This window comes from Schistocerca gregaria, chromosome 1, assembly GCF_023897955.1.
Source record: "Schistocerca gregaria isolate iqSchGreg1 chromosome 1, iqSchGreg1.2, whole genome shotgun sequence".
Taxonomy (NCBI): domain Eukaryota; kingdom Metazoa; phylum Arthropoda; class Insecta; order Orthoptera; family Acrididae; genus Schistocerca; species Schistocerca gregaria.
In genome coordinates, this window is record NC_064920.1 from 444,275,948 (window position 1) to 444,348,036 (window position 72,089).

Below are 72,089 nucleotides of genomic sequence, written 5' to 3' on the forward strand. Positions count from 1 at the left end.
GAACGGCTACCTCCTATTCTGCTCGAAGGTACTCCAATACCATATCAGAAAACAGTGAAGAACTTGGGTGTAACTCTGGACGAGCATCTCAACTGGGCGGAGAATACAGTCGCAGTGTGCCGAAAGACGTCTGCTTGTCTCTATGCTCTCAAAAAGTTTCGGAACATATTCCCACAGGACTTGAAACGCCAGCTCGTGCAAGCACTCGTTCTACCGAACCTCCACTATTGTGATGTCATTCAACAAGGCATGAGTAGTGAAAACAAAAGACGGCTACAGCTAACCATGAATGCCTGTGTGCGTTACACCTGCAACATTCGCCGATATGATCATGTTAGTGCTTCATACTCCGAGCTAGGGTGGCTGCGGCCGGACAAACTGCGTGACTACCACACTCTATGTCTACTTCACCGACTCCTCAGCGCGCAAGCACCCCAGTACCTAGCTTCAGAGATTAAAAACCTGTCATGCCATCATAATCGAAACACGAGGTCACTCTTATCTGGTATCCTAACTGTGCCCACTCACAAAACAAAAACTTTTGCAAACTCCTTCTCAGTTGCCGCTGTCCGCCTCTGGAACAAACTGCCCCTTACCTTGAGGAAAATTCAATCTCCTGTGGCTTTTAAGAAGAAGTTGAAGCATTTCCTACTATCATCCGCATAAAATTCTCCACAAAATTAATGTGCAAGGCCAATCCTCTCATCTGTCAAATAGCAAAGCTAGCGTCTCGTATCTTGCTGCTGAGATGCCTTCCTCTTCATCTATCTCTATTAGCCATGCAGTCTCCTTTTCCTTTATATTTTCCTTAATTATGTTTCATTATGTCTCTCTATTCTTCTCCTCCCTTCACCATGAGTCTCCCTCATACTCCCTGCTGCCAGCACTCCTATCTTATCTTAAATCTTTCTCTTCAATAATGTATTTTTCGAGGTGTACCTTTCTAATTGTTTATCTCACTTTTTGTATTAGATGTAGTTTAACATGCCTACTGAAACATATGACTGTAAAATAAGTAGAATGCCTGGTTAGATGTAAGAGAGGGCCTGATGGCCCTAATCTTGCCAGGTTAAATAAATAAATAAATAAAAATAAATAAATAAATAAGGCTTCCCGAACACAGACTAAAAAAAGAATACGTAGATTCCCTCGCTAATGGAGAAGAAAAGAATCCAAAATGTTTGAAAAGACTTGGAATTAGCCAAAGAAAAAAATTGATGTGAGGAACAATTTTAGAATAAAAGTAGAAAAATGGGAGGTTAAACCAGAGGCAAAAGCCCGAAGAATCGGAACAAAATGGAGCGAAGAAAGAGGAGCTAAATTCTCGCAAACAATGAAAAACTGGTGAACAAATAAAAAAAACAGACGAAAAAGAAGTACGGAAAATGAACCGTATTTACCTAGATTCTTCACTGTGGGAGCTTTGCAACTATAATAATAATAGTAATAATAATAATATGTTCATATCCGTGGTTGTATATTGTGTGCATTCACGTGTATTCACAGTTTTCATTTCAACTACTTTTCTTTACCTTCGTCTTTCTTCGATTTAGTATATCCATACTGTGTACCCATTAGACTGTTCATTGCGTTCAGCAGATCATGTAGTTCTTCTTCACTTTCGCTCAGCATGGCAATGTCATCAACCAATCGTATCATTGATATCCTTTCACCTTGAATTTTAATTCCACTCCTGAAACTTTCTTTTATTTCCATCATTGCTTCCTCGATGTAAAGACTGAACAGTAGGGGATAAGGGCTACATCCTTGTCTTACACCCTTTTTAATACGAGCACTTCGTTCTTGGTCGTCCACTCTTATTATTCCCTCTAGCCTGTTGTACATATTGTGTATGACCCGTTGCTCCCTATAGCTTACCGCTACTTTTCTCAGAATTTCGAATATCTTGCACCACTTTACATTGTCGACCTCTTTTTCCAGATCGACAAATCCTATGAACGTGTTTTGATTTTTCTTTAGTCTTGCTTCCATTACTAACCGCAATGTCAGAATTACCTCTCTCGTACCTTTACCTTTCGTAAAGCCAAACAGATTGTCACCTAGCGCACCCTCAATTTTCTTTTCCATTCTTCTGTGTATTAATCTTGTGAGCAGCTTGGATGCATGAGCTGTTTAGCAGATTGTGCGGTAATTCTCGCACTTGTCAGCTTCGGCCGTCTTTTCCGAAAGTCAGATGGTATGTCACCACAGTCATACATTCTACACACCAACGTTGACAGTCGTTTGTTACCACTTCCCTCAGTGATTTTAGAAATTCTGATGGAGTGTTATCTACCCCTATTGCTTTATTTGATCTTAAGTCCTCCACCAAAGCTTTGTTATATTCTGATTCTAGTACTAGATACCCTCTCTCTTTTAAATCGACTCCTGCTTCTCCATCTATCACATCAGACAAATCTTCCCCCTCACAGAGGCTGTCAATGTATTCTTTCCACCTATCCGCTCTCTCTCCTCTGCATTTAACATTGGGATTCCCTTTGCACTCTTAATGTTGTCACCATTGCCTTTAATGTCACCGAAGGTTATTTTGACTTTCCTGTGTGCTGAGTCTGTCCTTCCAACAATAATTTCTTTTTCGATGGCTTCACATTTTCCCTGCAGCCATTTCGTCTTAGCTTCCCTGCACTTCCTATTTATTTAATTCCTCAGCGACTTATATTTCTCCATTCCTGAGCTTCCCGGAACATTTTTGTACTTCCTCCTTTCATCGATCAATTGAAGTATTTCTTCTGTTTCCCACAGTTTTCCTTCTCAACTTCTGTGACGGCCCTTTTTAGAGATGTCCTTTCGTCTTCAACTGTACTGCCTGCTGAGCTATTCCTCATTGCTGTATCTATAGCCTTAGAGAACTTCAACCGTATCTTGTCATTCTTTAGTGCATCCGTTTCGCACTTCTTTGCGTATTGAATCTTCCTGACTAATTTTTTAAACTTCAGCCTACTCTTCATCACTACTATATTGTGAACTGAGTTTATGTCTGCTCCTGGGTACCCCTTAATCTCTGTCTGACCATGATGTAATCTAACTGAAATCTTCCCGTATCACTTGGCCTCTCCCAAGTATATCTTCTTTTGTGATTCTTGAACAGAGTATTCGCTATTACTACCTGAATCTTATTACAGAACTCAATTAGTCTTTTTCCTCTCTTATTCCTATTCCCAAGCCCTTAGTCTCCTGTAACCTTTTGGTCTACTCCTTTCCCTACAAGTACATTCCATTCCCCCATACGTATAAGATTTTATCCACCTTTTACATACTGTATTAGACTTTCAGTATCATCATACACTCTCTCTATCTCTTCACCTTCAGCCTGCGATGTCGGTATCTATACCTGAACTATCGTTGTCGGTGTTGGTTTGCTGTAGATTCTGATAAGAACAACACTATCGCTGAACTGTTCACAGTAACACACTTTGTGCCCTACCTTCATATTCACGAAGAATCCTACACCCGTCATACCGTTTTCTGCTGGTGTTCATCTGACCAGGAACCCTTGTCTTCTTTCCACTTCACTTCACTGACCACTACTACATTCCTGGTAATGGAAAAAAGAACACATTGACACCGGTGTGTCAGACCCACCATACTTGCTCCGGACACTGCGAGAGGGCTGTACAAACACACGCACGGCACAGCGGATACACCAGGAACCGCGGTGTTGGCCGTCGAATGGCGCTAGCTGCGCAGCATTTGTGCACTGCCGCCGTCAGTGTCAGCCAGTTTGCCGTGGCATACGGAGCTCCATCGAAGTCTTTAACACTGGTAGCATGCCGCGACAGCGTGGACGTGAACCGTATGTGCAGTTGACGGACTTTGAGCGAGGGCGTATAGTGGGCATGCGGGAGGCCGGGTGGACGTACCGCCGAATTGCTCAACACGTGGGGCGTGAGGTCTCCACAGTACATCGATGTTGTCGCCAGTGGTCGGCGGAAGGTGCACGTGCCCGTAGACCTGGGACCGGACCGCAGCGACGCACGGATGCACGCCAAGACCGTAGGATCCTACGGCCCCGCACACCGTTAGGCCGTCTTCCGCTCACGCCCCAACATCGTGCAGCCCGCCTCCAGTGGTGTCGCGACAGGCGTGAATGGAGGGACGAATGGAGACGTGTCGTCTTCAGCGATGAGAGTCGCTTCTGCCTTGGTGCCAATGATGGTCGTATGCGTGTTTGGCGCCGTGCAGGTGAGCGCCACAATCAGGACTGCATTCGACCGAGGCACACAGGGCCAACACCCGGCATCATGGTGTGGGGAGCGATCTCCTACACTGGCCGTACACCTCTGGTGATCGTCGAGGGGACACTGAATAGTGCACGGTACATCCAAACCGTCATCGAACCCATCGTTCTACCATTCCTAGACCGGCAAGGGAACTTGCTGTTCCAACAGGACAATGCACGTCCGCATGTATCCCGTGCCACCCAACGTGCTCTAGAAGGTGTAAGTCAACTACCCTGGCCAGCAAGATCTCCGGATCTGTCCCCCATTGAGCATGTTTGGGACTGGATGAAGCGTCGTCTCACGCGGTCAGCACGTCCAGCACGAACGCTGGTCCAGCTGAGGCGCCAGGTGGAAATGGCATGGCAAGCCGTTCCACAGGACTCCATCCAGCATCTCTACGATCGTCTCCATGGGAGAATAGCAGCCTGCATTCCTGCGAAAGGTGGATATACACTGTACTAGTGCCGACATTGTGCGTGCTTTGTTGCCTGTGTCTATGAGCCTGTGGTTCTATCAGTGTGATCATATGATGTATCTGACCCCAGGAATGTGTCAATAAAGTTTCCCCTTCCTGGGACAATGAATTCACGGTGTTGTTATTTCAATTTCCAGGAGTGTATATCTAGATTTAGCCTTTGCATTTCACTTTTCGAATTTTCTAGTATCCCTACCTCGTTCAAGCAATCCACGCCCTGACTAGTAGAACATTATCCTTCCGTTAATTATTCAATCTCTTTCTCATGGTAATCTCCCCATTGGCAGTCCCCTCCCGGCGATCCGAATGGGGGACTACTCCGCAATCGTCTGCCAATGGAGAGATCATCATGACACTTCTTCAACTACAGGCTACATGTCCTGTGGATACACGTTACGTGTCTTTAATGCAGTGGTTTCCATTGCCTTTTGCATCCTCATGCCGTTGATGTTTGCTGATTCTTTCGCCTTCAGGGGCAGTTTACCACCCAAGGACAAGAAAGTGCCCTGAACCTCCGCCGGCTCCTCCGTCCTCTTTGACAAGGCCGTTGGCAGAATAATGGGTGACTTCTTATGCCGGACGTCTTCGGCCGCCAGTGCTGATTATTAATCAAAATTCAAGCAGCGACGGGATTCGAATCCGGGACCGAAGTCGTTTTCATAATGAATCAAAGACGCTACCCCTAGACCACGGGTACCAACCCGAGGTATTAGAAAATGACAATAATAACAAAAATAATATAATAATGTCAATCTTGGAAAAATAAGAAAATACAAAAAGCCTGGCTAAGAGCCAAAGTAATATCTTTTAAAATGGCGATAAAAATTAATGTAATTACTGTCGAAATTTATAAATTACATGCCAAAACGTTGAACGCGATACTTAAAAATATTATGAAAAAGTTAATATCTGAAGAACAATCGGGTTTAGAAAGGACGATCAACTATTGACAAAGTTTTTTCGCTGCAAGAAGTTACAGAAAAGGGACGAGAGTTAAATAGGGAAACTCATCTCTTTTTTGTGGATTTTGATGAAGCATACGATAATGTGAATAGAAAAATGCTATGAAATATGTTGGCTGAATGAGGTTATCCTTCTCACCTTATAAATGCTATTAAGTGTCTTTATACACGCCACCGAAATTGTTATAAATATGGGAAGTATAACAACAAAGCCAACGAGCACAAACAAAGGAGTAAGACAAAGATTTTGCATTTATCCAACACTCTGTAATACATAAACAGATGGAGTTATCAGCAAATGGAAAATGTTGAAAGCAAATGAAGTTCCTTTAGGTCGTGACAGTAGACTGCAGTAATTTTATATGCAGATGGCCTCAGTTTGATCACAGAGAATGTGAAACGTCACCTTGGAAAAATTATAAATGACTGTGCTAGTAAACGTCTACGTTATCTGATACAAAGACAACTGAGTAAAACTGAACGTACTCAGACAGTTCTCTCTTTACTTATTCTGATCATCACTAAACTGACACACATTATTTTTTAGCGCAACGCACTCTGACTTTCAAAAATCCCTACAAAAGAATGGCCCTGACTAACAATAACCTATACCTTTCATGAATGACTTACCTCACAAAAATCTTCGTTACACGAACTACAGCAATACAGAGAGCGCCAATACTGCTAGCTAATTAAAACTAATAATACTGACTACTGGAGGCATTAACTACTGATAGGCATAGTCAGCAAATGAAAGATTTTGATAGAGAACAAATAATGTATTTACCCTAATAATGTTCAAAAGTCATCATATATATATCTATCAATTCATGAAATCATGGCAACAGTCTTATGAAATTTCCTTGTTCTGGCGGACACACGTTTAGATCGCCCGCTTAAAACTCTGGCATCTCTCTCCCCACTTCCACCACTGCTGGCGGCTCACCTCCAATTGCAGAACGCTACGCGCTGTTCACATCCAACTGCCCAACACTACACTAATGAATATTTCAACAATGAGTCCAACAGCCACAGACTGCACACGGCGCAGTCAGTGATTGTCATACAGAGCGCTACGTGGCGTTACCATCATAAGAACCTAAACAGCCTACTTACAAATGAAGATGACCTTCAGATGGGAGTCTATTTGCCTAATACATGAAGTGAAGAAAAACAATAAAAGAGTCATATGTTGTTGTCTAAGCAGGATGACTCCGAACTCCACAGACAAAATTTATGAGATTGTTCACGGATTTTTTCCTCTCTGGTATGGGGGATCCTTGGTCTCCCGTGGCTTGTTACAAAGTAATTACGTTAGTATTATTTATCAGATTTATTACCCCAATCACCTTTGTTTATGTGAAAACAGCCCAAAATAGTAATAAGCCTGTAAATACACGATAACCAAAAAGTACAGTTCAAAACACAAAATAGGCGCGTGTGCACAGAGACAAAGTAGAAAAGTAGTGAAAAAATGCCTGATGGCGAAGCTTCACCGTCACCGAATGAAACAAGTTAGACTGCAAACAAGACACACACAGCATGCCACCGACATTTGCACCACTGTGCAGATGGTTTCAGTGCGACAAAAATAAAAACATAAATGGTTTTAATGGGTCAAACGCAAATCAATAAACCAGTGACGACTCCACGGTCTTTTTCTCTTTGAGTCATACGTCTTCTGACTGGTCTGATGCTTCCCCAGACGAATTCCTCTCCTGTGCCAACTTCTCCATCTCAGGGCAGCACCTCCAACCTATGTTATTTGCTGGATGTATTTCAATCACTGTCTTCCTCTACAGTTATTACCCTCTATAGCCCCAACCACTGTCATGGAAGTTATTCCCTGATGTCTTGACGTATGTCCCATCATCCTGTCCCTTCTTCTTGTCAGTGTTCCCAATATAGTTCTTTCCCCTCCTATTCTGCGGAGAACCTCCTCATTCCTTACCTTTTCAGTCAACATTCGTCTGTAACACCTCATATCAAATGCTTCGATTCTCTTCTGTTCCAATTTTCCCTCAAGCCGTCTTTCACTACCATATAATTTTGTGCTCCAAACGTACATTATCAGAAATTTCTTCCTCAAATTAAGGTCTGTGTTTAATACTAGTAGATTTCTGACTGCCAGGAATTCCATTTTTGGCATTGATGCTCACATTGCTCTTTCCGTCATGGCTTGTTTTGCTGGGTAGGTAGAGGTATTCCTTAACTTCATCTACTTCGTGACTATCAATTCTAGATGCTAGGTTTCTTGCTGTTCTTATTTCTGCTACTTCTCATTACCTTCGTCGTTCTTCGATTTACTCTCAGTCCATATTCTGTTCTCAGAAGGCTGTTCATTCGATTTAGTAGATCTTGTAATTCATCTTTACTTTCACTGAGTATGGCAAAGTCAACGGAGAATCTTATCGTTGATGTCGTTTCAACTTGAATTTTGATTCCGTCTCATACCTAAGTACTCAGAAAACACCCCTGAACAACATGGCTTCGAGACCAGCATGGGCAGTTTTGCCAATTTCAAGTCATTGACTGATGATGTCTCTTTTGTGACGGTAGAATAGCAGTCATAAATTACGAATATGATAGATTTCATAAATCGAGTGCGACCGGAATAACTGCAGAAAAGGAAACTTTTTGGCACCACAGTTCTGAGAAGTAAATCAACAGATATTTCAGAATATAGCACAATTCCCTCCAAGTAATAATAGCTATGAGGAGAGGAAGAAGACCGCACTGGGCAACAGGGCAATGCATTTTAATGAAAGAAAAATTTTCAGTTTCGAATTGCGTACTGGCATTGCGTTAAATGCAGTGGCGACTTGTGAAAATCTGAGCCAGGACCGTACTCGAACTCAGATACATCGCTTCTCTACAATGTTTGCCTTGTCCGCCCCCTTTTTCATTTTTTGTATATTTTTAGTTTTTTTAATGTTGCGTTAAGGTAGTGGAGCGGTCAGCGTAAGGCTGGTAGAGACAGGGTGGGCAGGGATACATATGCTTACGTCGCCCATCCTCCGACAGAGGAGTAACTCATAACATCCAAGAATAAATAAAGAATGGAAACTGCTACGGTTATATTGCTTAGACAACGATCACACAGCTGAAGGTAATGAAAATCATGATTCGAACAAAATCCTGCACGCCATCTCACGTGGGCTTCCCATATGTGGACAGTGTTCATTTGTACCAAGTCGATAAACATTTTGCCTCGGGTTAAGGTCCTATGGAGGTCGTTCCCTGCCTGGCATTTCCCATCCGCGAGGCGGGGTTTGGAAAGGCACTGCGCAAATAATTTGCAAAAAATTGTTAATACAAGGAGCGTGCTTAGCTATGTTGTGGTTATCTTGGAGATATTGCCAATTGTCAAGAATCGTCTCTTCATCATCCCTCCAGAATAAATAGCGAATGAGCATAAGAGATCGTCAGTCTTCTTGGTTGGGAATTAAGCATCCCTCTGGTCATAGGAGGAAGTGGGGGGGGGGGGGGGGGGGGAGTGGTCACTCATGCTGCAAGGCAGGGGACGAAGGTAGCGGGCGAGGATCTTCTTCTCTACCAGAGTACAAACGTCAGATGCTCAACCTAATGTTTAACGGTGTTCATCAGTGTCCTGGAGTTAACAATATGGGCAAAGGAGAGAAAGAGGCAAACAGATAACGTTCAAATTGTTTTTGTCGCATATCTCTGGTTGACAACATAGCACCATGTCGATCGAACCCGTGTAGAGGGGAAGGTTTGTTGAATTGCTCTTCACACCGCAAGTCATAATGTGGCTAAGTTTTTACTCTCAGCCACGTTGCGAGAGCTGGATCTCCGTAGTGAACGAAAAATGTCTCTCGCTTTCGGAGCTCAAGCAATGCACATGACTGTGTTCGAGTATGAATGCCGGGACGTGGGGCAGAGAGGGAGCGATGTGCGCATTTGTAACAAGTGGCAGGATGGATGTTCCTCTGATACAAGGCATGTGAGTGAATTTTGTTGATTGGACCACAGTTTCGCCACTGTGCATTAAAATAAGGCTGTAGCCCTATCTCATACATTTATAAGTAGCACTCTGCCTTCACGCGGAGGGGTGGGGTGGGGGGGGGGGGTGCAGACTCTAAATAAGAAGTCAGCAGTGAGGTAATATCCGAACGGCGCCTGCAGTCTGTATCATCGTTGTCGGTGGGAGAACCTGAGCCGTATGTTTCAACTTAGTGGCCAAGTGAAGGTTAAAGTACCCGACACGTTGTAATACTTCTATGCGTCGAAGTAGATTCTAGCGAACTTCTATGTCTATTGTCTGCAGTAGTTGTGTAAAGTTTGTTTCGTGGTAGCAGTGTGATGCACGTCCTGCATAAATGCAATGCTCAAATATCTGATCGCATCTATCCGTGGGAGGGCCGCCGCCACGCAGCTCACTTGGAGGCTCCTTCTAATATGCACCATCGCCGACCTGGTTGTATTCAAGTAGCTTCTCGCGACCAGTCCACATCACATGACTGTTTCAAGTACAGATCGTATCTTATTACCTGATTGGCCCAGCACTAAGAGATCGTCAGCATGCACTCTGTAGTGAAAGGTGTGGCCGCACAACTTAATACCCAACAGCGTGCATTTCAGCCTTCCTATGAACAGTTCCAGTGTGGGAACGTAAAAGAAAATCATGGAGAGCGTGTCCTCAACATCGTCATGCATAATCGATATATATTATAAAAATCAGTGCACAATGTGTGTGCCGCTAAAACTCAGAACCGAGTCCCTTTACTACCAAGAGAGTTATATAGTGTGGTAGTCCTCTAGCCCCTCCAGGTTTTTACATGTCCGGCGTGCCGTTGAAGATATAAAGGTGGGGAGTTTCGGCCTCTAAAAATTTGCAGAATATTCCAGTAAATTCGAGAGTATTCGAAAAGTTTCCAGAAAGTCGAGAGTATTCCAGAGCATTCTGTAACATTACACAACGTTCTGGAATGTTCCATAATGATCCGGGATATTCTGGAATGTTCAGGAATAGTCTGAAACATTCTGCAAGATTCGAGAATATTCGAGAACATCTGAGAACGTCCCAGATCATTATGGAACATTCCAAACACTCTCGAACTTTGTGGAATGTTCTGGAACATGGTGGACCATTCGAAGCCTTTTTGGCATGTTCTGGAATTCGCCACTGGTGGCGCTACCCATTGGAAAGGGCATATAGAGCTGGACCCGTCGTATGTACGAACGTCAGTGTCTTCTAAGTGACGAAGTGAGGAACCGAAAAAGGGGGTTGGAACACTTGAATGGAGAAGAATTTGCACGGAGGGACAATTGGCGGCTAACTGGCTTTCCACAGGTACAGGCACAGTAAGAAATCTACCAGTTCAGAACAGCTGCTAGTGCCAGCTGGCTTGCGCTCACACCAGAGCAGTGAGCAACCACGTATCGCTTCAGAGTGTTTCGTGGGAAATTTTGTTTGTAAGACTGATGCGTTATTGAAGAATGAGAATGAAATACTCTATAATGAGAACTGACAATGAAATTCAACATCTCATTTAATATTTTCATGATGTAACGAACGGGGGTAGCTCCTGCTGGCTTATGATGATTCCATTTTATGACTAAATTTAAATTGAGAAACTTATATTTCATTGCCATTTTATGTAACCGTTAAACATAAAAACAAAGCATTTCAATGAATATTACTTCTCTAGCTTTTTACTAAAGGCCAATGTCTGTTACCAATTTCCGAGAATGCTAATTCGAAGACAAGCTCTTAAAGTGAAGTCTACCACTGAGCTTCTGTGGGAGGACTTCGTACTCTTCATTGCGTAAAAAAATAACATGTAAATATAAGTACAAACATCGACATAATCGTAGCTGCAGACTTGTAAAGTCGTAAAAATTTGACTTTGAGGGAACAGAAGTCTACTAGACTAATTTTGCTACGAAACTAAGTACGCAAACGTCACACTGTTGATACATAAGTTCTAGCTGTGGGCGACTTTCAACACTGTCAACATAACCAAAAAATCGGTGAAACTGTGCACCCTTTTGCAAAGTTGAAAAGCAGTATGGCAACTTTATCTAAGTGCAGACTCTTTCGTTGAGTATTCCTCCTGAAAATAAAAATGCATTTTCATAACGAAAACTTTGGGAAAATTACTAATGCGTTTCCTTCTCTGCTCCCATATGATGAATACACTATTCAGTCATATTGCTATTTCCTTAGATTGGTTACGCATAGATCCCAAAACGATTCTGCCGTATTCATATTTACTCCAAACTTGGTTTAAATTGGAAAAAAAAACTGAAAAAAAAACAGAAGTATTTCCAGGAAAAGTGTAGTGAAACAATTCATAGCCAGTCGTTAGAGATCAATTACTTTAAAAAAAATGGCTCTGAGCACTATGCGACTTAACATCTGTGGTCATCAGTCACCTAGAACTTAGAACTAATTAAACCTAACTAACCTAAGGACATCACACACATCAATGCCCGAGGCAGGATTCGAACTTGTTACCGTAGCGGTCGCGAGGTTCCAGACTGAAGCGCATAGAACCGCTCGGCCACTCCGACCGGCTACAAGAAAAAATCTCATAAAAGTAGAAAGGGAAAACGTCATTGTAGCAGTGATTTTTAATGGCTATGTGTCTTGTAGTAACATTCATTCTTTGATAAAACGTTAAAATTCATTTTATCATACATTTGGTTATCTAATCGCAGTGGCATCTTTTTTATCATAAATGTTACGCAATATGAATGAAATTGTTGCAGGATGTAGTCTTGATGTGTTGACATCCTTTTATGCATTACTATTATCGAAAATGTTATTTGTTTATTGTATCAACACATTTGTGTACCAGTAATTAAAATTGTAGCAAAACAGCTTAAGTCACTTAACAACGCCTCCGGTCCAGATTGTACACTAGTCAGGTTCTTTCAGAGTATGATGATACAATATCTCTATATCGAGCTATTATATACCACCGCACGCTCAAAGAAAATCCGTACCTAAAGAGTGGAAAATTGCTCAAGTCACACCAATACCCAAAAAGGGAAGTAGGAGTAATCCGCTGAAATTACGGGCCAATATCACTAACGTCGATTTGTAGTAGGGTTTTGGAACATATACTGTGCTAGAAAACTATTTATTGACACATAGTCAGCACGGATTCAGGAAATATCGTCCTTGTGAAATACAGCTAGCTCTTTATTCTCATGAAGTAATGCGTGATATCGACAGGGGATGTCAAATTGTTCCCATATGTTTAGATTTCCAGAAGCATTTCGATACCGTCCCTCACAAGAGTCTTCTAACCACGTCGTGAATCACAGTAGAGCAGCGATTAGCAGTCCAACAACACTTTATTACATGGTCACAGAACATACCATACAACAAGTCAAAGATACATTGTACTAAAAGTAAACAAACAGTCTCTCACTTGCCCAAAGTACATCACTCTGTGACATCCTCCCTACCCTGGTCGACCTCCAAAGGTACGGCCAGCTGCACAGGACGACTAATGATGTGACCTTATGGTGTCCGGAGTATTATCGTCCTTACCCTGCCGTCTCTTCCTGATAGTACCTTTTCTATCCTGGCCTTCTTCCACATATGTCGCGGACGAAGGTCCTCTTGGATCAGCACGATGTCGCCAGGGTGAAAGGGGATGACTCGTTCCGATGGGCGTTTAACTTCATGGTAGTTCCGGAGCTCCAATAGGTATTCTTTAACCCAACGGTTCCAAAAACTGTAACAGAGTTGCTGTCTCAGTCGGAAGTCCTTTGTTAAATTCGTGTTCGCTGAAGGCTCTGTTCCCGTCGGAATAGTCGTAAGTTTTTCTCCCGTCAGAAAATGGGAAGGTGTGAGCGCATCGCAATCATCTCCTGGTGTGATGGGCCTGGAGTTCACCGCGGCTTCAATACTGATCAAGGTGGTGTTCAGTTGTTTCTCAGTGAGCTTTGCGAGTCCCAATACCCTCCGTAGGCAACGCTTTATAGTGCCCACCATTCTTTCCCACCATCCTCCCCACCAAGCCGCCCAGGAGACAATAAATTTCCAAGTAATACCGTGGTGGGCGAGGAACTCATAAAATTTTGTGGTAGTTAATGCCTTCCAATGTTGGGCTAGTTCCATATTCGTGGCGTGGAATGTTTTCGCATTATCTGTATATATCGTGTGGGGTAGTCCGCGTCTTCCGGCGAGTCGCTGAAGTGCCATAAGAAACTTGTCCGTTGACAAGTTTGTACAGAGTTCGAGGTGTACAGTTCGTGTGGTAGCACATGTGAAAAGAGTGATATATGACTTGTGTGTTTCCTTCCCCACTTTGATGAATAGTGGGCGAGCAAAGTCTATTCCGGTTACAGCAAATGGTTTGGCAGGTGAAACTCGTTCAGGCGACAGCGGTGCTTCGATCTGTTGCCCTCGTGGATTCTTCAAGATCTTGCATGCGAGGCATGAGTGTAGGATTCTTTTGATGGCCTGACGAGCTTTAAGGATCCAAAATTCGGTTCGTAGTTCAGATAGTACAGAACGAACACCAAAGTGATGGAGGCGGATGTGTGTCTCTCGAATAACCAATTGTGTGAAGTGGTGGGAACCGTCAACGAGTACAGGATGTTTCAGGATGTTTTTGTCCCCTATTAGGTTAGTGCATTGCAGTCGACCTCCTAGACGTATCAGTCCATATTCTAGGAAAGGATTGTATCGTGCGATTTTTTACTCTCTTAGCAGTGGTAAGTTATTCTTAAGTGCATTTAATTCGCTGGGGAAGGAATCTCTCTGGCCCACTCGAACCCAATACATTTTGGTAGCTGATAATTCGGTGGCTGTAAGTTCTCCTGAAGATTTATTCTTCTGACGACTGTTGTGTAGGAAGCGGAGAGTCCATGCTGTGATAAGAATGAGCTTCCAGTATGAGTTCAAAAGGCTGGTTGGCGTAGATATCGACAAAACTTGGCTCTGGGTTTTCTTCCTCTTTTCTTCGGGAGGAAGTCGTACCATCGTTGGAGTATCGTTTGGCCAGCATTCAGGAGGGCGTGTATGCCAAGGCGGCCCATGCCACCAAATATCCAGAGAATTCATTTGGTAGCCGAGGAGTCCACGCGAGAGGTGGTCAGCAGGATTGTCTGGTCCTGGGCAGTGTTTCCATTGTGTGGTAGTCGTGTGTGTTTGTATCTCAGTTACCCGATTACAAACGAAGGTCTTCCATCTGTTATGATCACAGCGAATCCAACTTAGTGTTATTGCAGAATCCGTCCACAATATCGCATGGGCAATTTTGAAGTCTGTTGTGCGGCAAAAGTAACACAATAGTCTGGTCCCAACTACTGCCGCTAAAAGTTCGAGTCGAGGCAATGTCACCTTCTTAATAGGAGCAAGTCTGTTCTTGCTACAGACTAAATGGGTTACGACGTCATCATCTATGACAGTACGAATGTACAAAGCTGCTCCATATGCCTTTTCCGAGGCGTCACAGAATACGTGCAGCTGAGAGTCTCTTCCATGAGCTGTAGCTATCCATCTAGGGACGTATATGTGACAATGAAGGTAAGCTAGATATCCAAGTGCGCCATCGTGCCCCTAAGTCCCAGGGCATAAGTTCATCCCAGCCAATTCCTCGGCACCACGTGTCCTGGAACTGCAATTTCCCAACAAGAGAAACAGAGGAAAACAGTCCGAGTGGGTCATAGAATTTAGCCGTACATTGTAAAAGGAGTCGATTGGTGGCTGGCTCTTCTGACGACTTCTGATGATTTCGCTAGGATCGATACAGAAGTAGTCACCTGCGGTGTTCCAGTCTACACCTAAAACTTGAGTCTGGGTGTGGAGTTCTCGCCTTTCTGCCCTCCAGATAGTGTGGAGTTGTTCACAGTTCGTAGCCCATTTTGATAAGGGGAGACTGATCAATTTCATTAGGGCTACAAGTTCATAGTATATAGTTATCACCTTCTACTGAGATCACGAAGTCGTCCATGTATGCAGTCTTGATTATAAGTGGCGCTACGGTGGGAAAGTCTTTGTCCTTTTCGTTCAAGGTTAATTGAAGGAAAGCTTGTGTGATATCCGCGACGATAGCAGTAGAATATAGTCTGAAACGCAGTAAAATTTCCAGAACCTCTGGTAATAGGTTCGGTCCTACTTCTAATACCTCATTCAGAGAAGGTGCATTGGTTTCGTGAGATGAAGCGTCACAGACTATTCTCCACTTAGTAGTTCCATATTTCTCCGTCCTCACTGCATGATGAGGGAGATAAAATAGCTCCTTTCCTGAGAGTGGAGTGCGAGCGACCTCTACTTGCCCCTTCGTAATGTAGTCTAGCATAAGATCGAAATACATTTGCTTAAAGGTCTCTTGACTTCAAGCACCTCTTCCCTAAGGTGCTTGAATCGTTTTTCTTCGATCGGTCTGTTACTCGAAAGCACTGTATGTTGTCTTTTGGGAAGTGTAACCACTGCTCGATGATCCTTTATAAAGATGCTCTAAACTCTTCAAGAAGTCTCGTATCCTTGTTGTTCACAGGTAGATCCTAATCAGCAGTAATCCCTATAGTTTCCAAGTCCCAAAAGCGTCTGAAATCATTGTCCGAGTGCAGAGGAGATCGGTCAGTCTGAGCAAAATTTACCACGGTTATATGCACACAGGCTTGTGACTTGTTACCACTATGTATCCAGCCAAACAGAGAAGGAACGAACACTAAGGATTCAGAGACGCGTATGGGCTAATTGTGCTTCACTATCTTCCAATAAAAATCGCTTCCTACAATAATCTCCAGGGGAAGATCTTCTGTTGAATCGGTTTACGGATCTGCTAGCGTAATCTTACGGGCATCTGGTAAACTCTTTATATGTTGTGGAACTGAAGGCTGGTGAGAAATAACGTGAGTACTTTCGAAGACAGTAAGTGGCACTGAAGAATTCTGCCAAAGCCCCTTCATATTAAACTGAACAAACGGTTAGTTCTTGTCGATCTACCGTTTGCAGTTTCAGATCATCAATCAGCGATTTAGCTATGAAGCTGGACTGACTACCCGCGTCCAGTAGACAACGCGTTGACCTGCTCAATCCTGTAGGTCCTGAAACGCATACTCGAGCTGTCTGAAGGTACGTATATCCGGGGGAGCGACAGATACCTTTCCCACGGAAGTAACGTTTGTCTGACCCGCGGGACCCATAATATCCTTTCGTTCCTCACAAATTGACTTATGATGCAGCCTTTTACAGTAAACACACCGAGCCTTTTCTTTCTTTTTGCAATTTGACAATTTGTGCCCACATTGAAGACAAAGAAAGCGTCTGTTTGCTAGTTTCAATTTATGTATTCGATAATTGAAGCGTACGATCTTCTTACAGTCTTGCGCCCAATGACTGCAAGATTCGCAAAAGACGCAGAATGGTTCCTTTACGCTGGTATCCTTCGGAGTCGATCTTTTAGATTTCGCGTGTACATGAAGTGTGGACGCTGTGGGAAGGTTACTAGAAGTGCTGGAAAATTCACCGCGTATCTTCTGCGTGGTAAGCACCCCGTCGACTTCCTCATTCAGAAACTCTATCAGTTGCAAAATGTCCCCTTCGGATATTCCTGTACGCTTGGCGTGAATTTTCCAGCGGCGGCATATGTCATCCGGAAAAGCGCGTAAAATTTTCGGGGCGAGGACTCGACCGTATCCGTTCACGTCTTCCCCAAGTGCCCGGAGAGCTTGAATACGTCGCTGGCATTCAATGAATGTTGAATCAAGTTCCTCTGGGGTGGGCAGCTGAATTGGTTTTATGGCTTCGAGATAATCTAATTGGGCTTGAATTATTCGATCCTTGTTGCCATAACGCGCTCGGAGAATCCTCTTCGTTTCTGCGTACGTCTCGGCCGTCACCGCAATACCGTCCACTAAATGCTTTGGTCCTCCCGAGAGATAGCCGCGAAGAAAGATGTGTTTATTACTTGCAGTTACCGTCGGATCGTTGTCGACCGACTGCTCAAACTGCTTCCAGAATCGCGCCCATGTCTTGATATCTCCTGAAAAAGGCTCACGTTTGATCAGCGGAAGTTTTACTGAAGCTGTGGGTACGCTCATTGTTACAGTTTGTGTCGGTGGATTGTCGGGAATCTTTATATCTGCTACCGATTTCGCAAGCTGTTTCTCTATTTCGTGAGACAATCGAGAAATTGTGAGTTTCGCGGTGTCTATATAATCTTCGCATTTAAGAACATCTTCCTCGTATTCGTCATCGTCCAACAACTCGTGAATATCCCGATCTAATTTAACGACGCGATTCAGAACGCTTCCCAATTTGTCATTGTAATATTTATAATCCGCGATTTCCGATGTGTCGGACAACCTTGCAACTTCCGCTACGAGTCTCGTAATGCTTGCTCTTTCTCTCATACGTTCTTCTAGTTCGCGGTCTGTCATGTCCACTCCGTCCGATTACTCGAAAGCTAAAAGCAGTGTCAGCTAGCGATCAGCTGGTCTTTGGATCGCTAGTCGAAGTAGTTCAATTTATGGTCGCTAGATAGTAGCACTAGTCATAAACAATCTACAGGCGTAGCGTAGGATCTGATAATTCGTTAAAGCGCTAATCGAACAGCTACAATAGCGGTACACAGCGGCAATAATGTAATCAGTTGCCTTTACAAATGGCACTACAAAACATGTTGCTTGATAATTCAATTGAACTTAGCTGTGTATGCAGACGGTTGTCGCCGAAGAGCTTGTTGCGTGGTGTGACAAATCGCTGTACTAAACCCCATCGTAGTATTGCCGCGTGACGTGCGTCCAGAATTCGTGTTTCACAACGGCAACCGTCGAAACTGTTTCCGGCAAAGTCTATCCCGGGTTTCGGCACCAAATTTTTATGTCGTGAATCACAGTAGAGCAGCGATTAGCAGTCCAACAACACTTTATTACATAGTCACGGAACATACCATAAAACAAGTCAAAGATACATTGTGCTAAAAGTAAACAAACAGTTTCTCACTTGCCCAAAGTACATCACTCTGTGACAAACCAAACTGCGTGCCTATGGAATATCGCTTCAGTTATGTGACTGGATTCGTGATTGCCTGTCAGAAAGGTAACAGTTAGTAGTAATAGACGGAAAGTCATCGCGTAAAAGAGAAGTAAAATTTGTTCCTGAGCTATATTAATGACATAGGAGAGAATCTGAATAGCCGTCTTTGATTGTTTGCAGATGACGCTTCATTTATAATCTTGTAAAGTCATCAGATGACCAAAACGAATTGCAAAATGGTTTAGATAAGATACCTGTATGGTGCGAAAAGTGGCAATTTATCCTGGCCGGCCGCGGTGGTCTCGCGGTTCTAGGCTAGCAGTCCGGAACCGTGCGACTGCTACGGTCGCAGGTTCGAATCCTGCCTCGGGTATGGATGTGTGTGATGTCCTTAGGTTAGTTAGGTTTAAGTAGTTCTAAGTTATAGGGGGCTGATGACCACAGCAAGTTGAGTCCCATAGTGCTCAGAGCCATTTGAACCATTTTTTGAATTAATCCTGAATAAAGAAAAGCATGAAGTTATTCACATGAGTACTAAAAGAATTCAGCTAAATTTCGGTTACGCTCCAAGTCACACAAATCTGAAGGCTGTAAATTCAACTAAATACTTAGGGATTACAATTACAAATAATCTAAACTGGAATGATCACATAGATAATGTTGTGGGTAGAGCGAACCAAAGACTGGGATTCATTGGCAGAACACTTGCAAGGTGCAACAGGTCTCCTGAAGAGACTGCTTACACCACGCTTGTCTGCCCTGTTCCGGAGTATTGATTTATGGTGTGGGATCCGCATCAGATGGGACTGACGGATGACATCGAAAAAGTTCAAACAACAAACAGCAGCTCGTTCTGTTTTATCGCGAAATAGGGGAGATAGTGCCACAAACATGATACATTAATTGGAGTGGCAAAGGCGTTTTTCTTTACGACTGGATCTTCACATGAAATTTCAATCACTAGTTTCCTCCTCCGAATGCGAAAACATTCCTTTGGCACCTTCCTACATTGGGAGAATGATGATTTCGATGAAAAAAATGGAAACCAGGGATCGCACAGAAAAAAATAAGTGCTCGTTTTTTCCGCGCAGCGTTCGAGTGTGGAACGGTAGACACAGCTTGAAGGTGGTTCATTAAACCCTCTACCAGGCACTTTATTGGGAATAGCAGAGTAATCACGTAGATGTAGATGTAGATCTCGTTATCGACAAGGTAGAAGATAAGTTAAATTTTTAGATGGAATCTCCCGTTAAGCACTGCATCGTACATATTGTGTGTTCGTATCTACGCGCTATCAGTCGGCTGTGCTGCGCTGCGTAAAGGCGGCTGGTCTTCCTATTTTACCGCGAGCGACCACAACCCACGCGACGGGCGAGCGTGAGTGCTCTTGCTGTCCTCTCTCCCTTTCTTCTGCCCACCTTTATAATATTAAACTTTTAAAGATTACATTGATTGAATGTCTGAACTGTGGAAAGGATACAAAACTCGAATTATCATGTAGCCTGCTGTAACTGCAAGTGTTGTGCATACTCTGTGTTACTGGTAGCGAAATTTTACACGAACTGATTTAGCAATGCAATTCTCAGTACCTATAAAGAAATATAGTCACTGCAAAATACACTCAGCCCCCTAGGCACTGAAGCATCTGGCCCTGTTCATAACTGGTAACTCTGGTCCCTGTGCACATAACAAATAAATTAAATTGTCTTACCTCCAGAGCAGCTACGGCGGAACGCGATATATTCTGGTCTCTCATGAGCGTGAGCTAGCTACTGGCTCAGCGATGTGCAATGCTCGCTGTAAAACTTTGAAATGCACATGAAATTGTTTTGGCTGCTAAATGAAAACATTTATGAAAATCCAACTTCTTTGGATAGGGAGGCGATACTGATTGTGGTGAATTACTAACACTGATCTTTTTTTTACCAAAACTATTTTGCAAGTTAAAATTGTCATTTCAAAAACATCTTACAATTGACTTGACATTACTCACAATTGATTCACAAACAATCCAACATTCACTAATCCAACATAAATGCAAATCATCAAATTAAATATAGCACTGTTAAGAAATCTCAGAAATATTACTTGATCGTCTAACTAGCTTTTCTATCAAAACAGTTTATGAGCATTCTGGGGTTGCTCAACAATTGCAAATTATCAGCCAACTCATCTATACAAACGCGCTGGCGAAAACAAGTATCATAATTATGTAACATCTTTTACCTTGCTTGCATGAAGACTCCTGCTTCCAAGTTCAACAACACTGACATACTTAAATTAACCTAAAACTTGGTGGCTTCACACAGCAGACCACAAAAACTGCCTACTTGATCGTCTTTCCCTCACAAGCAGCTACCTACAACTGTGCGCCCAGCGCACTCTTACTCCAACACTATAACAATCTCAGACCAGAAGCAGTATCTCTGGGTCTGCGGTCTTACACAGTCAGCGGTATAAAGCCTACCAAAGACATACATCGTTTATAAAATCATATTCGGGTGCCACATACAAATGTGCCGCAGTAGACTCCTTTCCCAACCCTCCAGCGGGGTTTAACAAATTTGACACATATTTGGAAGTGCCTTGTACAACAAATTTGTGGTATATTTATCTAACTGTATAACATAATTAAACTCGAAAGAATTGATAGTGCCCAGGTACACTAATATGAATCATAATCTGGTTGTTTCTTGAGTAAATTTTCTCACAAACAAGGTTGCTGACAAATAAATTATGTAAAGCAGAATCAGTATAGAATCCTAACTGTCAAGGTAATGATACAGGATTGGGCAAGGGAAAGGAATGACCATTGCTACCTATGTCAATATTGAGTAATCTATCTGATCAGAAAAGGTTCAGGCTAACGAAATTATAAACTGGATGAAGCAACAATTCTTTACATCAGAGTCGACAGTGAAAATTGAAAGTAAACACTGAATAAGACAGAATCAATAATTGTGACATAAGGATGTCAAATAGACATAGAATAACCAAACATGACAGAGAACATCGCTGGTTCATAACATTACACTGTGGCTATCAATGGCCTTGTATACACAATATTGAGACATAATTACTTAAGAAAGCCTCAGAGTAAAATCAAGAACTGAATGGCTGCAGGTGGCCTTGTTCTTGGAATAGACGCAAATCTTAATATCTAAAACAACTGAAAAGAAAATATCAATCAGAGGATCCGAGTAGCCTTTTTAGATACACAAATGCTGATCTTAGTAGCTAAATCAATGTTACAAAAATTATATTTGTGGCTCAAAGTGGCCTAGTTTTACATAGGATAAACATCAAAGATGAGAAAGTATCATATAATATAATTTATCTATAACTTTATATGACACTCAGCGGCTTATGCATAATTCATATGAGAATATGTAACTCGGCATGGCTTTTGCAAGGACAAATTGCATTAATAGCAGTACTATATAAAAGCATTGAACAGGACCAAATGATTCAGTACCTAAGGGATTGAATGTATTTTGCAGTTAGTGGGTTTCTTTACTGTTATTGGGAGTTGTATTGCTCAATTAGTTCGTATAAAATTTTGCTAACGATAATACAGAGTAAGCACACCACTTGCAGTTACAACACGCTGCACGATAATTCGAGTTTAGTATCCATTCCACAGTTCAGACATTCAGTCAACGTAATCATAAAAAGTTCATTTTTCTAAAAGAACGTTACACTGGGCGACAGCCTTGCCAGTCGTTCACTTTGTGAAATCTTTGATATTAAAATAGTCAGGTATATATATTCTGTTCTCTCAACCACTCTGTAACAATAATAGTAGACATATTTTGGCTCAACGCAATTTACTAATTGGTACAAAATTCCTTCCACGGTTCATCGGCATTCTTATGTTCCGTCGTGTCTTTTTTTTTATGCGGGTTGAATTTTTGTCTCTGGATGTGTACTCTGTATTTGACACGATGGCGCGCTAAAGTGTCAAGGTTCCGGTGCGTAATCTGACAGTTAGAGATACTGATATAGACGATTTTCCTATTGTTGACAACAATGTTCAGGATAACAGTTGCAAAGCACTACAGAAAACGTGAGTTCCGCTTCCCAGAGTAATGTACAGTTTCCTGACAGTATGATTTCATCTAATGTAGCATCTGCTCAGACTGTCGATTCCGGCATAGAGGAAGACGCTGAGGTAGCTATTGCTAAAACGCAGATGTCAGAACACAGTTCTTTATCGAATCAGGTCAATTAACTTCCCAATTCTCGTACAGTCAATCAGAATGCCAACAGTATGTCAGAGGACAAAGTAGTGCAAAATACTCAATCTGTTTTTAAAATCCGTCAGATTGCGTAAAAGGTAATTATGCAGATAACGCAACAAACCAGACGTCCATGGCTGTAGATGATATCTCCACATCACAAAGCACAACACAGGTGACACCCGTCGCATCAATTCAAATCAATATTGAAGCGGTGTTACAAAATCTTATACACATGTCCAATGAACGAGTTAAGAAAAATGATGAACAATTTTCCATCAAACGAGAAATGCAAGTTGACACCACCACTCAGTTCAATGAACAATTTTCCACCATGCGTGTGCAGCTTAAATCCTACACAGAAACGACTGATAACCGTTTCAAACAGGTAGATACAGGCACTAAGGCCAGTGAAAAGCGACTTTGCGATTAAACTGAAGGCATAGCCAGGCAATGCGCAGACAGAACCAAACGTTTGAGAGAGGACATTAATGCTTTAAGACATACGTGTGGTGAAACATATAGAAAGCTTACAGATGAAATACAATCAGTTAATGAAAGAATAGATGAACAAGACACTCAACTTGAAGTATGTCTTAAAGTTCAAACAGAGACCTCAGAAAAGCGATACAAAGACTTTTTTCGTAAACACAGAGAGGAAAACAATCAGTTAGTACAGTCATTAGCAGAACAAAGCCAGGAAATAGAACAGCAGTTGCTCGCTAGTCTTAGAACCCATGTTGACGCTAGTATAAATTCAGTTACAGACGACGCTAACAATCACAGAACCAAATACAGACAGATGTAACTGATTTCAAAACCACTGCTGTTACACGAATCCAGAAAGTTGAAGGAATGTGTACAGATGACACTGAGTAGTTAAGAACCTGCATTGAATAAATAGAGCTAGTGCAGTGCCCTAACAAAATTAAAATAGATTTGAAAAATCTACAGAAACAAGTCGACGCTTATATTCGAACAATTCCACACACTTTCTTATGCTCACAGAAAGATGTGATGAGCTATCAGTAAGATTAGAAACACTATAAAACCAAACTGAAAATAAATCAGACGACACAGCTCCCATTCCATTTACTGAATCTCAGGAACATAAGTACACGCAGCAAACATCACACCAGCTTGGTGCATATAACACTTCGCTACACAAGAAGATAATAGTTTACATCAGGAAGTAACCAATACCAGGATATTTTTTCTTGTAATCAGTTTCAAACTTACATGCCTGACATGCAACAGCAACAGTCGGCTACTTTTCAACCTCACAAATAGTACGAGCAGACTACAAAGAACGCGTGACATTAAAGCAAACCAGTCGTCACACAATCACTTTTTTATGCCACCGAACTTTCTCTAAATCTACAACACGAAGGATTGACCTATAAATATTTGCTATCTGTAAAGGAATTCAAGGAAAGGAATTAAAGGTATTTAGAAATAACTCCACAGAATTGCATCCGCTTGATTGGGTGCAGCAATTTTCATTTTCGCTGCCACCAAACTGGCCAGTGACACATAAACTGGAATTTATCTGTAGCTTTTTTAGAGGGAGAACCTTCGATGCGTATGAGACCCATAACAAGACAATGTCACTCTGTCTAAGAATTTCAAAATGCTTTTCCATCTGCGTATTGCTCGGAAACGACTCAGTTAGGCATTAAAGACCAGCTATTTAGTTTACCCAATTTTGAACACTCCAGTTTTCCAACTGTCACCTAGTTTACTTCAATATATGGTCCAATAAAACCAGTACTTGACCGAACCTAATAATCAATCTGCGGTCATACAATTATGCATCTCAAAACTTCCATGTTGATAACGAGTTGCCCTTCTCACAGGACAGCGAAAAGGAACTATTTCAGCATTCAGAGACTTGTTACAATCATTATTAATTAAGCAGTAGGACTACTCATTTGTCAATAAGAATTTTAATAACGGCAATCAAGGGAATAACTCATTCACTTGCAACGAGCAAACCCGCCAATTCCATGACAAGAGAAGTAACAGATTTAGATTCGATAATGATTTTTATGGACATACTAATGAGAGACAACATTTTCATAACCAGTGTATTCAGCAGCAGCAACAATATTAGAATTTCGATTCCAACAATCACAGTTCACAGCCCCAATTTTTGCCACAGCCACAGCAGCCCGGAAATATTCAGCAACAATACTGCCTACAAGCCCAACCGAAGGTCAATGTGTAACGCCCAGTTTTTCCAGAACAGCCCAGTCTAATAATTTTACTTAGCCGCAAGGGAATAACTTCTCCCACAAAAACCAATACTCGCAGTCACACCGAAACGATCAACAGCAAAGAAATTTTCACCACAAGCATGAAGGGAATAGCCAACAATTTAAGCGCAATATTTGTAACAGCAACTTTCATCACAATCGACCTCATCAGTCTCAGTTCATTCTTTATGAACCTAATGTTCGTTTTCATACACCGCAACATTCTGCAGAACAAAACAACCGTACAGTACATATAATTGAACCACCAATCAGCCCACTAGTAACGCATAACTAGAAACTACCGGCGCTGTTCAATCGGGAAACAAACAATGCGATTCTTCTAGTTATGATACCGTTGAGCAAACTGTCATAACTTTCGATGACATTAAGTACACATTATTGCAAGAGAGGCACCAAACTCAAAATAATATTTGTCATCCCGTATTTGAAATTTAAAATGGCTTGTATTTATTTTCTGCAGTGATCCACTCTGGTTCACCTGTAACATTGACAAATGAAACAGCATTTCAAAAATGTAACACCGACAATACCTGTCCTACTTCTCTTCGTAAAACGAAAGTTCGAGGCGAGTCTCCAGCAAGGGAGTAGATGTGAAACAGCAAACCCGTCTGTCCTTTATATTTGCTTTTCACACATTTCATGCTAATTTCTGGAATGTTCCTCTCTTAATGTTAATCTTGGCATGGGTTTCCTTGTTGAACATGACGCTGTTATCAACGTTAAGAAGTCATTGCTTATATTGTAATCCGATACACACTTTTCAGAATACTTTGTCAGCTGAGGAACAAGACATTAACAGAGTAGAGGTCATTTCAGCATATGACAATACTAATTGGCACACAACATTTTTTACAAAAAAGTATTTCCTTAGTCACAATATCCCTGATGGATTTGACTACGATGTTGTGCAGACGATCAACAATAAGATAAATGAATGTAAAGTTTCGACCGACGATGAGCGACAACAGTTGCTGGATATTCTTTTACAGCACTCTGAAATAAAATGTTCAAATGTGTGTGAAATCTTATGCGACTTAACTGCTAAGGTCATCAGTACCTAAGCTTACACACTACTTAACCTAAATTATCCTAAGGACAAACACACACACACCCATGCCCGAGGAAGGACTCGAACCTCCGCCGGGACCAGCCGCACAGTCCATGACTGCAGCGCCTGAGACCGCTTGGCTAATTCCGCGTGGCACACTATGAAGTATTTAACAGTGTACCAGGAACTATTACCAGTTTTGTTTACGAATTCAAAGTAAAAGGCAAAACGTTATTCCATTCCGTTCACCTGTAGAGGTCAAGTCAAGCAAGAACTTCATACTATCAAGGTATCATTGAACCAGCAGTTAGTCAATATATAAACCCTCTTCACATTGTTAATAAGAAAGATGGCTCACTTCGTCTTGTGTTGGCTTCACGTCAGATAAACAAAATCATCAATACCGAAACCGATCGTCGGCAAACGCTGGAAGAGCTCTTGCAAAAATCTCACGAAACATTAATTTATTCCACTTTAGACCTAAAATCTGGATTCCGGCAAATTCAACTGCATTCTAATTGCAGAAAATACACTGATTTCCTTTGTGTCGGTAACTGCTATCAATTTTGTAAATTGCCTTTTGGTTTAACAATTAGCTCCTCTGCTTTCATCCGTGAGATGAATACTTTTCTTCCAAATGAAGTAAAAGACAGAATCGCTACATACATTGACGACATTCTCATTGTAGAAGCGTCTTGTGCGGAACATAATTCTGTACTTCGCATGCTACTGCAAACTTTTCTTACAGAAGATGTTACCGTGAATCTTAGAAATTCTCATTTTGGCAAAACTTTCATTAAATTTCTAGGTCATGTAATTTCGGCAGACGGCGTTGCGCCTGATCACGATAAACTATAAGCCATCCGTGAAATTTCAATTTCGTCTACCAAAAAACAACTTCGCAGCTTCCTCGGTTTGGTCAATTTTTTCACCCGTTTCATACACCACTCTGCACTAGATACCCCTACATTGCGTCATCTTACTAGTAAAAATATTATCTGGTCGTGGGATGACCAAGTTTCTCAATCTGAAAAAGGCTTTACTTAACGCTCCACTTTTATCACATCCTGACCCGACAAAGAATTTTTCGATTGCTACAGACAGCTCCGCCGTCCGGAGTGGCCGAGCGGTTCTAGACGTTACAGTCTGGAACCGCGCGACCGATTCGGTCGCAGGTTCGAATCCTGCCTCGGGCATGGATGTGTGTGATGTCCTTAGGTTAGTTAGGTTTAAGTAGTTCTAAGCTCTAGCGGACTGATGACCTCGGACATTAAGTCCCATAGTGCTCAGAGCCATTTGAACCAGACAGCTCCAAGACTGCTCTTGGTGTCCATGTATTTCAGGAAATTGAGGAAAATGGTACAACTGTTAAGAAGAACATCGCGTTTGCAAGTCTCATCCTTCTGAAAGAAATTTTTCTGTCACTGAACTCGAAACACTGTGTGTTGTTTGGGCTTTCACTAAATTTCGTCACTTTCTATACTGCATACACACATCAGTAGACACAGATCACAGAACTATTCAATTTCTTTTATCAGCTAAGTTCACACATGACCGTCGTTGGAAACTTTATTTGCAGGCATTTGATTTTACGACTGTCCACATCCCAGAAACCCAGAATACTGTAGCAGATGCGCTTTCTCGCTCACTGTGCAGTAACCAGCAGGAAATCGCTGCTAACTTCTGTCAAGCTAATTTCAGCATTCTCTACATTAAACAGGAAGCTTTCGAAAATTTTATTTCAGCATCATAAAACACTTCGCCAGAGAATTAGGCAAAGACGAAGAGTGGAAAGAGATCAAACTTCTGTGACGTAGACGAGTCAGTCAACAATCAGAACTTTCTACCCCATGCACAACAATAATCTGTTTCGCCGCATTCGCCCTAACAGCGATAATTGGACCCTCTGCATACCTGAAGAAATTGTGGACAAATTAATCTGGTATACACACATGAGGTACACCCATTATGGTGCTCGCAAATGCTAAGGCAGATCTGTTACTTCAAAAATATGGAAAGCATATTCGACGAGTCTTAGCGACTTGCCAAATTTGTCAAAAAGCTAAATCTTCTGTACCCCATTGTACCCATGCAATTAAGACATAGAGCAGATAGCTGTTGATCTGTTTGGATCCATTCCTAGAACTAATAAAGGTTTCTGTTACATTTTAGTTGCTGTAGAACTTTCATTCCGCTACGAAAAGCCGCTGCTAGAACTGTTTCTAATGGTCTTGTTAAACATTTTTTGCCACATGTTGGACATGTTCAGAAGGTATTCTCGGACAATGAGCAGTAATTTCCACCAGTAATATGGAAACGCATACTGCAAGCCAGAAATGTTACACCCATTCAGTTTCCAGATACCACGCTTCTTCCAACCCATCAGCTCGCATCATGAAAGAGATTGGAAAACTTTGTTGTATATACTGTCACAAAAAACATATTGATAGGAACAAGCACATTTCAGATTTTCAGGATGTCACGAATTCCATACCCAACGACTCTACCATGTTTTCGCCGTATCTCGTGTTGAAAAATATAGACCCACCTAACAAAATTCGTGAAATTTTTCTTTTCCTTTTACAAGAAGATTACGTCACCATGATATTATAGGCATCGCACTTAACAAGATAAAGAGTGCAGCACAGCGCCGCAAAAGTAAGCAAAAACAGGTGGGTAACCTCCTGAAATTTCGCAGAGGACAAAAAGTGTTGATACGTACTCATTACCTAACTAACAGAGGAAAACGTCATTGCAGTGAATTTGAACTTTTATATCCTGGACGTTTTAGGACACGTAATATTCCCCATCCCAATGTGGTTCATGTTGAAACTTGACGGACGATAAAATCGTGAGGCAATCATCACATCAACAACGGCATAACTTTTGCTTTAATTCATTTCATGTAGCTAGATAGAAATTTGATGATGACATACCACAACTCTTTATTTCTTTACCATTCAGTTTGGTATAAATTTTTTTTGCTATTTTTCAGGAGCTATGCTAATTCCCAAATTTTTTACAGCTGCGCGTATTTATATTGCCAGCTTTCACATATGCTTATTCTGATTTACGTATGTGTGTACGTAATAATATGACACAACACAGATTTTTTTTACCTGATGCATCTCCCAAATTTACGAAAATTATATTAGTACCTTGTTTTCACGATTCCTTGATTATTCAGGATTTTGATAGGTGGAGACGTGCCCGATAGAGAGAATCTTGGACGTCGATTCTCTTACCCTAAGTTTAGGCGTTGCACATATTTGTGTCTTCGTACGCAGGTGCATGAAAACAACAACTGAAAGAGACACCATTTATCTTGATATTTGCTCAGTGGATCACATTGCTTGGGTGGTCTGACCGCTGCAAACCGTATCTCCAACATTTATTCCTAATACGAATTTGTATTCTCTTTCAATGTAGCCTCTATTTATCTTATGTTAATTTATTTCCGATGCTACTTCGTCTTTACTGATAGCATGAAACGTGCCATTTTTTATGCTCTGCTATTCCACTTCACCATTATTGCACACCCTAGGCAAGATAGTATTACTACTGACATTTATGCCATTGTCTCATGATTATTACTACATTTTTTGTTACGTTAGTCACTCTTTGCAATCTATAATGTTGCCATATTTCATTTATGCCTAGTCTTGTGCTATATCACTATGTATCTCTTGCACTTTATAATGTCACTAGTTTACTTGCTTTCAGTTATGTAGATTTAAGAAATCCAACAATGTGATGTCCGTAATTACCTGTAGTCGGCGTTGACGGCTATCGAGCATGATGTGGTACATAGATGGGATTTCGCGTGACCGCACGATGACCTCTTCCCATTATCGCTGCATAAGAGACAATATTTTGGCTTTAATTCGGCGGTTGCCATTTGCCGATCGGGTCACAGCGGTTGGGATGCGAGTTCGCGAAGCATCGTGTAATAAAATTCCGAAGTATGAGATGCCATGCAGCAGTGTCCTTTCATATTGTGTTAGCATCTGCCAGAACGACAACTTGGCACATCCCATCCACCATACCAGTGTCGGAGGGTATCGTCGTTTGCAGTCCGTCCGTGCAACGGAGATAATCTGACGGAATTCCTGTAGGTGTGCCGCATCCATATCGCAGATCCCACGGCTGCATCATACCCGTTATTGCTGGAGGGTGATCATGAATGTGAAGCCGCTATGATCTGAGGAGAAAAGCAGTCATCGTTCGGCGAGTATAGAGCAGGTCTTGCATCAATTATCGAAGTTTTTGAAAAGTCGAAAAGTGTAGACAGGGTCTTTGGGTTGAAACACACAGTTAAAGTAGCCGCAGAAGAAAAATTGATCGTAACGAACAGGAAAGAGGAGAGCGAGTTCCTGCGAGTAGAACAGATTTCTCGCGGCGTTAGTCGGTTCCTGCTGGAGCGTTAAAGTTAATATAATACGTCTGCCTAGCACCGTGATCCCTGGGCCCCTGACTGAAGGGAGGTGAGTCACACTTCAATGCTGTCACGCACGAGTATCACTGTACCACTGCCAGTCTGGTCACCCTGTGTCATATATACTGCAATAATCATAGAAGTCAGAGAGGGAGGCTAATTGCACTTCTTGTAGTAAAGTAAACTGCATATCCGATGCACAAAGCATCTCTCGCAGCAGATGGACCTCCGCTGTTGTTCTAGTCTTCTTAAGGTTAATTGTAGCCATATGATGAGCTTGTCGTCGGCTTGAAGGTGCCAAGCTATTTATTTGGCGTCAAGTTTATTGGGCGACAAGTTGTGTTGTCACCTCCAGCCCCCTTCAACACATTGGCTAGAATTGTTCCTAAAGTGCCAGCACCACTGGCATGGGCCCTGTCAGTGTATCTTGCATGAGATGATCGTCCCTCCCCCCCCCCCCCCCCCCCCAGCCCCTGAGGCTACTGAATGCACGACAAGACCGTCTTCCATCATCAGGATGAATGCCCTTACTCTGGGATGTGGGGAGGTAGCATCCATCTAGCGTGCTGATGTCTGGTTGCTCAGCTACAGGCAAGCACGAACTTTCTCTGTACCATTCTGTCTCCCATGCTGCAGCTGGGGCAGCTGCTTCTGTAGTAACATCGTCTTGGAGGGTGGAATATTTATCCTCCCACAGATGGTCCTCAACCTGTTCTGAAGTTGCTCTGAACCCACACATATGACTCTTTGGAGCTCGTTGCTTTCGAATGTACCCTTCTGTTTCACATGGAGGCAGCAACTCATTGTCCTCCAGCACAAAAGCCACAGTCGGTATGATAAGAGAATCTATTGCCATTCTGTTGTCATGAACCTCGACAGGTGTCGATGGCGACAGCGCTGTCAGAGTGGAGCCTGAGACACGTAGAACGAGCATTTCTTCCTCCCACTGCAACACAGGTTGCTGCATTAGGTCATCAGGGAGTGCTGGATGCCATAGTGCCATGGTGAAGTAGCAGCAGTCTTGAGAGAGGCAACGAAAGTCACGGGAAGTAGCATTGGTTGCAGTGGTGGCGCCAGGTCCGCTTGTAGTATCTGCATGATGAGGCGTGGGATACAGTTTGATTCAAGATGTCACTCCTTCATACATCCTGTTGTATATCACAATGGTATGGCAGTCACGGATGTAGAGATATGTTGTTGTTGTTGTGGTCTTCAGTCCTGAGACTGGTTTGATGCAGCTCTCCATGCTACTCTATCCTGTGCAAGCTTCTGCATCTCCCACTACCTACTGCAGCCTACATCCTTCTGAATCTGCTAAGTGTATTCATCTCTTGATCTCCTTCTACGATTTTTACCCTCCACACTGCCCTCAAATACTAAATTGGTGATCCCTAGATGTCTCAGAATATGTCCTACCAACCGATCCCTTCTTCTAGTCAAGTTATGCCACAAGCTCCTCTTCTCCCCAATTCTATTCAATACCTCCTCATTAGTTATGTGATCTACCCAACTAATATTCAGCATTCTTCTGTAGCACCACATTTCGAATGCTTCTATTCTCTTCTTGTCTAAACTATTTATCGTCCACGTTTCACTTCCATACATGGCTACACTTCATACAAATACTTTCAGAAACGAATTCATGACATTTAAACCTATACTAGATGTTAACAAATTTTTCTTATTCAGGAACGCTTTCCTTGCCATTGCCAGTCTACATTTTATATCCTCTCTACTTCGACCATCATCAGTTATTTTGCTCCCCAAATAGCAAAACTCTTTTACTACTTTAAGTATCTCATTTCCTAATCTAATTCCCTCAGCATCACCCGACTTAATTAGACTACAGTCCATTATCCTCGTTTTGCTTTTGTTGACGTTCATCTTATACCCTCCTTTCAAGACACTGTCCATTCCGTTCAACTGCTCTACTAGGTCCTTTGCTGTCTCTGACAGAATTCCATGTCATCGGCGAACCTCAAAGTTTTTATTTCTTCTCCATGAATTTTAATACCTACTCCAAATTTTTCTATTGTTTCGTTTACTACTTGCTCAATATACAGATTTAACAACATCGGGGAGAGGCTATAACCCTGTCCCACTGCTTCCCTTTCATGTGTCCCTCGACTCTTATAACTGCCATCTGGTTTCTGTACAAATTGTAAATAGCCTTTCGCTCCCTGTATTTTGCCCCTGCCACCTTCAGAATTTGAAAGACAGTATTCCAGTCAACATTGTCAAAAGCTTTCTCTAAGTCTACAAATGCTAGAAACGTAGGTTTGCCTTTCCTTAATCTAGCTTCTAAGATAAGTCGTAGGGTCAGTATTGCCTCACGTGTTCCAATATTTCTACGGAATCCAAACTGATCTTCCTCGAGGTCGACTTCTACCAGTTTTTCCATTCGTCTGTAAAGAATTCGTGTTAGTATTTTGCAACTGTGACTTATTAAACTGATAGTTCGGTAATTTTCACATCTTTCTCCACCAGCTCTCTTTGGGATTGGAATTATTATATTCTTCTTTAAGTCTGAGGGTATTTCACCAGTCTCATACATCTTGCACACCAGATGGTAGAGTTGTGTCAGGACTGGCTCTCCCAAGGCTGTCAGTAGTTCTAATGGAATGTTGTCTACTCCGGGAGCCTCTGTCAAACTCTTCACGCAGTGTCATATCTCCCATTTCAACTTCATCTACATCTTCATCCATTTCCATAATATTGTCCTCTAGTACATCACCCTTGTATAGACCCTCTATATACTCCTCCCACCTTTCTCCTTTCCCTTCTTTGCTTAGAACTGGGTTCCCATCAGCACTCTTAATATTCATGCAAGTGGTTCTCCTTTCTCCAAATGTCTCTTTAATTTCCCTGTAGGCGGTATCTATCTTACCCCTAGTGAGCTAAGCCTGTAAATCCTTACATTTGTCCTCTAGCCATCCCTGCTTAGTCATTTTGCACTTCCTGTCGATCTCATTTTTGGGACGTTTGTGTTCCTACTTGCCTGCTTCATTTACTACATTTTTATATTTTCTCCTTTCATCAATTCAATATTTCTTCTGTTACCAAGGATTTCTACCAGCCCTCGTCTTTTTACCTACTTGATCCTCTGCTGCCTTCACTGTTGCATCAGTCAAAGCTACCCATTCCTCTTCTACTGTATTTCTTTCCCCCATTCCTGTCAATTGTTCCCTTATGCTTTCCCTGAAACCCTTTACAACTTCTGGTTCTTTCAGTTTATCTAGGTCCCATCTCCCTAAATTCATGATGGGTCATATATTTTAAGTTCAATGTTGACCTTTCACACTCTGTTCAGGACAGGATATTTTCCGATTCCACCTTTCCGCAACAAGGCCTTACATTGTGCTGTTGGGGCAAAGTGCTGATTCTACGACTTCCACTGGGAGTTCGAATATAAGTTCGAATATCTTGATTGTGTGGAGTGTCAATATAGCATGATCGCTGTCCACAGTACACACATTGCAATCTGTGGCTGAAGTGGAGGCTCTGTTTCGTCTCATGGAGGATATGTTCTCACGATGAGTCGTTGATGATCGTTACAGAGACCATATTGCTCACGATGGATAAATTTATGCTAGTGATGCCTGTCACCAGGTTTTGACTTTTTCTCTTAATAATCGTTCTATTTCAAGTGCTTTTGGTCGTGGAAATTCGTTTCGGAACATAAATTTCAGGGTAGATTGACTGTATTGGTTCTCGTTGCTGGTCTATGTGCTGAAGCCAGAGTGCACGAATGGCCAATTACTGAGTAAAAAACTCGAGCACTGAGCAGCGAAGATACAAACAACACATCTGCATCACTGTGCTGCTAAAGCAAACTGAGCAGATGCTGCATACTACAGTTGTAGTGTCTTCCATCTATTATATTACGTATCGCTATTTGCTCACAGCTATTCAGGGTTTGGAAGAGTGTTTGCTCTGCACAGAAGATATTATTCCATCATTAAGACACATACATGTACGTGTATCCTTGGTGCCTATTCATTTGAACATGTTGGAAAGAATAGACACCACACATATAAATACGTAATCTAGTTTAATTCTATGCTGTGCTTGAAGGGGACAGAATATTTCGCATTCCTGGATACATGAACGATTTTATTCGAAACTGACTCATTTGGACCAATATGTCAGTGGTTATTGTTTCCATCATTCTGCCGAAAAGAGAGTTAGACTAAACACTTCACTAAAACATTTGCTATTTTTTATCATCATAAAGGTTTTATTTAATTGTCCAATAATATTTATTCTAAACTCTTCAGGCTTTCCCTACGAGATCTTTAGATGTGGAACAATCGGGTCTACTGCCGGATATTTGTATCGCTCTGGCACAATATTTCGGCCACGTAACTCGTTGCCTTCTTCAGGTGCTACCTGAGACTGCCGTGTCCATTATTTATGCCCAGAGGGCGCTGGGTGCTCTCTTTGCCGTCCGCGCCCGCCTGGCGCAGCTTGTAATGTGTTGTCTCTTCCCCAGTGTTCCCTCGGACGTCCGCAGCGACTTGGGCGCCATCTATGGCAGCTCTCTGAGACCTGTCCTGTGTCTGGCGTTCCGTTCGCGGTCCGCGCCCGCCAGGTGCTGCTCTTGAGGTTCTTACTCCTCCCTGGTGCTCCCACGGAAGTCCGCACCTGGCTCGTCCGCCATCTGTGGCGTTCCGTTCGTGGTCCGCTCCCGCTTGGTGCTGCTTCCGAGGTGTTGGCACTTCCCTGGTGCTTCGACGGACGTCCGCGCCCGCCTAGTCCACCATCTGCAGTTGTGGCAGCTGTCTGAGTCCCGTCTCGTGTCTGGGGCTCTGTTCTCGGTCCGCGCCCGCCTGCGCTGCTTGTAAGGTGTTGTTTCTTCCCCGGTGCTCCCTCAGACGTCCGCTCCTGACCTCGGGAGCAGCGGCAAGCGGGCGCGGACCACGAACGGAACGTCACATGTGGGTCCGGCCCCAGGCAACTGCCATGACCACAGAGGGCGGACGAGCCAGACGCGGACTTCTGTGGGAGGGGTAAAAACCTCAGGAGCAGCACCTGGCGGGTGCGGACCGCAAACGGAACGCCAGACACAGGACAGGCCTCAGAGAGCTGCCATAGATGGCGCCCAAGTGCGGACGTCCGAGGGAACACTGGGGAAGAGACAACACGTTACAAGCAGCGCCAGGCGGGCGCGGACGGCAAACAGAGCACCCAGCGCCCTCTGGGCATAAATACTGGACAAGATCCGCCAACACGCAGTGACGCAGGATCTAGTCGCTGAGATGTGCAGCCACGAGAAGGACGTACCTGCGCGCTAGCGACGCGAAGGGTGTGGCAGATCGCCGTCCGGCCGCGCTTGCGCCGTCGGCGGCCTCATCTGGCCCCCCACTTATGACGACCATTTCTATGGCTATGGATTTGATGGACACAGCTCCGGAAACTTTGAAGACAGCGCTGTCTGCTCCGCTCCCCAATTCTGAAGGTGAGAGCCCCACCGCCCCTCAGCCACGCGGACGAAGCAGGAAACAGAAGACGAGGACAAAAGCCGTGACGTCTGCTGTTCACAGCGCCAAGCAATATTTCGCCCCTGATGCTGATGGTTTTGTCCGGCCCGGCGAACTGCAAGACGCATGCAGTCACCGACGCCGCTTTCAACTGCCGTCGCCAACTCATTCGCCCGTGCTCGCTGACGCGCCAGACCAGCTGCCGCGCGATCCTGCGCCGAAGAAAGACTCCCATCTTCCGCCGGTGGTCCTCCAGTTTCGGCCGCCCTATGGGGAACTGCAGAAGTTGTTGCGCAGCTGGACAACGGCTGTGTATACCGTGAAGCCTGCTGGACGACACCTGTACAGGGTCACACTCCGCACTGCTGATGACTATCGCCATGTCACTCAGGAGGCGTATGAGCGTGATATCCCGTTCTATATCCATGCTTCTGCACCTGACGAGGTCTTGAAGATTGTAATCCGGAAGCTCCCATTCAACATGGAAGCCGATCACCTGCATCGTGAACTCGCTGACATGGGCAGTCGTGAAGATGAAGTCACCTAAATCACGTGATGATATGCCACTCTTCCTGGTCGTCTGCTCCGACACCGTGGAGAACCGCAAACTCTACCAATTGACGCGTGTCGCCGACGTTCCGGTTCAGACCGAAGATTTCCGCTCCTGGAGAGGCCCTGTGCAGTACTTTCGCTGCCAGGGGATCAATCACGTCGCGCGCCACTGCTGTATGCCAGACAGATGTGTTAAATGCGCTGGCGCCCACGCAGGACGTGCGTGCCCCCGTCCGCCCACCGAGAAGCCGACATGTGCACTCTGTGGCGGTGCTCACGTGGCCAGCTATCGTGGGTGTGAGGTGTGGAAGCGTGCCATCGCTCGCCAACGCGTCCAAACACCAGCGCCGCGTCCGAAGAAGCCAGCATTGAGACGGCCCGGCGTCTCTTTTGCGGCGGCAACGTCAGGGGCGGCCTCCGCCGTCCCGGCTGCGTCGGCTGCTGCTGCTCCTGCCGCATCCGAGGCCGTGCCAACACCTGAGGCTCCTGCGCCTCCACCACAGCTGCTATTGGTGGACCCGGGTACTGTCTCTCCCGGGACGTCGGCTGGACCGCGCCCCGCCAATCGCCGGCGCAGGGGTCAGCGCCCCGTGGGTACCCAGCGCTCAGCACCGTCAGTCGAGCAGCCCCAGATGGACTCTCACAGCAAGTCAGCCAGGCTCCCTCTTCCAGCGACGGGGCCGCGCCTGCTGCCTCCACCGCTGACCTGGCCAACCTCGTTGTGCAGCTTACTGCCTTGGTGATCAGTGCTACGAAGTTGATTGAAGTCCTGTCGCAGCAACTCACCGCTCTAGTGCCGATGGCCTCTCTGGCCCCGACCACTGTCAACACTCACCAGCTGCACCATGGGCAGCGTTAGATGGCTCACGGTCGTCGCATGGGATGCCAACGGCGTCCGCACTCAAGCTGGCGAACTTCGCCAATTTCTTCAAGATGAAGCTGTCGACGTGTGCCTTATCAACGAAACCCACCTGAAGCCTGGGGTCGACGTCGGGGCGGCCAACTACTCCAGCTATCGCTGGGACAGCCGTTTACGTCTGCAATGGCATTCGTCATCACGTGATACAACTTCCACCACTGGCAACCCTGGAGGTCGCTGGTGTCGTCGTTCACACCTCGGCGGGCGCCATCACGTTCGCCGCTGCCTATCGACCGCCGTCTCGTCCACTGGACTCTGCTGACATCGATGCTCTGCTCTTCTTGAGGGGGCAGTTGTTTGTCGCCGGGAACTTCAATAGTAAACATGTCTCCTGGAACTCCAGGCTCGCCAATGCCGCTGGACGCTGCCGGCTCCGGGTAGTGGAACGTCACCATGCGCTTGTGGTGGGGCTGTACAACCCGACAATCTTCCCTGCCTCTTTCCTCTCGGATATAAGCGACATCGCGGTCGTCAAGGGCATCCCTCATCAGATGACGGCCACGACGAGGACGGCACTGTCTTCTGATCATGTCCCAGTGGTTTTTGATATCAACTTAGACGCCCTCCAACAGCCCAGGCGAGGCATCTCACTTGCTGGCATCGACTGGGGCAGGCTTCAAGCAGCCGTGACGGACTCAGTCGCCGCCGCGCCGCCCCCTGTGGAAGCTGGAGCGGACGCAGCACTTCTGCACTTCGCGGCAACCACGATCGACGCAGCAACCACTATAGCAACGACTCCCCGACCTCGCACTCCGCCTGACTACTCCCACCAGCTGCCGCCGGACGTCATTGCGGCCATCACTAAGAAGAACCGGGTCTACCGGGAGTGGCAGAGGACAAGAAATGCTGACACCAAGCGCCTCCTCAACAGTATGCGGTGGGACATCCGGGTCGCCATTGACAACCATCTCAATCGCGACTGGAATAACAAGGTCGCCACCCTCTGTCCTGACGACGGCACGGCCTGGCAGACGACGAAACGTTTCCTACGCCGCACACAGCGTATCCCTCCGCTGCTGGTCCATGGTCAGGCTGTCTGCGAACCAGCTGCGAAGGTTGATGCCCTCGCAGACCGTCGGTGGCAGCCCTGTCCCGTGGCGTCCCACACGCCACATTACCTCGGCGTCACCATCGACCGCCGAGTCACGTGGGTTCCGCACATCCGCGAAGTGAAGGCCAAAGTGCGGAATCGGCTCCGCATCCTGTACCTGGTGCTAAACCCCGGCTCCCGACTACCACCGCGGCTGGGCATCACTCTCTACAAGGCGCTGCTCCGCCCTGTACTCCAAACGTCGCCGTCGTCTGGGGGAACGCCGCGCGACACGGACCTGAAGGAGCTAGAGACACTACAGAATCGCATCCTTCGGCTGGCCTTGCACCTGCCTTACGATTTCCCCACCGCTCATCTTCATGACACCGCGGAAGTACCTCTGCATAGTTAGCACTGCAGAACTGTGCTGAGGAGACACCCAAGGAGACAATCTATGTGTGAGGACGCTTTACATCGGCATGCATGGGAGGCAAAGCACTAACTGCTGCGAACTCCATCACATGTCGGAGGACAAGTTATCTCCGTGCAGATCCACGCCAGACCCAACACGGCAGTCTCAGGTAGCACCTGAAGAAGGCAACGAGTTACGTGGCCAAAATATTGTGCCAGAGCGACACAAATATCCGGCAGTATACCCGATTGTTCCACATGTCAATATTTATTCTGTTGATTGAAAGTAAATCAATAAATTAATCAATCAGTGTCAGCCTAATTTCACTTTTGGTGTCCCGTAGCCGAGACTTCGAAGTCTGTGACAAGGAGTGAAGCGTATGGCAAAAATTCCCTAACTTTACTGCTGTAGGGGTGCTGGTGTTTCCCAGTGGAGTTGGTTGGGAAAGATAAATCACGGGCAGCTCGAAGACAGTTGTAACTTCACGACCCGCCTATTCGATGTGCCTGAGCCGACTTGTAGAGTGGTCGTTGTAGGTGTCACCTGACGTAACCCCACCAAAGCATCCCAGGTTATGGTAACATTGACAGTATAGCTGCAGTTCGTATTCAGTTATTTTTGTTTATATTTATTCCTTCAAGGCTCATTCCCCAATGACAAAGGATTTGCCAGTGCAATGCAATGCTAATCAGTAGATCAAAATAAACAACAAAGAGCACACATATCATGCTTTATGAGGCAACGACAGACAGTATATGAGGGTAGGACAGGTGTTTAACTGTGATCTTGATTAAGGAACCATTCCAGCATTTGTTTTAATGGCCTAAGAAACCCACGGAAAATACAAATCGCGATGGCTGGACAGAGAAACTCCGTCCTCTTGAATAAGAGGTCATTTCTTAACAGCTGCACTGCCTCATGTGGTAATCCCCTGTTGTATCATATTCCTTGGTTTACACACAATTCGTTTCAGGTAACTTGTAACATAAAACACAATTTCATTCTTCATTGCTACACACACGTGGGACACACGCTGATGGGTCCTGTACTGTGAAGATGCTGCTTTTCCCTTTACATTAATGGCAGACTCCATTCCAGACATATTCACTATGCTCCTCAGACTACCAGAAAAACTGAGAAGGCATTCATTACTATCATGCACTTTACAACGTGAGAATTTCCTGAGAAAACAGCAAGTCTTTATCATGAATTGAAATGGACAAAGTGTTGCAGTAATCATCCTTCATTATTTCCCACTACACTAAGTCTTCTAACAAGAAACTCCTTGAGTGCGAGGTCGCAAGCTCAATCTTTAGTAAGATCATTTGAAAGTGTTGTGTTAACAGTTATAATAGGAAAATGTTTGCTGCTAATGACTCACCATGTGCATAAGGAGGGCGATAGAAAATGTGTCTGAGAAGTACAGAGATCAAGCTTCTAAGGGATGTATTCTTTACCCTTCAGAAAATGGACAACACCGATATTCACGAAATGTTCAAAAACAAACCATTACGTTGCACCACGAACACCGAGCGAAAAATGGTACGTCACAGTGATCATAAAGTTTCGCACCATCAAAATCGAAGGAGAACTCTTTGGGAGTTACAAACTGTGCAGGATGTTCAACTGGATATCAGCTCTTATAGAATTCATACCGAATCATATTTGTGTAACTCGATGAAGAGAACTGATGGAATATGATGGTGGAACAGAATGTGAAACACTGTGTCGTGGAGATTATCGTAAACTGGCAATCCTTTAAGGCATAGCTGCACTGAGTGCAATAATACGTATTATAAGCACGGAAAAACAAACATCCACGGGCTGAATTTGTCCAGTGGTTCCCGATGGTAACAATCGCAATGTCACGCACTTTTCTGGAGGGATAGTTTGGTACAAAGGAGATTGACTTTCTTACGAAGACCAGGACCCAAGCACAGATTGGCCAAAAGCAGTGTTCATACCATAGTTGTAGTTTTCTTAAGCCCATTTTCCCACTCTTACTTGCTGTGGCATGAATGTTCCCTACTGCCACTGCAAGATCACGCGCACGAGAAAAAAATCGTAGAGGGCAAGAGCACCTCAACTTCTTGAGGCACAATAAATAACTTTCTAGTCAATTTACCAGCCAGATTAAAAGTCGGCATAATTGTGAAAAACGCATTAAGGCACTGATGTTAATTGACATTCATACGGCTCTACTGGTACATCTAATTGGCAGTAATCCTTTCACAAACGTTTCCTCTTAAAATCCGATTGCTCGCAGTTGAAAAATTCACTACTGAACGATAGGATAAATTTGTTTATCTCATTTTCGGGCCGATTCGGCAGTCTGCTGTGCATCATCAGTTGACGCCTTATTTGAAATATCTTTATCCTACGTCTTCCAATTCCGTCTGTCTGAAGTTATGCAATCATCCACTGCTGCCTTTGAAATCACTGTAATCTACGTTGCGCGCAGTAAAGCAGTGTAGGTCACTATCACGCAGATCCTGTAAATTGTATCGAACATCCTTGAAACGTACAAACTCCAGGTTTTGTGATAAGTGGGCCTTGTCCTCCCTTGAATATCCGCAGTTTTTCTCCTGCGCTACACATGTCTTATTGCTCCTGACATATTCGAAATGTATTCACAACGTTTTTTTTTTTTTTACCATGCTGCGGGTGATATTCCGTGCACGTTTGATGTTTAGTGCTTGCTCCTTGGACAACGATTGTGGCTTCCTGTCCTGTCAAGCGCGTTTCATCATTGTACTTTTCATGTACATTGTCCGCACAGTCACTCGTATGCTACACCACACATTCAACTGACTCATCTCGCAGAAACAATAGTATTTCATCCACTGCTTCCCCCTCACTCTGCGAAATTCATTGCTTTCTTTTGTGGCGAAATGTCGATTTTGGCAACTACTATTGTAAATATAATGAAATGTTTGCTTTGTTTACCGTTTCCAATGGTCTGCTTTATATGTTCATCTACACCTATACTCTGCAAACGACAATGAAGCACATGGCAGAGGGTACATCCCATTGTTCCAGTTGTTAAGGTTTCTTCCTGTTCCATTCACGTATGATGCGCGGGAAGAATGATTGTTTGTTTGCCTCTGTGCGTACAGGAATTATTCTGGTCTTATCCTGACGATCCCTATATGAGCGATACGTAGTGGGTTGTAGTATATTCCTAGGATAATCATTTAAAGTCGGTTCTTGTAACTTCGTTAACAGACTTTCTCGGGATACTTTACGTCTATCGTCAAGAGTTGTCCCGTTGAGTTCCTTTAGTATCTCCGTGGCACTCTCCCACGGATGAAACAGAGCTGTGGCCATTCGTGCTTCCCTTCCCTGTGTATGTTCAATGTCCACTCTTAGTCATATCTTGTACGAGCTCCACAGACTTGAGCAATGTCCTAGAACCGGACGCACTTATGATTTGCAAGCAATCACCTTTGTAGATTCATTGCACTATCGCAGTATTCAACCAATAAACAGTAGTCTGCCACCTACTTTACCCACGATCATTCCATTTCATATCCCTACAAAGTGTTACAGTCAGGCATTTCAGTCGGCCAATTCCAACAGTTATTCATGGATATTATAGTCATAGGATACTATGTTTCTTCTTTTTGTAAAGTGCAAAATTTTACCTTTCTGAACATTTAAAGCAAGTTGCCAATCTCTGCACCGCTTAGAAATCTTATCAGGACCCGATTGAATATTTATGCAGCTTCTTTCAGATAGTACTTCATTATAGATAACTGTACCATCTGCAAATACCACGATTTTACTATTAATATTGTGTGCAAGGTCATTAATATACAACATAAACAGAAAGAGTCCCAACACACTTCCCTGGGGCACACCTGTAGTTACTTCTCCATCTGACGATGACTCTTTGTTCAAGATAAAATGCTGTGAGCTCCCTACAAAAAAGGACCTCAATCCATTCACAGGTTTCACTTGATACCCAATGTTATAGTACTTTTGACGATAGTCGTGGGCGTGGTACTGAGCTAAATGATTTCCGGAAATCAAGAAATAGACTATCTTCCTGACTGCCTTGATCCAAAGCTTTCACTATGTCATGTGAGAAAAGTGAAAGCTGTGTTTCACGCGATCGATGTTTTCAAAATCCGTGCTGTTTTTTGGCACTGGGGAGGTCATTGTGTTCAAGATACTTCATTATATTTGTGCTCAGAATACGTTCCAAGAAATCGGTGCCAAGAATACTGAACGGTAGTTTTGTGGATCACTTCTACTACCCTTCTTGTAGATGGATGTGACCTGTGCCTTTTTCCAAGAACTGGGAACGACTTTTTATTCTCGGGATCTAAAACAGTTTGTAGTTAAAAAGGGTTAAATCAGCCGCAAATTCTGTATAGAATCTGACACGGATTCCATCGGGCCTAGGAACTTCGTTCAGTTTAAGCGATTTCAGCTGTTTCTCTACACTGTTGACACTAATACTTATTTCATTAGTTTTTTCGGTGGCACGAGGATTAAGTTGGGGGAATTCTCCTGGATTCTTCCTTGTAAAGGAGTATTTGAAAACGGAGTTATGAATTTCACCTTTTGCTTTGCTATCCTCGATTTCAGTTCCTGTCTCATTCACTGGGTGCTGGACACTAATTTCGGTGCCACTAACACCTTATCATACGACCAGAATTTCTTTGGGTTTTGTGAAGGATCATTTGACAATATTCTGCTACGGTACTCATTTAAGGCATCACGCATTGCTCTCTTGACAACCAAACGCGTTTCATTCAGTATCTCTCTGTCTTTAGCCCTACGTTTTGTTTTACTTTTATTATGCAGTAAACTCTGTTTCTTTAGAAGTTTCTTTACAGTGACTGTATACCATGGAGGTTACCTCCCATTAAGAACTGTTCTACTGGGTATATATTCATCCAAAACATGGTCAAATATTCTTTTGAATTTGAGCCGAATTCCTCTACATGCACCTGCAATGTGCTGAAAGTTTCAAATTCCTCATCTAGATATGAGGCTTCTGATTCTTTATCTAGTTCACTAAACTTATATATCTTTTCGCTTTCTGCTGTCAATTGCACTTTGGTAATCTTTGATGCCACAACAGAGCCATGGCCACTGATACCAGGTTCGATGTGGACATCCTCAAAGAGCTTAGGTCTACTTTTTGCCATTAGATCCAGGTTATTTCCATTATTAGTGTGCTTCCTGACTACCTGTTCTTGGTAGTTTTCGGAAACGACATTTAGTAAAGTTTCATAGGATGTCTTATCATGGCTCCCACTAACAAAACTCTAATTTTACCAATTTAGTTTTAGATGATTTAAGTCTCCCCTGATGTTACAGTATGACTGGGGAACTTAGGCACAACCGAACTCAGTTTTTCTCTAAACTTTTCGATTACACCAGGAGATGAATCTGGTGGCAGATAGGAGGATCCCACGTCCACCCTTGATACTGAATCTTGCCCAAACAGTCTCACATGCAGCTTCAATGTCTCTCTCGATGGATTTGAGTTTCTTGTCTACTGCGACACATACTCCACCTCCATTCCCCATTTGCCTATCCTTTCGATATGAACTTAAATTATCCCCAAAAATCTCACTGCTGTGAATTTCAGATTTTAACCAGCTTTCTGTCCTTGTATTAAGTGAGCTTGACTGCTTTTCGTGAGCGCTTCAAACTCTGCTTCGGCAATTTGCCATTAGCACCACCGTTGTGAGCTACTGGTCGACTAAATAGTTCAACTACGCTCCATAACCTCATTCTGTTCTCACCACTCGATGCCTGTTGCCACTAGCAGCCAACACTGTCGTTGCATGGTACACAATATGTGGGACGACTAATGCCGTAAACATGATTGACCTTTTGGAGCCTCGTACTCAAGGGGTGCCTTGTAAGTAATATTTAACTGTATGGTATAGATTTCTTACGAAGCACATTTTAGCTTCCGTTTAAACAGATTTATTTCGGTAATCTTTTTCATTTCCTTTGGAAATCCCTTATACAACTTTACCACTTGCTATAAAATGCCGTTTTGAGTTCTTTGTTTTCTCTGAGTAGATGTAACTGTAAACTGGCTCTCTTGTTCCATTATTAAGTACAGAGCTAATAGTAAAGTGCTTAGTAATGTTTTCCCTGATATGCAATGCAGATTATTGACGAACTCACCGTGTGCGGTACAGATGCCCAATTTTTTAAATGGCTCTTTACAATAATCCCTATTATACCCCCAGTTCTCTTTCTTACATCCCTTTTTGCAGTTTAAAAACTGTGTCCATGTTTTGTGCTTTCGATCCTCAGAAAGGAAACTCATAACTAAGAACTGAGTGACTGTAGGCACAGTATGTCATTAGAAGACATTGGATGTTACAGACTGCTGCTAACACTCTAAGAGAATAATGTGTTGAAGGCATTCTCTTTTGCGATTGTATTTATTTGTTCATTCTACGTTAGGTGACAATCAATGTTCATCCCTAAAAACTTTCTTTTTGTTACACAAAATACAGATTTATCATCTATGCTTAAAGTGACAGGGTTGATTTCCCTGATTATGCTGAAGTGTATATTGTTTGTTTTTTTGGTGTTGAACGTTGTTACACAATGTCCAACTGTAAATATCCTTGAGGCTTGCATTCGATTTCTCTAATAGGAGCTCTGGTTGTTTTTCAGTGACTATGATGTTGCCATCATCAACGAGAAAAACTTTTTCTCCATGTGTTACACTATCTGGAGGGTCACTGTTATACAGGGTGGTCAGGCACAATCTGAAAATCTTGTAAGGATGTTGCAGGCTGTGCTGTGCTGAGAAAGATTTGTTAAGGAAAAAATTCGATACGTTGCGTCGTTTACGATTTAATTGCCATAGACGTTAACCAGTCAAATTCAAGCCACCCACCAGAGCCGGTGCGCCAAATGTGTTCTTCGTTTGGTTTTCCGTTAACTAACAAGAAAACGATACAAAAGTTGGTCGTAATACGATAGTAAGGATCAAACCCGAGCTAAATGCTGTGCAGTCTCGTGCGCTATCGTCTACAGTATTATCATCGACTGACATGGGAACTATCTCTATCTTTCGCACCCTGTTTCCAGGTAAGACTCGTGGCACTTATTCGATTTCCTTGCATACCTAGGAAGTCGGTGTGGCGTAATGCTTCGCCAGCATGATTGGCAAGTGATATGATGACAGAATGAGTCCTTTTCTTGGCACCTGCCACTACAGTACTTCGAATCATGTATATTATTCTTAGCAAACAATGTGTCTATTTGTCTTGTAAACTACGTACACTGCTGTAAAAAATTAGTACACCGGGAAAGACGAAGTCTATTTTGATCCCATGACAGTATAGGGGATGGTAGATTTACGATAATGATTTCAGCGTCGTCCTCCAACACATAGCGTAGTGACTTAGCTACCAGCGCGTCGTCTGCGTTTTCCCTTTCATAGGTGATGCTCACAGCCAGATGCAAACGTGTGAAGAAAGCAGGCGACCATGCACAAGAGACGTAGTCGTGCTTCCTACAGCCAAATGAGAGAATTTGAAAGGAGTCAGTCTGTGGCCTTCCTAGTGGCGGGATGGTCATTTCGGAAAACTGCCACACACGTTGGGCGTGCTGCATCGATTGTGAATGATGCTGGTGTCAGTGATCACATGAACATTCTCACAGCCGATGACGAGGTTGTGGACATCCAGAAGGGCAGCACTGGCAGGTCGCACAGTTATAAAAGCGCTGTCTCGTATAGTTCATTCGTCCGATACACAATGGGCTCATCCCAGGCCTTACGGCCGGGTAACGATAAGCTATTAACTCTCGCTCAGTTTTTGCAGAGAACGCTAACCAGCGGTCGGTACTAGCAAAGTGTTTAAAACCCATTCTTTTGGAGCTCTTGCAGGTGGAAAGTGATATCTTGTTCCTGCAGGATAATGTTCACCCACACATAGCCCGTGAATGTCATCGTGGTCTGAAAGATGAGCAGCAACTTCTATGGTCAGAACGACCTCCGGACTTGCCTCCAATCAAGCACGTGTTGGATATGAGAAGTGTCTCGTGCAACTCACCAACCAACAACTCTTACAGAACTAAGGAACAGGACGAGTAGGCGTAGCATAACGTATCCCAGGGCAGTATTTGCCATCTGTGCGATGGACTGAATACCAGACTGCGCCTACACTGCCGCCCGTGGAGATTACACCACACGCTAATATAAGTGTTTATGGGCCGATACGTGGTACCTCATAACAGCTTGTGCTAATGTTCTTAAATGTAATTATTTCATGTACTCCATATCCACTGTTGCAACAACAAATCTTAAGATATTTGGAAAAGTCTAAAGGGTTATACAGTTTTTTGGCCCAAGAGAGATAAATACGTTTTATTTTCCTGGTTCCGGACGATGTACACGAACACAAGCATTGGGAGCTGCATCAGACGATTGTTCACTGGTGGTCTCTGTCACGATAGCACAAATTAGAACAGATGCTGCAATCAGAGTGTCATCTAGCATTATCACAAACCATTTGCAGCGATTAACCATCCATGATTTATCGACTCACAAGCGAAATTGCTGCAGTATACCGACTTTTCTCTGGCCTTCACTGTATGACATTGTAATTATAATTAGTGCAAACCTGCTTTTGGAGAAGTGAGCGGTTCTGCCTGTCCGTCAGTAACAGTCGATTGCGTGCGGGACTCGAGAAGGAGAATTGCAACTATTGTGGGGTAGCGGCAACGACAGGAAGGACCAACTTAAGCGCCATGGCATTCTGACGGTAGCCTGCTGCGACTCTGGCGGTTTTTGACGAAATGAGCAAATGGTTCAGATGAATCCATAAAATCATCCAGACCAGCATGCTGACAATCCTCTAATGTCAAACTGATGTGTCCTTAGAACAGAATATGCTACGTTACCGTGTTGCTAGTGACAGCAAGCGCTCTCTCAACTCTGCTCAGCCCGAGCACTGAGCTGCCTGCTGTCATGATTCACTGAAGGCAAACAAACACTGAGGTGACAAAAATCATGGGATACGTCTTAACTTAGTGTCTGACCTCCTTTTGCCTGGAGTAGTGCAGCAACTCGACGACGCATGGACTCAACAAGTCGTTGGAAGTCCCCTGCAGAAAACTGAGCTATGCTGCCTCTTTAGTGGCTCATAATTGCGAAAGCGTTGCCGGCGCAGGATTTTGAGCACGAACTAACCTCTCGCTTACGTCCCGTAAATATACGATGGGATTCATGCCACGCGATCTGGGTGGCGAAATTCGAATTGTGCAGAATGTTCTTCAAACCAATCGCGAACAATTGCGCATTGTCATCCATAAAAACTGCATCCTTGTCTGGGAACATAAAGTCCATGAATGTCTGCAAATAGTCTGCAAGTACCTGAACATCCAGAGGACCCAGTCCACTTGATGTAACCACAGTTCAAACGTTATGGAGCCAGCATCATCTTGCACAGTGCCTTGTTGACAACTTAAGTACATACCTTCTTGGTGTCTACGCCGCACTCAAACCGTACTATGAACTCTTACTAACTGAAATCGTTACTCATCTGGCCAGCCTACGATTTTCCAGTCGTCTATGGTCCTACCGACATAGTCACGAGCCCAGGAGTGGCGCTGCAGATGATGTAGTGCTGTTAGTAAAGGCGCTCGCGTCAGTAGTTTGCTGTCATAACCCACTAATGGCAAATTTCGCAGCACTGTTGTAACGGATGTGTTGGTGGCACGTCCCACATTGATTTCTGCGGTTATTTTAATCTTTGTTACTTATCTGTTATCACTGACAACCCTATGCAAACACTGCTGCTCTCGGTCGTCCAGTGGAGGCAGTCGGCCACTGCGTTGTCCGTGGTGAGAGGTAATGCCTGAAATTCAATATTCTCAGCACAGTCTTGACACTGTGGGTCTCGGAATAGTGAATTCCTTAACGCGTTACTAAATGGAATGTCCTGAGCGGCCATACTTACGTGTGAAACATTTCTCATGAGTCACCTGAGTACAAGTGATAGATTTGCCAATGCTCCGCGCTTTTACACCTTGTCTATGCGATACTACCTCCATCTGTATATGTGCATATTGCTATGACTGTTGTCAATTCAGGGTAACTCAAGATTTTGCTTTCTGCTGCGAGAATAAGAGTCTTTTATTTCTAATAAAAACAAAGGAGTCTTTCAAAGAGCCTGTGATAAAAGTTCGTTTATGTGACACCAGTGTTTCCAGGTGCTCGTTTTTCACCTGGCGTTACTGTACTTGCAGAACCGTGCGTGCGGCGCCTGCACGCGCTGATGACCCTGTCGCATTGCGTAAGAGGCGCATCCTGCCTTCTGCAGAAGCCATGTCTGGCGGCGCAGAGTGCATCGCTAACAACCGGACAGACGTTCGGGGTTCGTAATGAACTGCTCCTGCCGGCGACATTCTTCGGCTCCTGGCTGCTGCGTCGAGTTGCAATTTTGAAAGCTTCTGTACATCAGACGCTTTCATCTTTACTCGCTATGAAGTATGCTTCACGGATTATCGTAATAGAAATAAGCCGTATGAAGTAACCATCAAATTAGAAACACGATAACAGACTGAAATTACTAAAAGGTTGCCTGCCGAACTTGATCCTGGGAACTTCCATCAATCTGCACGCCTACAAAATCCCCATATGACTGACACTGACTTTTTCTAGAGTAGCCTACATCTTTAAATCACCCAGATATGATGATTTCCTGTAAGTTCTCGAATGACATGCATACCACTTACGATTACATTCTCCTACACACCTCGTGTATCATTTAATGTGTTCACAGCGAATATCAGCCGGAACAGCTTTTTATGCAATCAACTATTCCAACGCACATGAGCCAAAATGCATTCAAAATGAGTCCATTCAGTCATAAACGGAAATATTAGCATTAGTGTCCGTGCTCTGGAGGTCAGGAAAAAGTAACTGTTTACACTCATACGTATCGAAAATCTTTCACAATGTCACTAAGATCGTTATCGCCATTAGCTTTCATGTTGTACATGATAAATAGAAACAAACTTTAAAAACTGTACTTGTTCTACAGTTATTACTTTTCTCCATACTTAGAATTAATCACATGTCCTAATCAGCATAATGTACTCTTTTATAGAGAAATTTGTTTTCTAAAAGAAGATAAAAATAATTGCTGTACTTTTGAACAGGAAAATAAGAAATGTCTTTCTCACATTGATTGAAAAACGACTTAAGCGAAATAGATAATTTCTTTCCAATTGAGGATGCTTTTTAAGACAAGATCACTGTCATTTTTATCCAATGGTAATCGCCACTTTCACTGTGTCCTTTCTCTTCCCCGTCTGTAAATAGAAGATGAGGGGTGAAGTGATAATTTGTCTATGAGGACAATAACTTGAAATAACTTGAAATTGACTTATGACGGTCATACCAGTCAGGTTTCTTTTAAATAAAAATTTTAATAGCTGTTTCAGCTGTTATTGTTACCAAAAGCAAAACTGTTTTCCTCAACATTTACTGCCGTACATAACTCAATAACATCTCTTGAGATTACAAAACCTAAAGGGAAATAATCAGGAATGAGGAAGAAGTTTCTGAAAAAAGTACGTTTGGAGCCCGGCATTGTAGAAGGATCTTGAAACTTAGATGGACCAGAAACGAGGAAGTTCCCAGCAGAATCGGTGAACAAAAGGACGTATGGGGAACACTGGCAAGAAGGAGGACATCATTATGATATGTGTTAGGACTTGAGGGAATATCTCCCATGGTACTAGAGGGATGACGAATAGCAATATACATTAGAGGGAGCCGTAAGGGGTGAAAGCTGTGGGGGAAGGCAGCAGACTGGAGTTCATCCAACAAATAACTGAGGACGTAGGTAGCAAGTGATATTCGGAGACGAAGAGGTTCATGCAACAGAGGAATTTATGGTAGGCCGTATCAAACCGGTCAGAAGGCTGAACGTTTAATAAATAAACATATAAAAAATAAACGTAAACATACTTCACATTGCGTAAAACAATCTCGGACATCTTACGGCGCCAATTCAGAATAAATTCTCGGGCATTCGATGATTACCTCCATCGTCTTCGTCCGACACAACTGACTGTCAAAACTGCTGCTATAATGGCCTTATATGACCCAAAGACTGCTTCTGATTAGACAGTAATTACCTCATGTTGTCCATCGAGAACTCGCTTCCATGCAGCGCTAAGATTATATCCGCCATCACGGGTGAAGACTATGTCACACATTCTTATTTCTATACCCTAATGAATAAAAAATTTCCAGTATGTGGGAACCTGATACAAAACGTTTGTTGGAAGACAACGCAAAGACCCACAAATACTTTTTAAATGTTTTATTTTAGTGCCTGTTAAGCAGTTTTGAGCTACCATACCCGTCTTTAAGAAGGCTAATTTTTTTAGTTAAACAGATGTTTTGCCCAACAGCATGTTTTCTGCTCCCACACTGCACAAGAACATTTGAGATTTTCGTGCCACTTCATAAATTGTTTCATTAATAAAAATACGCTAAAGTGCTTGCATTTATTTATATATGGCGCAAAATAATTATTTTCGTTCCAGCAGGTGGAAATTCTAGTTTTCCAGGTAGATGTATATATTGTAGAATTCCATACAGCACACATATTGTAAATAGTTTATTATGGCACAATTTATTCTTTATGTCAGTGTTAGGCATCAAACATGTGCTATATACTTGCTGTTTCTATTTTCATTGCAAATATTTTCACTAAGCAAAGATACAAAGATGTTGTTGTTGCTGTAGTTTTCAGTCCAGAGATTGGTTTGATGCAGCTCTCCATGCTACTCTATCCTGGGAAAGCATCTCCATCTTCAAGTAACCACTGCAACCTGCATCCTTCTGAATCTGCTTAGTGTATTCATCTCTTGCTCTCCCTCTACGACTTTTACGCTCCACGCCTCCCTCCAATGCTAAATTGGTGATCTCTTGATGCATCAGAGTGTGTACCGACCGATCCCGTCTAATCAAGATGTGCCAAAATTTCCTCTTCTCACCAACTCTATTCAGTACCCATCTAATATTCAGCATTCTTCTGTAGCACCACATTTCGAAAGCTTCTATTCTCTTCTTGTCTAAACTATTTACCATCCATGTTTCGCTTCCATATATGGCTACACTGCATACAAATACTTTGAGAAAAGACTTCCTGACTCTTACACTTATTCTATATGTTAACAAATTTCTCTTTTGCCACTGCCAGTCTACATTTTATATCCTCTCTACTTCGACCATCATCAGTTATTTTGCTCCCTAAATAGCAAATCTCATCTACAACATTAAGTGTCTCATTTCCTAATGTAATTTCTTCAGCATCACCTGATTTAATTTGACTAAATTCAATTATCCTCGTTTTGCTTTTGTTGATGCTCAACTTATGTCCTCCTTTCAAAGGATACAAAGATATCATTCCTCTAATATTGGCTTAAGATACAAACAGAGCAAGGATTGTGTGTGGGATGTGCAAAATGTAACCAGTTAAAACAGAAAAATGTTTTCAGTCTAAGAAAAAATTTATGATTAAGAGATAGTAGGATACATTGTTTTAATAGGTGTCTTTTTATGTTGCCAGAGGAAATTATTGATGAAATATTTTAAAGGAAACTGACTGAATGACAGTCCGCAGCTCGTGGTCGTGCGGTAGCGTTCTCGCTTCCCGCGCCCAGGTTCCCGGGTTCGATTCCTATCGAGGTCAGGGATTTTCTCTGCCTCGTGATGACTGGGTGTTGTGTGATGCCCTTAGGTTTGTTAGGTTTAAGTAGTTCTAAATTCTAGCGGACTGATGACCATAGATGTTAAGTCCCATAGTGCTCAGAGCCATTTGAACCTTTTTTTTTTTTTGACTGAATGACAGCTCCTTCAACTCAATAAATGAATTTTTAGATATGAAGAAGTAAGTGGAAAAGAGGACAGAGATTATATCGTGTAAAGAAGACCTATGTTAATTTGACACATTCCACATCATTAAATAATGTCATATTCATGATCTATGGGACAAATTTTAATGTAACTTAATCTAACTGCTTATTATAAAGTAGACACATATGCACATTCACCTATATATGCACTTATTTGGTAATCATTACAGTTTATAAGTTAGTGGGAGAAAACACAAAATTAAAAGTTTTATGGTGGAATGAGTGCAACACATTTGTTCATCATGGCAGTTTATATTTATACAATCATGTTCTGCAGTGACGTTACTCTTGGGGGTGCAATTGGTGTCTGATATCTATGAACAGCCCAAGAAAATTATGTAGAAAATGTTTATTAATTAGCTCCAGATGCTCTTTTAGAATATATTGGGATGAGCTGAGGGTGTGAATATATGTTTCTAGTTCTCCTAAAAGGTCCATTTGCCTGTCTTTGTTAGCAGTGTGTAACATCTCTAAGTTGTCATTAATGTTAGAATCAGAGTGTCCATACTGATTCATATACATGGCTACTGCAGATTTATTTAACTTTGTTAGTTTAAAGGCATCTGTGTGTTGATGATATATTTTATTAATAATGGAAGTGATGTGCACATACCAGACAATGCCAGATATGCGTCCCTAGACACAATAAACCTGTACACAAATATATCGGTCCATGAAACTATTGATATGATTAACTGAACTTTAATAAAAAATGAAAACAGCTTTGAAAGGCAGACATGAATGAACTCATAGAGATGTCAGAATTTATTTTAGTGCATAGCTACTCCTCATTCACCAAGAAAATCTATACTCAGTCAGATGGACAAACAAAAGGAAGCACTTTTGCAGGCCTCTTAGCCGATATTTATAGTAAACATTTGTAAATTAATTTTTTCTCGGCCAATACACATTTAAAAAATAAAATGATTTATTATGTAAGATATGTTGACGACACAGTCACCTTGTTCAGTGGCATAGTAAATGAAATATAATGATAGGCGAATACCATGAGAAACATGCACTCACTCTTGTGCATCTGACAGAAGACGGCTTCAATTTTCTTGCTATTAGAATACAAAATTTGAATCAGAATCATGTCTTTGAAATACATATAAAACCAGCAGCCACAGATACAATAATAAACAATTCATGCCACCTGACACAAAATAAAATGGCTTTTCTAAGATCCATGTTGTTGTTGTTGTGGTCTTCAGTCCTGAGACTGGTTTGATGCAGCTCTCCATGCTACTCTATCCTGTGCAAGCTTCTTCATTTCCCAGTACGTACTGCAGCCTACATCCTTCTGAATCTGCTTAGTGTATTCATCTCTTGGTCTCCCTCTACGATTTTTACCCTCCACTCCGCCATCCAATACTAAATTGGTGGTCCCTTGATGCCTCAGAACATGTCCTGCCAAGCGATGCCTTCTTCCAGACAAGTTGTGCCACAAACTCCTCTTCTCCCCAATTCTATTCAGTACCTCCTGATTAGTTATATGATCTATTCATCGAATCTTCAGCATTCGTCTGTAGCACCACATTTCGAAAGCTTCTATTCTCTTCTGGTCCAAACTATTTATTGTCCATGTTTCACTTCCATACATGGTTACACTCCATACAAATACTTTCAGAAACGACTAGCTGACGCTTAAATTTGTACTTGATGTTAACAAATTTCTCTTCTTCAGCAACGCTTTCCTTGCCATTGACAGTCTGCATTTTATATCCTCTCTCCTTCGACCATAATCAGTTATTTTGCTCCCCAAATAGCAAAACTCCTTTACTACTTCAAGTGTCTCATTTCCCAATCTAATTCCCTCAGTTCACCCAACTTAATTCGACTACATTCCATTATCCTGGTTTTGCTTTTGTTGATGTTCATCTTATATCCTCCTTTCAAGACACTGTCCATTCCGTTCAACTGCTCTTCCAAGTCCTTTGCTGTCTCTGACAGAATTACAATGTCATCGGCGAACCATAAAGTTTTTATTTCTTCTCCATGGATTTTAATACCTACTCAGAATTTTTCTTTTGTTTCCTTTACTGCTTCCTCAATATACAGATTGAATAACATCAGGGAGAGGCTACAACCCTGTCTCACTCCCTCCCAACCACTGCATCCCTTTCATGTCCCTCGACTCTTATAACTGCCATCTGGTTTCTGTACAAATAGTAAATAGCCTTTCGCTCCCTGTATTTTACCCCTGCCACCTTTAGAATTTGAAAGAGAGTATTCCAGTCAACATTTTCAAAAGCTTTCTCAAGGTCTACAAATGCTAGAAACGTGGGTACGTCTTTTCTTAATCTAGCTTCTAAAATAAGTCGTAGGGGCAGTATTGCCTCACGTGTTCTCATATTTCTAGGCATCCAAACTGATCTTCCCCAAGGTCGACTTCTACCAGTTTTTCCATTCGTCTGTGAAGAATTCGCCTTAGTATTTTGCAGCTGTGAGTTATTAAACTGATAGTTCGGTAATTTTCACATCTGTCAACATCTGCTTTCTTTGGGATTGGAATTATTAGTTTTCTTGAAGTCTGAGGGTATTTCGCCTGTGTCATACATTTTGCTCACCAGATGGTAGAGTTTTGTGAGGACTGTCTCTCCTAAGGCTGTCAGTAGTTCCAACGGAATGTTATCTACTCCTGGGGCCTTGTTTCGACTTAGGTCTTTCAGTGCTCTGTCAAACTCTTCACGCAGTATGATATCTCCTATTTCATCTTCATCTACATTCTCTTCCATTTCTATAACATTGCCCTCAAGTACATCCCGCTTGTATAGACCCTCTATATACTCCTTCCACCGTTCTGCTTTCCCTTTTTTGCTTAGAACTGGGTTTCCATCTAAGCTCTTGATATTGATACAAGTGATTCTCTTTTCTCCTGAAGGCAGTATCTATCTTACCCCTCGTGAGGTAAACCTCTACATCCTTACATTTGTCCTCTAGCCATGTTTGCTTAGCCATTTTGCATCTTCCTTGCGATCTCATTTTTGAATTCCTTTTTGTCTGCTTCATTTACTGCATTTTTATATTTTCTCTTATCGTCAATTAAATTCAATATTTCTTCTGTCACTCAGGGATTTCTACTAGCCCTCGTCTTTTTACCTACTTGATCCTCTGCTGCCTTCACTACTTCATCCCTCAAAGCTACCCATTCGTCTTCTACTGTATTTCTTTCTCCCATTCTTGTCAATTGTTCCCTTTTGCTCTCCCTGAAACTCTGTACAACCTCTAGTTTAGTCAGTTTATCCAGGTCCCATCTCCTTAGATTCCCACCTTTTTGCAGTTTCTTCAGTTTTAATCTGCAGCTCATAACCAATAGATTGTGGTCAGAGTCCACATCTGGTTCCTAAATCTCTGTCTTGCCATTATATAATCTATCTGAAACCTGTCACTATCTCCAGGCTTCTTCCAAGCATACAGCCTTCTTTTATGATTCTTGAACCAAGTGTTAGCTATGATTATGTTATGCTCTGTGCAAAATTCCACCAGGCGGCTTCCTCTTTCATTTCTTAACCCCAATCCATATTCACCTACTATGTTTCCTTCTCTTCCTTTTCCTACTATCGAATTCCAGTCACCCATGACTATTAAATTTTCGTCTCCCTTCAGTATCTGAATAATTTCTTTTATGTCATCATACATCAATTTCTTCGTCGTCTGCAGAGCTAGTAGGCATATAGACTTTGACTACTGTCGTAGGCGTGGGCATCGTGTCTATCTTGGCCACAATAATGCATTCCTATTGCTTTATTCATTATTAAACCTGCTCCTGCATTACCCCTATTTGATTTTGTATTTATAACCTGGTATTCACCTGACCAAAAGTCTTGTTCCTCCTGCCACCGAACTTCACTAATTCCCACTGTATCCAGCTTTAACCTCTGAATTTCCTTTTTTAATTTTTCTAACCCACCTGCCCGATTAAGGGATCTGACATCCCACAGTCTGATCCGTAGAACGCCAGTCTTCTTTCTCCTGATAACGACATCCTCCTGAGTAGTTCCCACCTGGAGATCCAAATGGGGGACTATTTTACCTCTGGAATATTTTACCCAAGAGGACGTCATCATCATTTATCCATACAGTGAAGCTGCATGCCCTCGGGAAAAAATTACGGCTGTAGTTTCCCATTGCTTTCAGCCATGTGCAGTACAAGCACAGCAAGGCCACTTTGGTTAGTGTTACAAGGCCAGATCAGTTAACCATCCAGACTGTTGCCCCTGCAACTACTGAAAAGGCTGCTGCCCCTCTTCAGGAACCATAGGTTTGTCTGGCCTCTCAACAGATGCCCCTCCGTTGAGGTTGCACCTACGGTACGGCTATCTGTATTGCTGAAGCACGTAAGCCTCCCCACCAACGGCAAGGTCTATGGTTCATGGGAGGGGGGGTGGGGGGAGATCCATGTTATACCATATAAATAAAATTCTCAGCAGTTCATCTGCCACAGAGAAAGAAACTAGTATTATCAAAACTGTAGCAAAAACAGTGGCTATAAGCCACAAATAATTGTCCATCTGTACAATAAAATTAAAGACTGTAAATGACTTGCAGTAAATCCACAACAGTAGCAGAAAAGGAACTATTTGCATGCATTCCCTTCCTGTGAACAATCTCATACAAACTTGACAGTCTTTTCTCAAGCACAAAAATGGAAACACGTTTCCATAACAAGAACATGTGCAACATAATATTATCCACGACACCAAACTCACCTGCCTATGCCTAGAAAAATCAAGAATTTACAAGGCTATTTGAGATAACTGTCGCAGCTTTTGTCATGGACCAATTGGCGGAAGCTTCAGCATAAAACATTGTGAACACTTTTAAATAAATCAGCAATATCCACTCACGTGAATCAGTATGGACACTGTTACTAATATTAATGATGATTTGCAGATATTGCATACCACTAACAAAGAAAAGAAAAGAGACCTCTTACATGAACCAGAAGTATATATTCACACCCTCAGATCATGCCAGTACATTCTACATGAGCAGTTGAAGTTAGCCAACAAATATTTTCTAAGGAAATTCCTTGGTCTGTTCACAGAAATCAAACACCAACTGCATGCCTAACAGTAACATCACTGTAGTTTAAGATATCAGTATATAATTGTATAAATATAAATTACCAAGATTCACAAATGTGGTACACTCATCCCACCATTAAAATTTTTAATTTTGTAATGCCTGCAAGTTACTTATAAACTGTAATGATAAGCAAATATCTGTGTGTATAAATTTTATACATATTTGTCTACTTTATAATATGCAAGCCGTTGCCTTTAAAGTATTTTGTCATTAATTTCCACTGGCAGTTAAGGAAAGGACACTTACTAAAGACAATTTGTTCTATTGTCTTTCAATAATACTTTTAATCTTAGACTATAAACATTTTTCTGTTATTAAGACATTACGGTTTGCACATCCTACACATCATCCTTGCTCTGCTTACATCCTTGGTCAATATTTGATGAATGATATCTTTGTATCTCTCCTAAATGCAATCTCTGCACTGTAAACAAAAAAATCAAGTGAACAGCAAATGTGCGATACTAAACACTAACATTAAGATTATTACAAAGTGTGCCACTGTAATTTATGGAAAACATATGCGCAGTTCAACAATACATAGATTGACCTGGAAAACTACATGGTCCACAACAAAACAAATCGCTATCTCCTGAAACTTACATAAGTGAACACAACTATTTTATACCATTTATAAATAAATGCAAGCACTTCAGCAAATTTTCATTAATGAAGCAGTTTATAAAAGTGGCACTAAAAACTCAAATATTATGCAGTGTTAGAGCAGATGACATGGTATTAGTCGAAATATCAGTGTAACTAAAAAATTTAGCCATCTAAAGATTTTTTGAGTTCTCAACTCTTAATATGCCTTTGATGTTCTGAATATCGGTTGGAAATGGTGTGGATCGAGTGACAGATGTAATTGCTTCCGCACTGCTAAGGCATGTTGTAAATCCCAGGAACTCTGAAGCCTAAAGTGTTCATGACAAGGTGTAGCATATTTATTTTCTTAGGAGGTCGAAAAATAGATTTGATACCATGTCTTCCCAGTATTCAGCCTACGTTGATGGATGGAGTGCCGCATAAAATGAAAGTATCTTTTAAAATATTTTAATGGTCGTATAATAGTGAAGTCAGACTGTAAAATATGCGGAGCTGAATAACTGAGAAATGTTGATTGAGAATAAATGAAACTTATTTGAGATAGAAAAACATGAAACTCTGTGAAAGGCAGAATAACTGGTCAATCATACAATATGATTCTGAGAGAGAACTATGTTCTCAATAAAGTTTTCGCACGCTATCTGACTATCTGAGAGAATGACTTCGTGTTAAATGTTGGCCCTAAATCTTTGTTAGTTTAGAAAACAATTGCTGTTCCAGAACTATTATCACAAGTACACCAAACGAGGTCAATGAATAAAATGCATGTGACTTTATTTGTTAAATCTGTTTGAAATCACAATGTAGCACTTTCATAAAATATTTGACTGGCATTATACCTCTGATATTATTCTTGTAAAAGCACGCTGCCTGACTCTGAATATGAATTACAATGATAATGAAATTTATGGCTTAGCTGTGCACAATGGACTTCTCGTCTCCTCTGCAACCTTCTTTATTTTTACAAAATAATGATCTGGCTTTCAAAATTGAGTTTCACTCGCTGTTCTCGCTATGTGAAATGCGAGATTGGATTTCACTAATATTAAAAAAATGTTACTCAGCACACAACTTACGATGTGCAATGCGAGTGTGCAGTCAAATAAAACCTTGAATACAAATGAAAAATCTAGTACTAACTTCACCAACAAAAAATAACTGAACCCTCAGTACGTTTTAAGTGATTTTCATTAAGTCATAGCATAAATACAACTTTTCACACTTCTCACACATGAACTAATTTGTAAAATGTTTCTTTAGCATTTATCCTTACGGTGAAAGGCAGAGCCATGTAACTTCACTAGAAAATTCTTACAGAAAATCTTAACCATAAGCGCTATTATAACAATCAGCACATTAAGTAACTACCAATACAAGACACCTCGTTACCTTTAAATACTACCTTTTTCTAATTCATACAGTATTACAGTCCATCTGTTTAATATCTCTCTTTAAACATCATATTACAAAAATTGCTCCTAATAATATTGTCTCTACTCCAGACGGGGTAGCTTCCGTCCATTAGTGGATTTTAAAAAGGAATTGTCATAGCAATATTACATGATTTGAAAACATTTATCAAATTTACAAATTAACTCATATTTGTGGCAGATGATATACTCTGAATTATTACAGCAAATCGGACAGCCACTTTTACGTAACAAGAATTTTGCACAGTGATTTCTGTTGAAAGAACAGTAGAAGGCACTCAGAAATTATGTTAAGAGAATCAAACAGAGAAGTGTGATATAAAATGTGTGGTCACAAATGCCTAAGGTGGGTGACAATACAAATATGTTCAAATGTGTGAAATCTTACGGGACTTAACTGCCAAGGTCATCAGTCCCTAAGCTTACACACTACTTAACCTAAATTATCCTAAGGACGAACAAACACATCCATGCCCGAGGGAGGACTCGAACTTCGGCCAGGATCAGCCGCCAGTCCATGACTGCAGCGCCTTAGACCGCTCAGGTGTCAATACATGAAAAATATCTTTGATCACTCACAAAGTGATACAAATGTCATACATAAATTTAAATACTAGTAACTGTACATACATATGGATAAATGTGTCAAGGTTCCAGCAGTAAATCATTTTATGTTTCATTATAACAGAGAAAACATGGAATAACAATATGCTTGCTATGTGACTCTGTAATCTTGTCTCATTAAATACAGTAACATAGACATAGACATTCAATTGTCTATTCAAATTATTGTAGAAAACTATAAGGACAAGAAAGCAGTCTTGTCATTTCAAATAAGGAAATAAAGATAAATTCATAATTTCAGTATGTTACAGAGCTTTACAAAGAAGTTACAATTGTCTGAGAAGACCTATCAGGCTAACGTTATACAATGGCAGGAAAAATATCAAAGCAAAATGTCGCATGCAGCACTGTTTTGTCACACACATGCAAATCACAAATTTCGCAAATAGGATAGTATGAACACATTTCTGGTGGAATCTCAGGGAGCACAGCAATTTGGCTTTAATTTGTCCATTGACAAATCACAGGGCTTGAAGATAAATGTGTTAATCAGGGAAACTCAGGGAGGATGGATGTGAAATTTCATAACCTTCACCGAAAATCGAGAGTTTGAAGAGCTACAGTCATTCCTATAGGATTGATATAATAAGCAGTGTTTCCATTGGTCCATCTTTCATAAGCGGAGACATGGTATGGCATCCAACATAGTGCCACAGTGAAATGTATAAAGTCGTCCATTATCATTACACTTTGTGAGTGCAAGTTAGACAATATGGTCTCCCATGTGTTTCCTACATATGTTACACAAATTTACAAAGGAATTAGATAAATAGTTACATTCATCGTATTTGCCATAATGAATCGTCCTGAAAAACATATAATTCCATGTAAATATACCTTATTCAAAATCCTTATGTAAGGTATACAATAGAAATGGTTATCTTATAAGCTGGGTATCAAAAGAAACGTATACACGATCTGTCTGTACATTTCTGATGCCAGCTTAACCACATTGCTTCAACAAGAATACAGTTGATCATCAATTGTCAATGTTAAGTAATTGTCTCTAATCTTAAAGTATATAACATGAACGAAAGTATTTTGATCCAGTTTTCTAGTTACGTCCACTCATCTATGTGGCTGGAATGCTAACTAACACATAGAGAATACATTACAACATTAGGAATAACTATGATAATCACCAAAATAGATAGTTATTGTGTACACACATACACAAAATCAACAAAAATAGATAGTTCTTGTGTACACACTCTTAGAGCTGAACACCTTATTACTGTGGTATTAATGTCAGTCATGTGTCAGTCAGTAATACTATTAGAGAAACAACTTAGCTGTAACATCATATTAAGATCTGTAAAGCTTCACAAGTATCACTGAGACTAAAAAACTGCTGCATTCCTGGTGACAAACGAGTAGCCTGTTAATTATATTTTCACTAAAAGCAGGAAATTCCTGAAAATTCAAAGCTCAGATGTCAGCCACGAACCAGATCTATCATATATTTATGAATACAGACCACAGATCTGAAAGAAGATATTTATGGTAAAAGCATTCTGCTTCTCGTTCCCATTAGTACAAAGTGTACTTGTAATGTTAAAATTGAGCCACATACATCATCATTAATGAAACAAAATGTTCCTTTACTCCTCATTGGCTTTCTGAAACAATAATTCGTAAGAACATCCTTACACCTTAATACACATACGGTTGAACTTTCTTATAATGACGTCGGTTTCAATGCCAACTCGGCTATAACGTCGTGATTTCTGTGATATCGCCAAATTCCTCCTAAGGAACATACTTCTCATTCATGCTTAATATAACAAATGTAGTTGCATGCACCTCGTTCATACATCATTTTCAGCTTCAGTTAGAACAACATTATCCATGAATCAATGTACTTTAGGAAAAAAAATCTGTTATTGTTATATGGCAAGCTGGCATATTCTTCTCTCTGCCCTTCTGTCAACAATTGATGTATTATAGACTTCTCAACTCATTGCTACCCTATCGCATTCATACTACACTAGGGACGACAATCACAGAACTAGTCAACAGTACGAGTGATGTCAGTTTCCATAGCAATCTTATAAGAAGTGCGCGCATTTTAGAATAGCATGGCGAGTAAAGGAAAAATTTTAACAATGGAAGAAAAAATTGAAAGTGATACCTGAAATCAAAACTGGAGCTTAAAAAGTTGACGTGTGTCATTAATTTGGTCCAGTGAATTGCACAGTCCAAACTATTTACAAGAAAAAGGAAAAAATTGTTACTGTGCTTCAACAAAATGGGCCTAAAATTAAGTGCTTGCGAAAAGCTTAACTAAACGAAGTGGATGAAGCGCTGCTTAAGTGGCTTAAACAACAGAGAAATATGAATGTGGTGAAAGCAGAAGAATTCGACAAGAAGTTAAAATGTGAGGAATCTGTGTGCAGCTGCAACCGGATTGGCAGTTTCAAGCAACGCCACGGTATTATTTTGGCAAAGCGGTGAAGCCAACAGTGTGAATACTGAAACAATCTAACATTGGCTCACTACCGTCCAGACTGCAATTCGTAAAGGATATGCGAACTGTGAAATGCAAAATGCAGACGACTCTAGCATTTGCTTCAATTTAACACCTGAGGAAGCTAAGAATTTCAAGGGCGAAAAACGTGTTGGTGACATGTTATCTAAAGAACGAATAACAATTCTGGTTTGTGCTAACGCAGATGTAACTGAGAAGAAAAAATACAATACAATACGATATAATGAGGAATCTGAAATGCCACTATTGTAAGCTCATACTATTGAAAACGATGCAATGCATGGACAAAAAGCAGGATTATTCTATTACAGGCATGGAAGTATCAGACGCATTACCAAAGCTTGGAGCCGGGTCTCAGACCTAACCATCAGTAACTAATCGTCGGTAATGGGTAATCACAACTGGAGAAATAAATGCCACCGCAACTGAAAACACGTTCCGTGACACTGGTGATCTGCCGCTGATCGCATTGTTGAGAAACATCAGTTGTATTATTCTCAATCAGTGTGACTATGAAATGTATGCATCAATAGATTATGACCATGTAACAACCTAAGGGCGAACTGAAGACAAAATTGCAAATGAAGTGAAGAATCAGGCCCATAGTGACGATGAAGTGAGGGAAGGAAAATGAAAAAGAAGAGGAATAAGAAAAAAAAAGATACAGTGCTTACCCCTACTGTGAATGAAGCTTTGGAAGCCATAACGATTGTGAACATGTTCTATGAAGGCAGGGGAGGGAGCAGTGAAATTGCAAATGAAATAATGAACATAGAACATAAATTAGAAAGTGTGTATTGGGCAAATAGACAGCAGAATATAATGACTGATTACTTGACTCCTTCATTCATGTAAGTAAAAGGGATTTGTTCTTTTCCACTTACCGCTACGATAGAGTGAAAATACGAATCTCAGTTCCAACGACACTCATTTGTAACAACATAATTGTCAATGTCCTTTGAATTTTGTCATAGCCAGGATCCACTGTAGAATAAGCCAATACATTAATTATTCATTCCCGCTCAACCTAACATTTTTAGCACTAAAAAATATCAGTGTCTTATTTCATCACAGAAATACATCTGCATCATAGGCATATTATCTTCTAACTTTTGATCTCAGTACTTATTTTAACAAATGTAATATTTTACCCTTTCTCTATCAGTCTTTACCCTTTATCCAGTTTCTTACAATATACATGTTCAGCTGGAACTATCAGCTAAAATCCCTGTATTACCAGCAGTCAATAGCTGAGGATCGTTAGCTTCACAAAATAATTCTCAAACATATCAATGTGGCATCATTACTGTTGACTTCTGAAACATTATTTACCTGTTAACAACTGTCCCCTAGCAAATTGAAGTCATCACCAGTTAGGAATGGAGGTATTTAAGTACATAACTAGTCTCAAACTATATTTCATCTTACATATGCTAGGATAGTAGGAGAGAATTATTTACATGTACCTACTAAGCATAACAGTAGAAGAGTTCGACTGCACCATGAATTAAAAGAAAGAATGGTAACACTCTCTTCGAGGAGGCATCAGTCGCTAGCTGATGTACCCATCACAGAGATATGGATCCTCTACCTACATTGTTGATCAAATATTTTAACATGAGACACATGATGAACGCTTCACAATTTACCTGTACTCCTTGTTTCCACTTCCGCAGCATTATCGTGAACATTGCAATACGCGAAATGGTCAGTTCTACAGTAGAAAGAACTTGTGCCTAAGTTTTTTTTCCCCTTGTGAGAACGATGGTGTGATTTCACCAAGACCTTTTTGCCTACTTACGACTGTTTGATATTTCTATGTCGTTGTAATATCTTCCCCCTATTTTCAGCAGCCCTCTTAATGTTAAATAAAGCTAAATCAATCGCCTCATGATTCGTAGGCATCTCTGTTTCGATAGAGGTACAATTTCTCGGACACGGTCGGGATGCTGTTTGTTTTTTTACACGAGAAGAGAGGACAAATATTGGAATGATTTGGTAACTCATGCAATACATTCTTAAGCAAAGGAAGGGATTTATCCATAACGTTGTGTTTGTGGCGACAATACAATCTGCAAAGTTTCCCAAGCTCCTATATTAGCCGTTCACAAAGGTTTGAAGATTCATGGAGATGATACAAGGAGATAAAGACTGGTTTAATTTTCTTATGGCGTAATGAACACGAACAATGCTGAGATCTAAACTGAGATCCATTATCAAATGAATCATTTTGGTGGGAGGACAAATTGTTTTTCGCGCTGTGTGAGGTATCCGCTCTCTCTTGTCTGTAGAAGACACTGCTTTCACGTATGAGTTCACCTAAATGCCACGAATCGGAAATTTCGTCAGAAGTATTAAAGCAGCAATGTGAACATCGGTAGCATCATGCCTGTGTCAAGTTTTCCTTACAATACGTGATAATCAGTCATCAAGTTTCTTTGCATCAGACATGTGCAGCTGATTAATGGTCAATTGTCGCTGTTTAAAAGTTGAAGAGGAAGATGCTCTTCCGAACTGGCAAGAATTTTTGTCCACATTGCTAGACAGTTGGGTCGCGGTGCAGAAATATCGTTTACTTGTTTAGTAACTGTGTTGAACTGTTATTAGGTAGCAAATCTTCTTTACTTAGCCTTAAGCGATGCACTTACTCTTCAAGACTTTATATTTAGATTTCAAGCTGTTTTAAATGCGAAATTTTTGCATTTTCCATGTGTTCAACTCTTGACGTCAGATAATTACAATGTTGAACTCCTCACGTGCATCCTATTTAACCTGCTTAGTTTTCGCTTTTAAAACGGCCGAAAATTCCTCTCTGATTTTTTTAAATTATTCTTTTCCAGATTGCTTAACTTTTTGTACGATCTTGTGTCTGGATCTTCAAATTTTCAGCCCTTTTCTTTACTGCACTCTGATAATACCATCAGAATATTTTGCAAAAAATCATTGTTCCCAACCTTGGCATTAATACAAAAAGGAGTAGAGACTGACTCAATTCGGCCAACGGTTGTGGTTCAAAACCGTAACCTTTAACTACAGAACCTGGTTGTTGTGACAAATTACGTCCTACAGACTCACTTTCCAAAGCAGAATCCCCAACTGCGCTTTGTTGTTCCATGTTAGTTACTGAAAATTTTTTGTCTCGTCATTCCTGTAAACATTGTTCTATCTGTCTCAATTAAGTCAGTACTATGAAAGGATCCCTGTTCACTTGTCCCTTCTCTGTACACACAATAATCATACGTTGTATCAGCTACAGCGCCAGCATTTGATTTAGCTACGGTAGCTCATGAAGTTTAATGCAATTACAGTAGAGTAGCAAACAAAGAAAGAAATCCCTCACACACAGAAGATCTACATTACACAGACAACCACGAAAGTCAGCTCCTTTAAATGTTAATGAAATCCTTAAATTTTTTAAAACACCATTGATAGAATTCACTGAATACATTGATGTCTAAAATTAAAGCAAAAACTCCTATATCCCCGTCCTGTGTTTAATTCACGATAATCATATAAACTGTCAACAGATATCCGTACGATCATGTCCTGCATGGAAAATGACATTCCAGTCAACGGACAACCACTGAAACGATGACGTCCTGGCACCTTTCAAATGGGGAAGTGTTTGCCAGGTGGTCCCACATCTACAATCTCTGTGTACGTATCACAGAAGGTGCAGTTATGGCACATAGAAGACACCTACTAGACTATCCGCGGCGGATAACCATAGGGAGAATGGAAGCAGGGAAGTCGCAGACTGAGGTGGCCCAATGGGTTAATGTCAACCGTTTTGTTGTTTCTCGGATGTGGAGACAGTTTATAGAGACCGAAACTGCATCGCGAAGTTCAGGGCAAGCCCGACAACGTGTGACATCAGAAAGAGAGGACAGTTACTTGGCTGTAAGGGCACGACGGTACTGCCTTAGTACTGCACGGTATCTGGCATCTGACCTCGCAGCATCCACTGGAGGCGTTGCATGGAGGCAGATAGTGTACAGAAGGCTTTGGCAGAGTGGCCTTTATTGTCGGAAATCTGCGTATGTGTATCTCTGAAACGTCTTCACAGAAGGGAATGTCTAGAGTGGAGTCATTAATATGGCACCTGGACGGTCTAATATTAAGCCAATGTTCTTTTAACATATGAGTCTCGATTTGGTCTGGAGAGTGATTCTCGATGCACTCGTATCTGGAGGGGATGTGGAACACGATTTCGGGACTCAAACAATGTGCATCAAGGAGGATCCATAGTGTTGTGAGCAGAGATTATGTTAATCACTGAAACACCTCTTCATGAAATTGTACGGGTGAATCGGCAAGGTTTAACCGCTGTCAGGCATCGTGACGAGATCTTGGGACATCACTTGCGGTTGTTGCGATGTTCTGTGCACCCAGAATTCATAATGATGATCGATAATGCTGGATCTCATAGAGCACAGTTAGTTGATGTTTCCTTGGAAACAAAAGCTATTGTACACATGGCGTAACCTGCTCGCTATCCCTATTTGAATCGAATAGAGTATGTCTGGGATGCACTAGGGAACCGTGTTGCATCAGCGTCCACCAACCACTCTCCACGACTTACGAACAACTCTGCAGGACGATTGGGCGTTGTTACCTTAACGTGAGACTGATGACATCATTCACAGCATCCCCTGTCGCTCTCAGGTTCCTATTGCTGCCAGAGGTGGTCACAGGCCATACTGAGCGCATTAACCAGTTCTAGGATTGAGTGAGCAAATCCGTGAAGTTGGAAAGAACGAAGAACATTTCTGCCTAATGTTGTGCATGTTGCAGTTGTTTACGTTCTGTACATTGTTCCTACTTTAATATCACCTGTTTGCACTATTTTGCTTCAAAATAAATGCATCCTTGCAAGATTTCACTTTGTTGCTTTAATTTAGGACGCCAGTGTAAATGAAAACGCAAGTTTGTGATAATACGTGCAGAAATCAGCGGACTACCATACAAATTCGCATCCTCCCAGGAAAGTCGACAGATGAGAGTCTCCTTTAAAATATTTTATTAGTCGTATAAATACGAAATCAGACGGTAAAACGTGTAAAGCTGAGTACTCGAGAAATGTTGACAAAATATCTGAAGCTTTTTTGGGATGGAAATACTCGAAAAACGCACATTCTTTTTCTGAGTCATCAGTCATCTGACTGGCTTGAAGCGGCCTGCCACGGATTCCTCTCCTGTGCCAACCTCTTCATCTCATAGTACCATTTGCAACGTATGTCCTCAACCATTTGCGGGAGGTATTCTAATCTCTGTCTTCCTCTACAGTTTTTGCACTCTACAACTCCCTCTAGCACCGTGGAAGTCATTCTCTGATGTGTCAACAGATAACCTATCATCCTATCCCTTCCTTCCTTCCCCTTATAACTGTTTTCCACATACTCCTTTCGTCTCCGATTCTGCACAGAACTTCCTAATTCATCTGCAGCATCACGTTTCAAATGCTTCTGTTCTCTTCTGTTCCGATTTTCCCCCAGTCCATGTTTCACTACCACACAATGTTGTGCTCCAAACATACATTCTCAGAAATTTCTTCCTCAAATTAAGATCGATATTTGATTCTAGTAGACTTCTCTTGCTCAGGAATTCCATTACTGCCAGTGCTAATCTGCTTTTGATGCCCTCTTGCTCCGTGCGTCATTGCTTGTTTTGCTGCCTAGGCAGCAGAATTCCTTAACTTCATCTACTTCGTGACCATCAATCCTGATACTAAGTTTCTCGCTGTTCTCATTTCTGCTACTTTTCATTAGTTTCGTCTTCATTCGATTTACTCTCAAACCATATTCCATATTCGACTGTTTATTCCGTTCAGCCGTTTAGCAGATCATTCTTCTTCACTTTCACGCAGAATAGCAGTGTCATCAGCAAATCGTACCATTGATATCCTTACACGTTGAACTTAAATTCCACTCCTGAACCTTTCTTTAATTTCCGCCATTGCTTCTTCGATGTACAGGTTGAACAGTAGGGATAGAAGACTACATCCTATCTTATACCTTTATTAATCCGAGCATTTCGTTATTGGTCGTACACTATTATTCCTTCTTGGTTCTCGTACATACTTATTCCACCCTATATACCAAATGAAAACTTGCGGTCACGCTAGACTCCAAACGTGTGTTATCACGTTCAGTTGGAATGCAGCCCGGCGATGGCTTTAGAAAAACGTTTTTTCATATGTTCCCTTGGGCGCCAAGCGAATGCTGAGACTGATGTCCCCTCTCACATATTCCGAATTGGTAGCCCGGTTGCCCGACTCCCAGTCAATGGGATATTTGGGAGAAAAGAACAAAATTAGTTTCATAACAGCCTGCCCAACTTTCAGGACTAAGAAATGAATGATGTGGAAAATAAAATCTCGCCTGCCCTCCGAAACAGTTTGCTGATGTAATACCGTGGATAGTTACCCGAAAAGAGTCTTAAGACCGCGATGACGATAACGTCAGAATCTAGTTAGCGTTTGCAAGCTTTTGTGAGAGGAATGGGTAAGAGAGTTGGTAATTTCGAGTAATGGGGAGATAGTGCGCCTAGTACATTAGCTCGTTGGCCGATTATGTACCGCCCGCATCTCGTGGTCGTGCGGTAGCGTTCTCGCTTCCCACGCCCGCGTTCCCGGGTTCGATTCCCGACGAGGTCAGGGATTTTCTCTGCCTCGTGATGGCTGGGTGTTGTGTGATGTCCTTAGGTTAGTTAGGTTTAAGTAGTTCTAAGTTCTAGGGGACTGATGACCATAGATGTTAAGTCCCATAGTGCTCAGAGCCATTTGAACCATCGATTATGTACCTACTGCCAGCTAAGTGCACGTCTCAGGCTAAGTAGCCGGTGCTGGTTAAGTAGCCAGATGTAGCCAATTGCCCATTGCCGGATAAGCACCAAGAGCTGGACGAGTACCCAGCAGTAGCTAAATACTCCTATCTGGCTAATACCCATAGATGGCCATGCCCATAAGTGCGAAAAAATCGATATGTTGTTTAGTGTCGCCACAGCAAGACAGTATTTATGTAATATAGAACTAGATGTCCTGCAAATGTTATAAAGAACACCGTTTGGTGACACACACGATTAGTAACAGTGTTAAATTTGGCAATGCGAGTTTCGACAACATGCTGTCGTCGTCACAAGTGCATGTTCTGATTGTAAGTTACTTTGTATGACTACGTTTCTCATAGGTGGAAGTGTAATACATTAATGACTGCACGTCATTTTGTATGACTACATTTGTCATATGTGAGGAATGTAGTCTTATAAGATAATGAATAATTAATAGCGTGATAGTTGATGATCGCAGCATCGCACCAAACTACACATTGTTTTTAAACGCGACTGAAGCACCAAGCTGTGTTATTTACAAAAGACTAATTTATAGCTGGCCGGTGTGGCCGAGCGGCTGTAGGCGCTACGGTATGGAACCGCGCGACCGCTACGGTCGCAGGTTCGAATCCTGCCTCGGGAATGGATGTGTGTGATTTCCTTAGGTTAGTTAGCTTTAAGTAGTTCTAAGTTCTAGGGGACTGATGACCTCAGAAGTTAAGTCCCATAGTGCTCAGAGCCATTTGAACCATTTTGAGTTAATTTATAGGAGCCTGCCTCCGTAGGCTAACGATTAGCGTCGCTGTCTTTGGCGCAGAAGGACATGGGCTGGATTCCCGGCACCTTCTCGGCATTTTTTGTGGTAGGTTTATCTGAAACCGGTTCGGCACAGCTTCGTTAGGCCAAGTGACAGCTGCCTGAATAAGGAAGCAGGGACAGCATCAGGATTGATGTACTGGCAATAACTGTTGGAGATACTTGGATACATTCTGATCCTCGTACCGCCTTGTAGGCAGGCAGTCGGCCAGTCGACATAGGGCTCTGGCCTAATCCTTCAGTGGCGCTTACGTCTGTTTATACTGATCTACATGAGGAGTGCGGCTGTGTAGCAGCAGTTGGAGGTACTTGCGTAATACAGTCGGCACCGCAGAAGTGTCTGTCGACCGGCGCCGCTGTTCGTAAGGCTCGTGGGCGCGGCGAAATGCATAAGCAGAGACACGAGGCAGCCGGCGGCCGTGAATACAAACCAGCAGCGGCGCCTCGCCTGGCCTGGCTGGCTGGCTTGCGAGGTCGCTGCCGCATCCAGACGCGGCGCCCGCCGCGCTCACCACTGCGTTACCATTGGCCGGCGGCACGACCACCTCATCCTCTGGTGATTAATCATAACGATAACTTACACTTTATAAACTCGGTATCACAAACATACGTGGGTTGGATAAAAAGTAGTGCCAACACTGTTGGAATTTATTGAAGTGTTTATCGTAGTTAGTTAGTTATGTTGGTAGGCTGTTTAGGTTTTTATGTTGGTAACGCCACGTAGCGCTCTGTATGAAAATCACTGACTGTGCGTCGCGCGGGATTAGCCGACTGATCTAAGGCGCTGCAACCTCCCGGAGGAGGTTCGAGTCCTTCCTTCGGTCGTCGGTGTGTGTGTTTGTCCTTAGGATAATTTAGGTTAAATAGTGTGTAAGCTTAGGGACTCATGACCTTAGCAGTTAAGTCCCTAAGATTTCACACATATTTGAACATTTAACTGACTGTGCTGTGTGCAGTCTGTGGCTGATTTGCATTGTTGGAATATTGCTATTACAGTGTTGGACAGTTGGATGTGAACAGCGCGTAGAGTTGCGTAGTTGGAGGTGAGCCGCCAGCAGTGGTGGATGTTGGGAGAGAGGTGGCAGAATTTTGAGAGCGGACGATCTGGATGTGTGGAGAGAGATGGCAGAATTTTCAGAGCGGACGATCTGGACGTGTTTCCATCAGAAAGAGCAAATTTGTAATACTGTATATCATGAACCTATATATATAATGACTTTTGAATATTATTAAGGTAAA